The sequence below is a fragment of the Gossypium hirsutum genome, chromosome A11 (genome assembly GCF_007990345.1).
Source record: "Gossypium hirsutum isolate 1008001.06 chromosome A11, Gossypium_hirsutum_v2.1, whole genome shotgun sequence".
In the NCBI taxonomy this organism is placed as follows: domain Eukaryota; kingdom Viridiplantae; phylum Streptophyta; class Magnoliopsida; order Malvales; family Malvaceae; genus Gossypium; species Gossypium hirsutum.
The window spans coordinates 98494794-98561361 of NC_053434.1; the positions used below are offsets into that span (position 1 = coordinate 98494794).

The following is a 66568-nucleotide window of genomic DNA, read 5'->3' on the forward strand; positions in this document are numbered from 1 at the left end:
AATTTAAAGAATAAAGAATTAATTTGTAAAGTTAGAAATAAAATAAAAACCAAATTGCAAACAATAATTTCACAAAAATGATTAAGCCAACATTCCCTGAAAACGGTGCCAAAAACTACTAATACATGGTTTGTGCAAGTGTAAACAGCCGTTATCAAATAATAAGTAAGTATAAGAGTTGTCATCTCCATAAGGACATTATAATCAATATTTTGTAAAATTAGTATTCAACAATTTGGTGAAAGAAACACAATAGTTCTGTGTGTTGATTGATGATTAAATTAACTTAAATGAACTAAATGCAAGAAGATCCCTAAATGCAATGTATGAAATAAAATGAATGAGATGGATTTAGCAGTAGAATTTACAAGATTTCAACAATGATAACATGAATAGACTAGAATAATTACATCATTCAACTTGGTTCATTTTTATCATGCCCATAATATTTTGGAAAATCTTCCATGGCAACTCGATATTTCATAAACTTTTCGAAACCAATATTAAGTCCTTTCAGAATCTTTTTCTTAGAAAAACGTGCATACTAACATGATCATATTTAACTAAGGGTTTCTTATAGTTTATTTGAAGTAACAGGGATGGATCAGGTTTGAAACAATTTAATCACACAACCTTAAAAGTTATGCAAGGTAATAGAGCTCTCCCGAGTTATTACAAGCTTTTAATTTCATCGAATCAGGATCTAAATTAAGCACACACCTTCCATTTATTGCATCCATTAATTGTTTTCTGGTCAGGATCGATCAACTAATTCTAATGCATTCAATCACATTTTAATGAATGAAATACATGCATGATTGATTGAGACACAGAATATTATGAACATAACTCAAATGAACTTTATTAAATAAATGCAATCATTCTAACTAAATAAAATTAATCTATCATCATTAATGAAAAAAACAACAAAGCAACTTGCAAATATAATGAATAATTAAGGAAGAGCAAAAAGGAAGAAAAACTCTTTTGATAAGTGTGGTCACTAATCATGACAGCTTCCTCCAATTCTCACGATTGCTCCTCCACAAATTGCTCCTCAATGTGGCTGGCCAAGAGAAAGTTTTCTCTCTAGGAATTACTTAGATAAAGGAAAAGAATGAAAGTTAGAGAGAAGTGAAAGGATGGATGAATGTGTGTTAAAAGATAAAACGAGGAATGATTAAAGGATGGTTGAATAGTGGAAAGAAAGGGTCTATTTATACTTGAGGGATGGCTAGTAGATTTGTTAAAAATAGCATTTTGAATCTCATGATATGCTCTCAAGCTTGGCCGGCCATATATTGTGGAAGGGAGTGGTTGTTGGTTGCTTGATTCATGCTTGAAATCATGTTTCAATCAAGCAAGGTGGTGGACGGTTTTAAGGGTAATTGTTGATGGTTGATTTCTGAATGTTTTGCAAGTGTGGGGACCTCCGCATAAATATCCCAAAAGTGAATTTTGAGTTGCCCAAATGCCCTTGCCTAATTAGGCTTCCTTTTCCCTTATTTGGACGGGTTGATGACCAAAATGCTTGCCAAACTTGTTCATCAATTACACCAGGATGCATTGGATCAAGTTAATTGCATCCTGGCCCAAATTTGCTTGATGTTTTCATCCATGTAGAGTGAAAATAGACTCATGTCCATGTGGATTTAACAAATAAACCATTCGTAATTCCTTTGTCCAACTGTAAAAGATTAAATCAAATTTAATATGTTACATAAAATAATAAAATAATTAAATTATGCACATATTTAATACAAAATAGCATAGAATTACACTCTTTATTAAATCATGCCCTTTTATTTAAATACAAACATAATTCACCCTTTTAACTATCCAATACTTGGGATTAGACTTGATCATGGGTCAAGCCACTCAGCCCGGCCCAAAGGCCTGCCCGAAATGTGGGAGGGTTTGGACAAAAATATAAGCCCGAAAAATGAGCTTGGACAAAAAAATAAGGCCTGTTTAAAAACGAGTCTAGCTTCGGGTAAGGCATTTTTGGTCCGGGCTCAGTCCGGCCCAAATTCATTAAAGGACAAAAAAACTGCTCTTTTTTTTAATGTTATTTTCTTGATGTTTTCTCCCTATTTTGCTACCATTTTACTATTATGTTGCTACTATTTTGTTGTTATTGTTTGGATATTTTATAAAACTTATTTTATTGTCAATTTTGTTATTATTGTAAAGGCATTTTTTAATTTTGTTATTATTTTAGATGCATTTTCTTGTTAAGTTACATCTATCTTAGTGTTATTTAAGTCTACATATTTTTAAAATTTTATTTTCAACTTGTTGGGAAATATTTATTTTGATGTTTTTAGTATTTTTGATGTATTATATATATTTAAAAATTATATAAAATAATATAAAAATTAATACAGGGAGGTCGGGTCGGGCCCTGGCCTAATAAATAGGCCTAAATTTTTAGTTAAGCTATGCTCGAACCCGGCCCGGCCCTGCCCATGAACACCTCTACTCAAGATTAATATTATTTTTAAATAAAAAGGTGTTATAAACTACTAAAAAAAACCTATATGAATTAGAGTTTACAATGTATCAAATAATTACTCTTAATTAATAATAAACATATTAATAAAATAGTAAAACCGACAAGTTTTTAATTAGATTTATATTTATTTGAAATTAATTAAAATGATAAAAGTATAGGGTCAAATTGTTTAAAATTTAATATTTTTGTTTGAATATAAGATTAACTACAAAAGAGGTAGTATTAAAATTATCGCCTATACTCATAATCTTGTAAATGTTGTAAATGTGAGATTACGGCTCCTATGAATGTTTGAAATCTAAACATGACAATCGTATTCTCGAAATCTTGAATTACTATAGAAAATGTAAGATACTGCAAATCCAACATTTTTGTTTTTAATCTTATTTGAAATAAATTACTTTTAGGCTTTAGGTAGTGTTTGGAAAGCTACTAGTAATTGAATTTGGATGTAATTTTTTATAATTACACAGTGGTGGGATGTTTAGGTAGCCATCCAATTATATTTTCCAATTTTTAGGGAGAGTGTGAGGAATTTTACTCAATGAATTTAATAATTATCGTTTGGAGAGGACTGAAATTTCAAAATTTGAAAAGTATAGGGACTAAAAATTACCAAATAAAAGTACAATGGTTAAACCCACAACTTTTGCTAAGTTTAGTGACTAATAGCATAATTAAACCTATTTTTAGAAAATAATTTTATAATGTTATGGAAAAAATTATATTATTTATAAGAAATGTTATGAAAATTATTGGACACTTTGTAAATTTTTTTAATAAAATTATATATTATAAACTTTATATATTTGGTGCAAGTACAGAACTGGGAATCTTCAATCTTGACAAAAATATGCTTCCGAGTCAATTTCAATGCTGTTTTTTGAGTTGTTTTCTTGAATATTCTATGACAACTCACTCCTATCTTCTTATTTTTGTCATATATGCGTCTTAGAATTCCCGTAAAACCTAAAAAATGTGATTCCCCATTGTTTAGGTTCAAATTCGCGAAATTGACGTAGCCTATCACATGCCATGTGGTAGGCCGTGTGGAATGGGCCAGCCTGTGTGGCTCCTATAGCTTGCTCTGATTTTCGCTTGTTTTTCACTTCTTTTGCTCCCAAAAGCTCTCTTAAATATAAAAACATTATTTTAAAGGATTAGGAGCATAAAATTCACCATTAACATCGAATAATCACCCAAAATCATGTTACTTTTAGCGCTTATCAAAAATCCCTACACTTTAGCGTTTGCTTGCCCTCAAGTAAAATTCTCAACCCACATTTAAGTTAACTTCTCTCAATTTATTGTTTTCACCCATAATGTCTTAGGATAATTTGCAAATAATCATGCAGTGGATATTCACAATAAAATGACATTAAATATTACAAGCAATCCAAGCAGAGAATTTTAAGCTTTAAAAACATTAGGCATCTCCTCTATCTCAATAATTACTTGAAATTCAAACTCAACAAGAAATAACACCCTCACTAAAGATTCACTCAAAACACTCAAAGTGTTTAAGGTTTAAGTAATATGCACTCAACGGTCGAACAAGAAATGTTTTTACCATATGCTTGCTTGAAAATCAAATCTCCACTATTATATAAATGGGATGACACACCTACAAGAGGTCTTTATAATGTTGTAAAGGGCCTTAGGTCTTTATAAGGTTGTAAAGGGGCTTAGGTTAAGGGTTAACATAGATATAGGTTACAAGTTATCATTAACGGGTGATAAAAAAAATGTGTTAGGATCAACGAGGTTTTCTAAGAGTTAATTCAACGAGGAAGCTATTTAAAGGTTAAATAGGTTAAATTCTAAGTGTCTCTATCATCTCATTATATCAAATCAATAATGTGGTCTCGACATATATAAATGGAGCAAGTTCTAAAATGACAAATCAAGTGACATACTCACAATCAAAAGTAGAATGAGCACGAAAAAATATATGCTCTATAGGCTCAAAAGCTCACAAAAAATTATAGTTTTAATGTCAAACCTGTAAATTTAAAATTCAAGATAATTCTTCAGTTTAAGGAGACAACCTAAAATAATAATTTCTGAAAAACAGCTTATCATGTTTGGCTCTCTCATGTCTCAAAGTATAAATCAAGTAATGCACAAAAATCCACAAATTATTCCAAAAACTAAATCAATATAAACTCTAAATTAAAAAATTTTAATTTCAATGATAGCTGTGACAAAATTACTTAAACACAAACAATATTTTAGGTATTTAATCATATAAACATATAAACAACCTCCCCACACTTAAGATGTACATTGCCCTCAATGAATAAACAAGTATAACCACAAAATAAGCATAATATCATAAGGGAGGGAGAGAACTGAAACTACCCTGAATTTGGACGATTAACCCTGAATTTGGACGATTACTCTAGAATAGTGAAAAATTGGAATCGTAGGCGATTTAAAATGAAGTACATGTTTCCGAGCAAACTAATAAGAAAATAGACAAAATAAATAAGATAAGGGGATAACAAACTAGAAAAAAAACCGACAAAATAAAATAAAAAATAATAGTGCATAATAAACTAAAAATAAAACAGATAAGTCTCACAAGTAAAATAAAAACAACTAATAGAAAATAAAAGTACAACTGAAAATAAAAATAAACATAAACAAATAAAAAACTAAATTAAATCAGTTAACGGAGTCTGGTGAGATGTCAAGATCGCGAGGCGCATGACTAGGTGGAGAAATATGGAAATGCTGGCATATCCATTGCAGATACACCTCAATGACATCAACCTGTGCTAATTGCTGCCTGATATGCTCCAAATGTAACTACTTAAGTCGATCTATCCATTGTGACTGCTGCTACTGAAGGCAATAAATATCGTCGAGTATGACCAAATGCGCAAGCTTAGCAGTAGAATGATTTACAGGAGGACTAGGAACGGGTCTCGATGGTAGTGGAAGGTCATTTTCTAGATGCTCATAGTCCTCATGCTACTAGTTCAGATACAACAACACATACTGATTACCAAAAGGCCTGGGCCGACGAGTGACCATCCTAATATGTTTCATTATATTCAAGCCTTGTGGTGCCATGCCCCCTACCAAAGAAAGAGTACCAATTTTCTTGGGGTCTCGAGGAGGCCAAAGTAACAAACCAAGCGTGTTACATATGGGCTCATACAGATAGGTCATCTCCGTGATCGCTCACTTTGATGGCGACAACACTGGGCTACAAAGTGGGATAGATCAACCGGGTGTTGCTCATGCATACTCTATAAGAAATATGCATCTAAAGCTCCCATGATGCTCATACTCTCCTTCCAACAAGTCAAAGTATGAGTTAAAATGACGTGAATGTATCGCAGGGCTAAAGGGAGGCACTGAGCCTTAGATTAGCTCAGGTTGTATGGAGTGGCAACCTCATATATGTCAAACCAGCAAAAAGAGACCGATTTATGGATGTGCTATGGGAGGGTGGAGAACTAAGGCATGGCCAAAAAATTATTAGATTATAGGTCGAGAGTGACACCAAATCCTGCAATACTAAAATGCCAAGTATTACCCCCAAGACGGAATGATATAGCTCGTGGTTCTTCCCTCGATGATAGCACTATCTGTAGAAAAAAGTAGAGCAAAACTCTAAGGTAAGCTCAACATAAGTCGACTTCATGATCACGAAAAATTGATCCATAGAGTCGCAGCCAAAAGTGAATGAACCAGTGGAATAAACCCACAGTCTGAAGGGCTCCCCAGTCGATACAATGACCTAAACCCAATGCTCTGTCCTTCAGATGTCGGTACCTCTCTTCATGGGGTGGGTGGTCGAAGGTGAGGTATTGGTGGCAAGTGGTTGCGGTTATTAACATGAGGTCCCAATAGCCTTTCGTTTCTTTGAATGAGTGTTCAACATTTTATGTACCTTAAAACAGATGAAAACTACATATATGAAGACCAAGACAAATTATTGCAGTAGATGAATAACCCGAAATATGAAACATAATAGACCAAGTTTAGACCATCCGAAAATGAAATCGACTCACAACTAAAATCTAAATAAATCAAAAGGAAATAATTAAAAAAATTACTCTAATACTAATATAACAACCAACTAAACAGAATAACAATTAGACAAAACAATAAAAACAACAATAATTATAATAATAGTATTAAAAATAATAGTACTGTAATAATAATAAAAATGCTAATAATAGTTGTAGGTACCCAAATTTACCCGAGCCCAAAATCGTTAATCAACCCAAACACAAAAAAGAATAAAAAAACAAAAATCCAATCTACAAATGGCCCAAATAAAAATTTTAAACCCCTAACCCAAAACCCGGATAGCCCGATAGGCCCAAAACCGAAGCCAATTTCGAAACCCTAGTTTCCCCTAGTGTCGTACCCCTCCCACGTGCGTCGTCGGCGCGTCCAACGCCCGAGGTTCGGCTCCCCTTTGTCCCGTTGCCCCAAAACGGCCATTTACGGCCCGTTGACCTTTGTGCGTCTGCAAAAGAAAGCAAAAAAAAAAAGAAACAAAACAAGACCACAAAGCAAAAAGGAAGCAAAGAAACAACAAAGGCATAGGCAATAGTAATAACGTTAAATCAAGTGTATTTTTTTCTGCAATATAAGCCCAGAAACAAAATGTTGTAAAGGGTACACACAGCATATTGAGCAATCAAAAAGCAAAAAAAAAAAAGGTTGACTGTTTCTATTTTTCATTTTCGTTTCATTTCGTTTTTTTATTTTTTTATTTTTTATTTTTTTTATTTTCTATTACAAATTTATTTTAAACAAAATAAGAGAAGAAACCTCACTGGATAATCCCACGTCACATCAACGGATCTATTCCCCGTCGTCAAAATCGGACTTAAAAGGGAGGGGGAGAGGCCTTTTCTTTCGCATTTTCCGAGTTTGGAGGGCTTTGCTTTCGGACTCTCTTAAAAAGGGTTGAAAATCTGGCCTTCGTGTGGCTCCGACCACCGTCCACGATGGAGCCACGGCGATTATGGCGACGACGATGATGGGTTGAGAAACCCTAGCACAGAAAATTTATAGAAAGAGGGGCTGCTCTCTCTGTTTTTTTGTAGAAGAAAAGGGAAGAAATAAAAAAAAAGTGAAAATTTTAGTTTAAATAGCAGTGCCGTTTTGCACCATAGGCACTAGCACTAAAACGGCGCCGTTTAAGGCGCCCCGTGCGCGACCCGACCCTCTCCATGGGGTGTCCGCGCATTTCCATGAAAAGGGTTATTTACACCCCTAGTCCCTCTATATTTTTACCTTCATTTAATTCAATCCTATCCATTTCTTTTATTTTCTTGATTTTGCCCCATATATTTTACCCTTGACTCATTTGGATCTGTATCAAAGCATTGCGTTTTGAGGGCTTGGGTTTATTTCCCAATCTGTCCCTCTCCTTTGCGCGTGCATTCTATTTGGATCTTTATGCGGTTTTAACATTTAGATTTTATACTTTTAATTCTGTTTTGATTTCAACTTAGTCCTTTTCCTTGTTATTTCCTTTATTTATTTATTAAATGGATTAACTTGATATTAATATCACTATTTCTGTTATTTCTCGCATTTAACTAATTGTTTTATTATTATGCTATTAAATCAATGGTTATCGCGATATTATTGCCATTATTTTTATATAGATGCATATTTATCTAATATATATATATATATATATGTATTTTCTTTTATCATTTATTTATGTATATCTCTAGATACAATTTTGAAACTATTTTATTTTTTTTTCCAACCCTTTGTATTTTATTTTATTTTCATATTTATTGATTTACCTATACTTACGCCTTAGACTTCCCGTTTTTGTCTTAATCAAATCTTTTTAGTTTTCACTTCAATTTCTTAATTTTTTTTTTAATATTGTTTCATATTATGCTTTTGCTTTTATTTTACTTTACACTATATTTGTTTTATTTATTTTTTTTCAATCTTTTTTAATAATTTGAGTTCCTCTGCTTATATTATTTTGTGTATTCCTATATTTTACCTCTATTATTATTATTATTCATTTACGTGTTTGATTTTAAATTTCATCCATGATTTCATTTCTATTTTCATTTGTTTATTTATTTTCAATCTTACAAATTATTTTCCTTATTTATTTATTTATGTGTGTATCTTAAACTCTTTATACATTACTCATTTTTTTTGTATATTATTTATATTAAAATATTTTTATTTTATGTATATTATTTACTTTAACATTTTTATATTATTTATTTTAGACCTTTTATATGTTATTTTAAATTGTTATTTTAAGTCACTTTATTTTACTTAAAATTGTTTTGTATGTTGATGATTTTAAATTGTTTTATACTATTCACTTAAAATTGCTTTTTATAACATCTTTTTTTGAACTTGTTTTTATGTATTATTTATTTAAAATTGTCTCATTACTTATTTTAAAGGGTTTCATGTTGTTTATTTCATTCTTTTGATTATTAATGTTGGTATTTAAGTGACATATGTTATGTGATTATTGTCATTATGTATATTATAATTCGTTCGTTCGTATTTTCATATTATTGTCACCCATTTGCATAGTATCTTATCCACATATATTGTTCCATGTTTATTCGCCTTTCATTCGCAATTGTCACATTGTAATATTCAACTTATTGATCCGGAATTCATAATTCCATTTTATTTCAAGTCAAATTAATGCATTTCAAGCTGGTTTTATAATTATTCATTTGAAAATTCCTTAAAACGAAGGCAATGTTTGATGTTTGGAAATTCGAGAAATCGTGCCCTACCGTGCTGGGTTTCGATTTCCCGTTTGTTCAAAATAATCGAATATTCATTTAGAATTTCACTCGTGTTTTCCAAATTCTAAAACAAGGCAATGTTCAAGGTTTGGAAATTCGGGGAATCGTGCCCTATCGTGCTGGGTTTCGATTTCCGGTTTATTCCAAATAATTGAATGTTCCTTTAGTATTTCACTCGTATTTTATAAATTCTAAAACAAGGCAATGTCAATGTTTGCAAATTTGAGGAATTATGCCCTATTGTGTTGGGTTTCGTTTTTCATTGGACTAAATAATTGGGCATCCTTTCGTAATTTCCAACATATAAACTTTTGGAAGTCAAAAATTTATCGCGTTTTCGAGGGTATAAAGGATCGTGTCCTATCGTGTTGGATGTGATGCTGTATTCCTTTGAAACGAGAGAATTTTGACGATCAACTTGAGCCATTTAAATGTTTTAAAAGGAACCATATTTCAAAAATTGCTTTAAATCTTAGACATAAGGACGATACTTAATCAATTTGGTACCAATTTTGGGCGTAGTGAGGGTGCTAATCCTTTTTCATACGTAACTGGCTCCGAACTCGTTTTCTCAAATTTCGTAGGCCAAAATAGATTTAAATTGGAATAAAATATTTTTAGGTGATCCAATCACACCAAAACAAAAGATTGGTGGCGACTCCACATTTTGTTTTCAAAACGTCGATCCCTTTTTTTTATCCAAAAATGGTTTCGACAATAATAACATAAATAGATAAACAAAAAGACAAGATTTGAGACCAATGGTGGAAGAGGTGGACAGACAATAGTGGCACAAAGAAGAAGGAAAGTTCGGTGAAAAACGACAGCAGAGGGGCTTGGCTGATGTTTGTGAGAGGGGAAAGGAGGGGCGACTGTGTTGAGGTTTTTTAGGGAAAAAAGGGTTTTAGGGGTGAAAAGGGAAGGTCAGCCAACCGACAAGGTAAAGGATAGGCGACTGTAAGTAAAGGGTAAACAGCGACAGCATTGAGGGTAGAGCGATTGAGGTCAGGAAAGGGAAAGTGAGGAAAAATTAATGGCTTGCACGAATAGCAGTGAAGGGGACGAGGAAGAGAGAAAGAGAGAAAGAGATTGGGGACGACCGGGGTTAGCAGCATGAACGGTAAGTCAAGATCGATGACTATTTGGAGAGACGAGGTTTGCACGAGGAAAGAGACAAGCAACTAGATAAGAAAGGAAAACATTAGGGATTGAGAGAAAATTAGGGGCACGGGCGTATGTTGGACTCGTGTTGGGCCATACGGCCGTGTGAGTCACCTGTGTAACTTACTATGCCTGTGTGGCATTAAATTTTTTTCTAAATGTTCACATGGTCTATCACACACACATGTGTTCAGGCTATGTGTCATCACCCAGACCGTGTATTGTTCTCATTCGCTTCTCTCATGCCCCTATACATGGCAGTATGGGTCACACGTCTGTGGCTCCAGGCTATGTGCCTCCACTCAAATCGTGTAGGTCAAAAATAATTTTAAAAAATTAGCTCCAATATTCATAGGGCCGTATAGATCACCCTAAATCGTATGGGTTTTTTTTGTTTTTTTAAATTAAGTAATATTTTTTAAAAAAATTAAGAAAAAAAGAGTAAAATAAATAATTTTAAAATTTTAAAAAAAATCTCAGGTTGTCTCTTGAGAAACGCTTATTTAAAGTCTAAGCTCGACTTCCTTTATTAAGTTCAGGATTAAGGCAGATCTTGGAGCCGAAGCTCCTCTATCCCGTTATCAATATTACCACCAAAATAAAGTTTGAGTCGACGACCATTTACCTTAAATTTTTCGTATTCAAGATGTGTTACCTCAATAGTTCCATATAAGAATACTTTCTGTACCACAAATAGGTTCGACCCTTTTGACTTACGCTTTTCAAGGAACTCTCGTGGATCTGACTTGTCTAGTACCACTTTGTCACCAACTTTGAATTTATTTTTGTTCTTTAAATACACACTATGGCATTGCTTAGTTATTTCTTTGACTATTCTTAGGTTCTCATCAGTCTTTGTTCGTCATTCATTTAATTCATCAAGCTGCACCATTCGCTCTTCACTTATCCCTCAAATTTTATCACTTTGAGTAGGATATGGTTCTAACACATTTTCATGGGTGATTTTTTGCAAAGAACATTGTGCTCCACGATTACTAACATTAACAGAATAACTTGTATCATCTCGCTCACTAGGAACTCTTACAAAATTACGTGCTTGAAGAGTAATCTTTTCATCACCTACCCTCAACACAAGTTCACCATTACCTAGATCAATAATAGCTCTAGCAATGACTAAAAAAGGTCATCCTAAGATAATTAAGACTTTAGTATCCTCATCCATGTCTAATATAATGAAATCAATAGGTAATACAAGTTTATCGACTTTAACAAGTACATTCTCAATAATACCCTTAAGATACTTAATTGATCTGTCAGCTAATTGAATAGTCATCCTAATGGGTTTTGGTTCCTTGAGACCAAGTTGTTTGAACAATTTATAAGGCATTATATTTATAGTAGCAACCAAATCATCCAAAGAATTTTCTACATTTAAGTTACCAATAAAATAAGGAATAGTAAAACACTCTGGATCTTTAAGCTTGGTGGGTAGTTTTTTTTAGAGAATGGTCGAACACTCCTCATTAAGCTCCACAGTGGACAGATCGTCTAACTTCATTTTATTTCTTAACAGCTCTTTTAAAAATTTTGTATACTTTAACATCTATGAAAGGGCTTCAACAAAAGGTAAGTTAATATGCAATTCCTTTTAAAGCTCAAGAAATTTACCATATTGTTCATTCATGCGATCTTTCTTCACTTTTGCCAGATATGGAATTGGTGGTTTGTATTATCTGACCACTGACTTATACCCTTTCTTACTTTCCTTAACTCTATCATTTTTATCAACAGCGTATAATTTCAGTTTCTTTTTCAAGCTCGACTAACACATTCTCACTTCATACAGTGATTGCATGAACTTTCTCTTTTGGGTTGGTTTCAGTGTTACTTCGTAAGCTATCTTGTTGTCTCTCTAAAACCAACTTAGTAAGCTGACTAGCCTTATTCTTGAGGCCCTGAATAGATGCCTGTTAATTCCTCAAAGTTGTCTCAGTGTTCTGAAATCTAGATTCTGACACTAAAATAAATTTAGTCAACATCTCTTCCAAATTCAGTTTCTTTTCTTACTGACATGGTTGCTAAAAACCCAGGGGGTTGTGATATTTGATTTCCTTGACCGACCCATAAAAAATTCGGATGATTCCTCCATCCTGAATTATAACTATTGCTATAGGGGTTATTTTGAGGTTTAGAAATATTACCCATAAAGTCGACTTGCTCATGTTCCATGTTAGACTTGAAGGGTGAATATTCTGGATTAATTATCCCCGCTCCAGTCACATCACATTGCATTACCGGAATTACCTGCTTAGAAAAATTCAAACCATCAATTTTCTTACCAAAAGCTCCAACCTGACTCGCCAACATAGAAATTGCATCAATATCAAAAACTCTATGTAATATCTCGAATTAGGGCCTAATCGGAATAGTGGTTTTGTGACCATAAATCCGAGATAGAAATAATTATTTTATAATTATTTTGAGGTTTATGATATGATTGCATGATTGTGTGAAAATTTCGTGATGAAATTCTATGCCTAAAGTGCTTAAATTGAAAGGAGGGACTAAATCGAATAAGTTGCAAAACTTGCATTCTAGAAGTTTTTAGTATGAAATTGTTTTGGAATATTAATGAGGAGGTCTTAAATAGCAATTTGACCAATTTTAAGTTCATGGACAAAATTAGGACATGGAAGGAATTTTTGGAAAGTTTAGTAGTAAGGGTATTTTGGTCATTTAGTTATTAAAATGAATTAAAAACAAAATTAAAAGCCAATTTTTGTCCATCTTCTTCATTAGGCCAAAATTTCAAGGGTTATCCATAGCTAGGGTTTGTTTCAAGCTTCCAAGCTCTATAGTAAGTGATTCCAAGCCCCGTTTTTAACGTTCTTTACATTTTTAGAATCCCGGAAGCTCGATTAAGCTTATGCTAGCAATAATTCAGCCTAGGGTTTATATTTGGAAAAATACCCATAGGTGAAATTTGTGTATTTTGATGTTTTATGATAGAATATGAGGTTTTAAATTATGTTAGACAACTTGTGCTACTCGGTTTTGAGTGAAAACGAGTAAAATGGCTTAATCGACAAAAATACCTAATAGTCACAAGTATATGTTAGAGAGAGAATTTGATGTTGCCATAGAAGGGAAAAATGATCAGCATATTATAAAACATAAGAATAAGGAATAAAGTTTAATTCCCGAGCCTAGGGGCAAAAGTGTAATTATGCAAAAGTTTAGGGGCAAAAGTGTAATTTTTCCAAAGTTCGTATTAAATGCTGTTTTGATGAATGTATGTATTAAATAAGATTAATTTGGTATTATAGATCAAGAAAAACGAGATTCAAGTCGCGATCGAGGAAAAGAAAAGATTGTGGACTAAATTGCAAAATCTTTATATTTTGGTACCAATGTAAGTTCATGTGTAAATGTAGTAACATAATTGTCATTTTAAGCAATTTAATGTTGTTTATATGATATGATGCTGATTATTATCATGAAATATTATGCTTTGTGGTTATTGTTGAATAATATGTAATTTTGTGAATTACTTGATGAGTATGAACTATCACCGAAGTACCGATTTCGATATTCCGTGGAAGACGGCAAAGATGTGTGATCGAGGAAAACGCCCGTTTGAACCTTAGGAATAGATTAGGATACAAGTGACATGTCACTAGGATGGTTGAGCATCCGAACTCATTGAGTTGAGTCCGAGTTCACTTATGGATGCGAATGTCCGAATTCGTTGAGTTGAGTCCGAGTTCGTGAAATGTAACTAGGCATCCGAACTCGTTGAGTTGAGTCCGAGTTCACTTATGGATGCGAACGCCCGAGCTCGTTGAGTTGAGTCCAAGTTCACTTATGGGCGGGTTACATGGTAGCTTGATTACATATGAGGCACTTATGTGCAAATTATCCATGTATCCGAGTTGTATTCCGATGTGTTCAACGGGTGAAATTTCTAGTGAAATGGAAGAAAACTTAAGATGCAAGCGACATTTTGGTAAGTGTTGTGAAATGGACACTTTGGACAGGTATGTTCTTAACCCTCGGGTTGAAAATAGATACAACAATGATAAGGTGGTAAGATGAGGAATGATGTTTAGAAATGTGATATATGTTTTGGTGATACCATGCTAAAGTTGTTTGGTATATTTGTATTGTTATGTTACTTGTTATTTACATATGAACTTACTAAGCATTTATGCTTACTCCCTCGTCTTTATTTACTGTAGTTTTGAACAAGCCAGCTCGGGAATCGGGACGGGTCGAAGGTTCGATCACACTATCCAAAGGACTTTCATCTGGGTAAATGGCTTGTAAAACTTAAGTATGGCATGTATAGCAATATACTTATTTTGTGTAAATAATTTTATGATATGGCCATGTTTGGTTGAGAAAATGTTTGATATTGATAAGTCATGGTGATGGCTAATTTAGATCATGTTTGATATTATGGAAGTTTAATAGGTTATCTAGTTCATAAAAATTCATGGAAAGATGAAACTTGCCTTAAAACAGAATATTGCTGCAGCAATGACATGAATTTGAAAAATCACTAAAAAAATTATAAATGGAACTAAATGATGAGTAAGTTATTAAATTGAAGCTTAATGAGTCTAGTTTCATGTGGATTGAACAAAATAGGAATATAAATTATATTTTATGAGATATTTAAACTTTTGTGAAACAGGGCCAGAGTGATTTCTGGATCCCCTGTTCTGACTTTAAAAATTCATAATAAATTTTACTAAAATAATTAGACGTTTTTATTTATACGTACAGATTCCTTATTGAGTCTAGTTTTAATAGAAACAAACCTCATAGTCATTGAAATTTTTTATAGAGATATATCTGATTCGTAATACACAGAGGTCAGAGCAGTTGAACCCTGAAACAGGGGATACTTTAATTAATAAACTGTACTAATTGGCCCAATAAAAAATTCTAGAAAAAAATTAGTAAATAGATATATGAGTCTAGATTTAGGGAAAATTTACGGATCTTGATTTCGAGTTTTTTAACTCGAGATATGATTTTTCTTGTAACTGTGACGCGAGTAGCTAGAAAGCTGTGAATGTAGAAACAAATGATTTGAAGTTCTTAAATTGATAAATTATGTTCGGTAACCCCTCAAGCTCGACTCCGGTGATGGTCTCGGGCGTGGGGGCGTTACACTCTAGCTGCCTTTGCAAGTTTTGCTCTTGTAACTTGCCACTGATAATTATTCAGTGACATCTCCTCAATAAACTCTTGAGCTGCCTCAGGTGTTTTGTTATTCAATATTTCGCCAACTGCTGCATCAATCATCTATCTAGTTGAGGGGTTCACACTATTGTAAATAATTTGAACTTGGCGCCACAAAGGTAGTTTATGATGAAGACAACTTCTCAACAAATCTTTAAATCTCTCCCATGCATCATAAGTGTCTCAATGTCAAATTGAACCAAAGAAGAGATGTCATTCCTTAACTTAGTTATTTTAGCCGGTGGAAAATATTTCAACAAAAAATTCTGAGTCATCTGAGCCCAAGTAGTGATGGAACCCCATAGAAGTGAATTCAACCAGTGCTTTGTCTTGCTCCTCAAAGAGAATGGGAACAATTGTAAGCGTAAGGCATCATCAGTAACACCATTAATCTTAAATGTGTCGCAGATCTCCAGAAAATTAGTGAAATGAGCATTCAGATCTTCATCTTGAAACCCATCAAACTGAACATACTATTGCACCATCTAAATTGTGTTAGACTTAATCTCAAAATTGTTTGCAGCAATAGCCAATCCGACAATACTCGATTCAGCCCCAATCAGAGTGGGTTTAGCATAGTCATACATAGTCCGAGAAGTAGGACGTGCAGGAGGTTGTTGGTTATTTTTATTATCATCCATCTCCACAATAATATCATTTTGCTCTTAATTGTCTATTAAAATCTGTTGACTTTGTCTTGCTTTTCTAACTTCTCTACGATTTTTGCAAGCTGTCTTTTTTATTTCACTGTCGAAAATTATTAGTTCTACTAGGTTGCCTCTAGTCATAAACTAAAGGAACCTGTAATAATCAAATAAAATAAAAATAAAAATGACTAAATTAATAGAAATAAAGTTTTCCTAATACTCTTATCCCCAACAACGGTGCCAAAAACTTGATGCGTCGCTAAACTACTAAAATTTTGACTAAGGCAGGTGTACCTATCAATTAATAATATAACTATGGTGAGCAAAGATATGGTTTCCACGAAGACTAAAAATACTAATAATTATTGTCTTTCTATTACTTAACCGAATAAATTGAGTGATTGATTAAAAATTAAAAATAACTAAATTAATTAACTAACGAACACGGTAAAGAACTAAACACGAAAATAATCGAGTAAAAACCAAGAAGCAAAACAATACCCAGAAAAGAATTCATCTAGATTTCATTTGTCATTATTAATTTAAATTACGCAGTTTCTTTACTTAATATCTTAATTCGTAAAAATTCCTAAACTATGCTAATATCTATTTTAAGAAGCACTTTTGAAATAAAAGCATTCCTAAACAAGCTACTTTTTTTAGAGAAAAAGTGTTTCTCCCAAGTCAAAAATTGGCCCAAAAGCACTTTTTTGAGAAGATAAAAATTTTAGTTTCTCCCCAAAGTATTTTTTCTCCCAAAACACTTTTGAGAAGTATTACTAAACTAAGCCTAAGAGCAACTAACTCTAGGTTGATTAATTGAAATTTCTTTTTAGTTAAAGATTCCTATTTTCGAATTAACTTAATTTATGGATTTCCCTATTAGATTTGACTCTAATCCAATAGATTTATGTCATTCTATTTTTAGAATTGCATGCAATTCCACTCAATTACACAAAATCTACTCTTAAACAAGGCCTATTCCTCCTCTAGTTTAATCACATAAACATCTATCAATAATCTAGAAAAATCAAACCAAGAATTAAACACACATAATTGAGAACAAGATCTAAGTATTTATTCCATAAAATAAAAATCAAATAACAAAATCCATCATAGGGTTCATCTCCCTAGGTGTTTAGAAAATTAGTTCATGCTTGAAAATAAAAACATCCAAAACACAGTATAAACGAAAGAAATAAAGAAACTCATTGTAATCTCCTAAGAAATCAACTGCAAATCCTCAATCTTGACGGAAATCTGCTTCAAAGTTGGCTTTAATGGTTTTTTTCGAGTTGTTTTCTTAAATATTATATGATGGCTCACTCCTATCTTCTTATTTTTGTCATATATACATCTTAGAATGCATGAAAGACCTAAAAAATATGATTTCCCACAATTTAGAGTGCAAATTCACGAAATTGACACGACCTACCACATGATCGTGTGACCCACACAGTCATGTAGCCAGAACATATGGAATGGGTCAACCCATGTGGCTGCTGTAGCTTACTCCGATTTTCACTCCTTTCTCTCCCAAATGTTCTTCTAAGTATAAAAACGTGAATTTAAAGTATTAGAAGCATAAAATTCACCATTAACATTGAATAATCACCCAAAATTGCATTAAGAATGAGATTAAAACATGTTACTTTTAACACTTATCAAGTATGGTGCATATGCCATAACTTTATTCGTAGGTAGAATTGGGTAAACCATAATGTGAAGAGCAAATGGAAGAAGGAAATGATGAGAATATGTTAAAATGTTAAAGAGGAATAACCCAACAAATATGGAATGTTTAAGAAATTAGAAAAATTACATATGATATTTATTTTTATTTTTATTTTTATTATTAACCTTATTATTGACTATTTTCTTGGATAATATATTACTTATGATCATTTGATTTTAATTTGTGTTAGTCGTTTAGAAATTTCTTTTATTGTATTGATACTTTTTATAATAATTATTTTTTAATTATGTAATTATATAATTACAATTTATACTACTAAAATAAATAATAAATTAAAATATAATTACACTATATGTCAAATACGTTTAGGGAAATACAAATTATTTTTGATATTACAATAAAATTACACTTCTATCCAAGTACTTTACACCTTACCAAATTTTCTTGAGAAATTTTATCCAAACTTTTGAAATAATATATCAATGTTAGTAAATTTGTGAAACAATTAATTTCAATTTTCGAAATGTGCTCTTACCATGTAATAGAATTATATTCTGTAGTTAATCTAAAGTTACATAAAAATATACATTTCGAAATACAAATTAAATATTTATAATTTAGTAATAAAAAATGTTAAATTTTCATAATCAATTTTCAATTTCTCTGGCAAAAAAAAAATCAATTTCAAGATCCCAATCATATACTCTTTATCATAAAATAGAATAATTAATAGTTATATGAATTCGTTAATTATTTATATAACTTTTTGAAAGGAAAAATGTAAACAAACCCACATCAAACATTTGTAATATAACTGTCAAGCAAGGTTCCATGATCTCCCATACAAATCAAACATTGACCAAAGCCCAACAGCAAGCTCACAGTGCAAAATATTCATTGAGTTTTGCTCATTTCAATCCTAGTCAGAGTTCCCATCATCGTTAATGGCGGCCACATCTGTTTGCTGATTATCACTTAATAGGTTTGAGGTTGCGGAGAAAGTAGCAGAGTCCCGTAACCCATGCGATACAGCTTGATCTGCAAAGAAGGTTTCGAGTAGCTGCAGAGGTGACAGTTTAGTAGTGGAACCAGTAGTAGAAGTGATGGTCGGGGAGGGTAGCTTAGTTCCAGACTCATGTTGTGGTTTCGTATTTGCAGATGGGGCTTTCGGTGTTTTCTTCCGGCCTGTTTTCTGCTTCTCCTTTCGTGCAGCAACATTTGCATCCGCGTTCTGCTTTTCCAAGTGCCTAATGTAGTTTTCCAGTTTTTTCCGCGGGAATAGTTTTTCGAGCTTGTGATCAGCAATGCATCCGATCACTTTTCCCACCGCACCTTTTTTTTTATCTCTAATTTGACGCTGTGAGACCATTCAAATAAAAACAGGGACACAGGATGATAGTTCATTAGCCAGCAAATCTTTGAGCACGCATGAATATAAAGAAATAAGGAAAACTTACCGGTTTCCAATGTGATTTTTGGGCCTCTTGATGCACACTCTGCATCAAATATTCCAAGTGAGCTTTCAGAATCTGTGCAGGTGGGAACTTGTCAACAAGATCTAATGCACATATGTATCCAATAGCCTCGAGCCGTAGGTTTTTCTTTACAAGTGTTTCGATCAAAACTGTCAAATTTAAAGTAGATTTTGCAGGTGGCATTAGACTACCGTCAGGTTTTATGCTCATAAAAAATCACCACCGAACTTCATAGGTTAGTTTTCTGATTCATAGATATCATAATATTTCCAAGCAAATGACCGAATGATATGACAAAGAGACAACAAGATTGGTAGTTATCAAAAACTCACTACATATAAAGAAACATACCCTTTACGAACCAATCAAAAATTTTAAGGTAAATGCTCCTTACTAGAAATTTCTTATACGGCATATTTTCTTGACGCCTTCTAAGGAGTTCTGTCAAATTTGAATGCTCTTTACCAGAACATAATATATTTTCTCAATTTGTTCTTACCTTCAGCTCAATTATTTGACCTTCATATGTTTCAATCTGACATTGAATGCATGAAAGAAAGCAAAATCTAGATGATTCTGAAAAATAACAAGCTAATAATTTACCAATAAGGACCCCCTTTGATTCCTTTCATGTGCCAATTAAGTACAGGATGCAACCAAAGAACTCCAGTAGCATCTTAGATTCAATAGAAATAACCCATTCTAGAGGACAGTCCTGTACTCTGCCTCATCATCAGAAGCTGTCGTTATACGCTAGCAATATGTGAGAGCTAAGCAGAGAAGACAAGGATAACTTCATCTAACAGCTAAAAGAATCAACTAAAACAAGGGAAAGGATAAACTAGAAAAAGTAGACTAACCATGGATCTTATCTGTCAAACCAAGAGCCAGGCACAAAGCAGGACACTGATGATACTCGCTTGCAATTACCAAAAGACCAAAAAGCTCATCCGCTTCATAACCAGAGATCAAAGAGTAGGTGACTATCAGCTGCAAGAAACAATAGGCAACCACACCTTTCAGTGCTCTTTCTTTCCAATTGAAAGCCAGCTTCAAAACTTCTTCGTTTACATGGGGATCAATCTGGAATGGAAATGTCCTTAACTGCTCCAACAAAAGAATGCAACTTTTTCTCACATGGCATAAGTTTCCAGAATTAAACCCATTCCACTTCTTTTCATGAGTATTCAATGACTCTGGTTTATTAAAGATTGATATTGCATCCAAAACAAGTCTTGCAGGATCCGGGGCCAATTGAAGAGCGTCAGAAATTTCACAGCGCATAAAATTGTGATCTTCCACATGCTTGCATAGAAACAATATTAAACCCATTGCATCCATACTGGTGCTATAAGATTGTAGGTCAACCCCATAACTAGTAGATGAACAAGTGGTATAATGCTTAAAGTTTGCTTCAGAAGGAACAAAGCCATCTGAATGAAAATTGTCTGATTGACATTGGTCAATCTTTACTTGAGCGTGATGGATACTGCTTTCTGTATGGTTCGAGAATCAACTAATTAGCATATATCGAACTCGTAAGTGAAAATTTAGAGTAAAAGAATAGAAAACCAAAAAAGATACTTGCTAAACTCTAAGCGTGTGCAGGACCTTTCATGCTATCAAAATTATTTAATTATAAAAGAATAAAAGGATCTAAACCAAGAATTATGATATTGTTTGGTAAAAAAGAATTAAAAGCAAAAATAGCAAAAAAAAAGAAAAGAAAAAGAGATTTTACCAGGGGCAGCCTTGTCGACTGCTCTAGTTGAAGTGAAATGCTCCAAGCTCCAGGGATCACCGATTTCACACCCATGTTGCCAATTAAATGAGCTTGTGTCTCCACAAAAAGCAGCCGAGCCCCACAAACTACAAGGCACAGATTGATCAGCAATCGGGCTAAGTGGTTGCTCAAGCGGTGACGGTTTTAAGTGGAGATTGCCACCAGCACTAGCAAAAAGGCTTGGTGCAGCCTCAGCTGACATATTGATGCAGGGCCGATTAAGTTCACCGTCCTGCTGCATTTTAGCTTTGGTTAAAGGGATTGGCAAATCCTTTTTCTTCTCTGCTTTCTGCTTTTCTCTTTGTGCTGTATCATTCCCCAGTTCTTTCTGCCTTTCCAGATGCAGGATATAGTTTTCAAGATCCTGAGGAGGGTATAGAGATTCAAGCTTGTGATCTGCAATGCATCTAATGACTCTTCTCATAATCGCAATTTCTTGGTCTATGGTCTCATTCTGCCAGCATGTTCAGTTAAAAGTCATAAAGATATAATGTAGGACACCAGCTGGACAATAGCTTAACCATTGAGAATACAAAGACACAAAAAGTGCAAAGGTTACCAGTTTCATATTTGATTTTTTGCCCTTCCGGTATTTTCTCATCTTCGAATACTTCAAGTGGGCATTCAGAAGGTGTGCAGGAGGGAACTTGTCAGCAAGATCAAAAGCACAAACATATGCAATAGCCTCAAGCCGTAGGTTCTTATTTATGAGGGTCTCGATAAGGACTGTCAAATGTAACCGAATAGTGCAGTTCTAATCAGAATGCCATTAAGGAGACTAGAAAACTATTACTGAAAGAAAAAGTACAGTGTCCACTCGCTAATAGCTTTATAGTTTATAAATAGGAAAAACTTCCAATGCAAAAGAATGAGAAAGATGGCAACTAGACAACAGCATGTAATACTTATCAAAAATTGACTTTTGTGGAGCTTGGTTCTAATCCCGGTGATGCTTTAGCTTCCCATAATAGCTTCTTCAGTTTCGAATTTTAAAATGAACAGCGAAAATAAAACACAGGTTTGAAGAACTATGAACAACTAAATATATAAACATACTGATCTGCCAATCCCATTTATTGACCATTCAGAATCATACTGCAACCAGTCAACCACTGTAGCATGAAAGCAGTAAAGATATTATGTTTCCAAGAATTGAAATTAGTCAAAAGATGTAAAATAGCTGTACACATCTTACGTCCATGTTCTAGTCAATGCACAATGCATCAACTCAAGGCATCAATATAAGCTCTGCAGATAAGAAAACAACAAACTAAAGAAAACAGCTAAAAGAAGTAACAATATCAAGAAGCTACTTAGTATATATAGCATCTAGAACAATATCCTAAGAAAGATCAGGATAGAGAGTAAACTCACTCGATGTCTTATCAGCCAAACCAAGAGCCAGACACAGATCAGGAGACTGTCTATATTCACTTCCAGTTACCAAAAGACAAAGGAGTTCATCAACGTTATAAGAAGACTTCAACTGGTATGTGATTATAAACTGCAAGAAACCATATGCCATCACACCTTGTGGGTACTTCTCATCCATTCTTTCTTTCCACTCAACCCCTAGCTTAAAAGCTTCTTCATTCACTTGGGGTTCAATCTGGACTGAACATGTCACTAACTGCTCCAACAAAAGAATACAACTCTTTCTTGCATTGGATAAGGCTATTCCCTTAAACCCATCCCCTGACTTTGAACGATAAAAAAATGATGATGCTTCCAATACTAATTTTGCAGGATCCGAGGCCAATAGAAGTGCGTTGGAAATTTCGCCTCGCATTAGATTATGATCTTCCACACGCTCAGACAGAAATAGTGTTAAACCTCTTGCATTCATATTGATAATAAGAAACTTTAGCTCAGGCCAAGACCTAGTAGATGAAGAATCAATATGCTGCTCAAACTTTGGTTCAGAAGGAATGGAGCTATCCAATTGAAAATTGTCTGCTTCAGATTGCTCAATCTTCACTTGAGAATGATAGATATCTCTCACTGAATTGTTAGAATATCAACTTGTGAGCATAATGACACACTTGTAACAGAATGTAGAATCACAAGAATTAAAAACAACAATCCATAAATTTCACAAACTATAAGTACATGTGTACCTTTCCATTTATTTAAAAACATGTACAAATTACAATCACTGATTGATTAAATCAAGAACTAGGATGAAGAACTATTAAACCTAAAATGAAAATCCTGATTGTTTAACAAAATCTAAGTAGTAAAAGAAACAAATTTGCTAATGAACAGGCAAAAAGATCATAAAATTCAAAGTGTGTAAAATGAAAATGTTTTCTGTAGGGATTTCACCAACAAAACCAATGATACAACTCTGCATGGTAGCAATGAAAAGACACTTACCAAAGGTTTGGTCAACGGAACCAAGGATAGGACTCAATATAGGAGCCTGTTTATGCTGAGAAACACTCTTAAACAGACTCTCTATTTCTTTGATATTAAATTCACTAGTCAATCCATAAGCACCCACAAGCATCAGAAAGACCAAAATCTCTTTATCATAAATGCCATTATTTTTTATATTTCCTTTCCATTGTTGCGCTACTCCCAGAGCTTTTTTCCTCAATTTCTGACTAATCACTGGCCTCAATCTCATCAACTGCTCCAACAGAATTACACAACTGTTCTTGACCACCCCTCTTTGAACTCCTATATTTGCCCTCTCTGAGATTCCAGCTTTAACTACATTCAAAACCAATTTTGCTGGCTTCCCTGACGTTTTCAGAGCATTGTAAACGTCATCACCAATCCTGTCATCATTCTCATGCTCAGTTAAAAACATCAACAACCTATCAGCATCTGTACTTGCAATAAATCTTAAATCAGCAGAAGATGGAGAAGAAGAATTGATCTTTGTATCATCTATTGCCTCAGACATCACATTTGAAACCTCACCCAATTGCTCCATCTTTACTTGGGAATGGAGGATGCAGCTATCTGAACAGACAAAATCACAAAAAATTGGGAGCACAGAAAAAGAAGGTAAGTGGAAGTTTTACCACCAAAAGGAACAATATGATTAACGTATCTCAATTGACTCAGGAAACCCCATGATCATTAAATGTTTTTCTTTTTCTTTTGGAGACATAAGAATATCAACTAGGCAAGTTGCTGATCAAACATAATTTTACATGACATGACAAAGTAAAGAGAGATTACCAGGGGCAGCCTTCTCAAAAAGTCCAAGACTATGACCCAACAAGGAAGCTTGCTTATGCTGTGCAACCCTCTTAAAAAGACCCCTAATTTCATTGGATTTAAATTGACCAAGCAATCCAAAAGCACCCACAAGCATCAAAAACAATAAAATCTCCATATCATCCTCGCCCTGCATCCCCTTCTTTATCTTCCATGCTTTTGCCGCAAAAATTGCTTGTTTTTTAACTCCTTTTTTAATCCCGGGCCTAGCTCTCATCAATGCCTCCAACAAAACCAGACAACTTCTTCTTTCCACATTTGTATCAACCCCAACATTTCTTTGCTCCATGAAAACCCTTTTAACAGCCTGCCAAACCAGTTTTCCAGGATTATTAGACATTTTAAGTACATTATAAACCTCATCGGCAAGCTTTTCGTGTTCATTCTCATGCGCATTCAAGAACATCAACAGCCTTTCCCCATCATCACTGACAATAAACTTCAAACCCAGTAAAGGAGAACCTTCTCCGATCAACACCTCGTCAAGTTTAAACTTTGAACGCTTACCCAATTCATTTTCTCTCAATTCAAGATCTTTGAGTCTATTCTCTATCTCAATTTCTTTGTACCGAAGCACATCGAAACGGGTTCGGATTCCAGTTTGGATTGAGCTGGAAAGTTCCTGGATCTTTCGGCATTGAAGAGCAAGTAAAGAAACTGAAGAAGAACCTCCCTCACACTGGAGCTTTTCGAGGGTGTTTACTAGGCCTTTCCATTGGGATTCTAACAGAAACAAATCAGCTGAGATATCATCAATATTATTCATTTGTTTTTTCCCTTGAAAACAGAGATGATTCCCAGAAAAGGAAAAAGGGTAAAGAAAATAAGGAAGCTGAAAGGTCGTCCAAACAGTGAAAGCTAAACTTAAAAACTGATGGCAGCGAAAGCAAGTTTACTTTTTCATTTGGGTCTTTGTTTATAGTTTTCTATTATGTGGAGACCAGTTTCCACTCGGCCTCATCATCATTACCATGCAAGATTAGACACTGGTCAATTTGATCCCATTTTAGTTTTTCTCGTACGGAGCTGTAAACAATTGTGCAAATGTTTTCCATTCCATGGGTTATAAAAATATCATTTTATGGTTGGAAGGCCGCGCGTAACTGTTCATCAATGAAATTTTGACCACATTATTTCACAGTTGAAACAATTCTTTCACGTAGTTTGGTTGTTTGAGATTTAAAAATACTCCTTTTTAATGTTCCATTTTTATTTGTTTCAATACAATGAGCACATCGAAGCTCTAAATTTTCACAGAATAATCAGAACACCTTCTCTTCTGTACTCTCATTTTTGGTAGAGAAAGGAACAAACAAACTAATTATGAATCTTGCACAACAAAATCCTAAACTCCCCTAAGAACGTGATCAAAGATTTCAAGGCCAAAGTCATGTCCATCCAATAAACAAAATTTTTATGGAAAAATGGGTAAATTCTTAAATGATCGTCCAACTTTTCAATCGTTTTCATTTCATTTTAATCATGACCGTTAAGATAATTTTTCACTTTAATCGCCCATTCATCAAATCATTAACGTAGCAGGCCACCTCATTTCCACATATATTTCTTTTCCACGTTAATAGCCCAAGTAATTTTAAAAGAAATATTGCAAACCCCTTTTATTTTACTTTCTTTACCTTAAGGTGAAACCCTAGAATTGAGAGTTACTTTCTCATCTTTTTTATGGTTTGTCTCAGCCTGGGGAGAAAACGGGTAGAGAATTGAAGTTCAACAGTAGTAATGGATTAACCTACTGAAATCCCGCTGTGCTATTGTGGATTGTATGTTTGTGTTGGTGTTATGCTTTTGGGTAATGAAATGAAGGGGAAAATATGGGAAATTATGTGGGAATGTTGAGGTTATGAACTTTGTTAGCTGATTTTTGTGGGGAAAATCTGAGAATTTTTCTGGGAATGGTAAATATTGGTACTTTTGGGTAATGAAATGAAAGGGAATAAACTGAGAACTTCCCAAGTTGTAAAATTTGAAATTATAACGGCAATAGAATTCTAGTGTTCAGCATGTTGCTTCTTCTTATCTAATTTGCAAAGTTTCCAGTTGTTATGTGAGTTGGTTTGTTGAGGTGGAAAGTTAAATATAAATTGAAGAACTGGAACCGGAAAAAGAAGCGAGTAAGTGTTTATGATCATTTAACCCAATGTGTTGAAGAAGAAGAATACGAGAAAGAAATGAGATAAATGACATGAATAAAGGGTTGCAAATTACCTAGACTGTTGACGTGGAAAAAAATAAATGTGGCAATGAGGTGCCATGGTACGTCAGACGTCGTTAATGACTTAACAGTTAAGTGACTAAAGTGGAAGATTATTTTAATAGCGGTGGCTAAAATGAAAACGCTTAAAAAGTTAGGTGATCATGTGAGTAATTTACCCTTAAAAAATGTACCTTACGCCAAAATATATGTACCAAGGGATACATTTTTTTATGGACAATCGTTCGGTGTCTATACAAAAACTCAAATTACGCTATTTTCATTATTTTTCTTTTGTTATTTTATGACTTGTTGTATCCTAAAGGTAAAATAAAGCTTTAAGGAAAGTAACTCATACCTCAAGTATCATTTCTTATTTCACTTTATTTTGTTTCTTGCACCACAAGTTTTCTATCACTACCATCCAATGTTGTTTCCCCAATTTGCATATTTGTCACACCAAAGCTGATACACAAGATTTGAACTACAGCTCAATATAACCGAGGTCTCTTTTAAGTTATCACATTCAACTAATACATTTTCGACCTCCCCCTCCCCCCCCCAAATCTCCCACATCAAGGACATTACACTTAGGGGTGTTATTCGGTTAACCGACCGGTTAACCGACCCGAAATTACTATAACCGAATTAACCGACCTTCCAAAAATTTTAACCGTTAACCGAACCGATTTTTTTTAAAAAAAATTTAACCGAACCGAAATTTTTTCGGTTAATAAGGTCGGTTAACCGAATTAACCGAAAATTACGTATTTTTTATTTTTGGTTAAAAATTACCCGAATTACCCGAATTACCCGAATTAACCGAATTAACCGAATTACCGAAAAATACCCGAATTTTTTTTATTTTTTATTTTTAAAATTTAAAAAATTTATAAATTATTAAAGTAAATTGGGTTTTAGACTTTAGTAAATTGGGTTGTCTTTTAGTTTTAGTTTTATTGGATTGGGTAATTGGGTAAACTTTAGTTTTAGTTTTATTGGGTTGGGTAATTGAGTTTGGGTTGGGTTGGATAATTTTATTTATTAATTTTTTCGGTTAACCAAAAATTTTCGGTTAACCGACCGGTTTCGAACCGAATTAACCGTTAACCGAAAAATCATAAAAAAATTAACCGACCCCCGACCGAAAAAATTCGGTTAACTGACCGATTAACCGAATTCGGTCGGTTAACCAAATTTTTTCGGTTTTACCCGAATTATGCACACCCCTAATTACACTACCCAAGGCTTCTGCAATATCTTAACATCCATTCGCCTCTACAATTACATACAATAGCTCCCGTTGAAGCAAGACCAATCCATGTCTTTAAAGCACCATGCCACCATCTGTATTGAGCTTGATCCAATCCTCGGGAGGTGGAGCCCAGTGCCTATCTCTCAGAATATTTTTAGATAGCGGGATTCTCTTGTCAGGCACTTTAACATTCTCGGTCTAGCACGAGCTATGTTCCATTCCACACCATGGAATATCATCAAATTCCTCTACTTCCATAATCACCATATGATGATGCCAAATAAAGTCACCCAACTAACATCCATGAAGTCCAGAGAAAAAGAGTTCTATGGATTAGTAGTAATCCAAGGAATTAAATCGAACAAGAAAAAAGAATGAAGTATACGGGTGGGAAGAAACGAAACCAAACCTCCTTAATAAGACAGCAAACACGAAGCACATGGAATGTATTCTCTAAACCATAGCCACAAGCTGACCACAAACTGTCGTGGGCAAGCCCTTTCCTCATTCGTTTACTATTAGTAAGCAAATGTTATTTGAGTGTGGGCCATAGTTACATAGGGTTGAGCATAAATTGGTTTTAATAGGAAAAACTGACACAATCAATTTTTTTTATTTTGATTTAGTCGTTTTTGTGACCTTTTCAGTTTGAAATTCGATTTTGTCGATTTGATAGGTCGATTTTCAATTTTTTTTTATGAATCAAACCGATTGAAAAAATCAATTTATATTATATTATTTTTAAATCTTTTAAAATATATTTATTTGTTTATGATATATAACAAATATAATACCCATTGAACCCAGCCTAATTAAACTCAAACCATTACTCACTAAATTTCAAACCCATTAATCTAAGGGTAAATTACACCAATAGTTACTCAATTTTTGGGTAGCTACCAAAATAGTCACCTAGGTTTTATTTTAGTCACTTAAATTTGGAAAAGTGACAAAACTGTCCTTTTTGTTGTTTTCTGTCACAGCAAAGTGACATGGCAAATAACACCATGCTTGGTGTCAAAAAACCCTCCAACTGGCCAATTGCCAACAATTTAACAGCCCTACCAGCACCAATTTAAGGTTAAAGAAAAAGAAAAAGAAAGAATAAGAAGAAGGAGAAGAGGAAAAATGAAAATGGCTGAAGTGATTTCGATGTGCTATTGTAGAAACCTAGCCAAATTAAACATGTCTTGGTCCAATGACAACCCAGGTAGATGGTTTTTTGGGTGTAAGAAATTTGACAATGGGTTTTGAAAACCATGTAGCTTTTTCACCTAGTTTGATCCACCATTAACGCCCCGTTCACAAATTGTGTTGTTAGGTCTTTTGAAAAAAGTGAGGACATTGGAGGATGCAAGGAGGAGGGAGAGAAAAACATGGTTTTTGGTGCTTGTATTTGTAACTGTGTTGCTACTTTTTAAACCCTAAATCAACTTATGTTGTTGTTGTTAGCAATGAAAACTAGCTTATGTTTTGTAATATTGTTACTGGTATATTGTTGCTTATGTTGTTACACATGGTTGATGGTATACATTGCTAACCAGCTTATGTTGTTGCTTACAAACTTCAAAGTTGATAGACTTGAAATAGGAGAATATGTGGTTGTTGCTTACAAATTGTTTTGTCATATTGTTGTTGCTTACAAATTGTAACGAGAGAATATATGATTAGAAAGTTATTTTGTAATATTTGATTTCATTTCAAAGTTGAAAGACTTGAAAGAATGTTTAATCTTCATTTCATTTATATTTCTCAATGCTCATATGTTAGAAGAGATAACACAGATGAAAAGAAAAAAGGAGAAACATTTGTATTTCTCAATTCTTACACATTTGTTTTCTCAATACTCATGTTAGAAAAGATAATAAAAATTGCATGGATCAATGCTCATATATTAAGGCCAAACGTCAAACTGTTTACAAAAGGAAGGAAGGGAAAATTATTGCCAAATTTTCCTACAATTCAACACAATTGAACAGGTGTGAATTGTAGCGAAATTAACAAAAAAAAATCAATAACTATGTCTAAGTTTATCAATATTAGCAATCATAGGCAAATTTAAAAAAAAATTAATTTGTCTAAGTTAATAAATCAGTAACAGATAAATTTATACAATTTCAAAAAGTTAACAAAATAAGGTTTGTTCATAATGTCATCATTGGTCTGTCATAGATGACTTTTGAGTAGGAGGTATCCATCTAATAGTGGTTGGTTTCCTCTTGAATGAGAGCTTTTCTCTTGGGGCAACATCTTTTTGGTGAGTGGGGACAGGTTGTTGATAAGTGGGGCAATTTGTAACTGAGTTGGGGCAGCCTGTTAAGTTGGGGCACTCTCTTGTTGATTTAGGGTAGCCTGTTGCTGAGTAGAGGCAACCACTTGGTTGTGAACACCATCTTTGTGTCTTTTGACCTACAGCAACAAGTAAAATCCGTCAAACAAATTCATAAATAGAAGTAATATAACTTAAGGTAGATGACTTACTGGAATGTTTTTACCAACTTCACCTTTGCAACTCCTCTTATTGTGGCCTATTTTTTTTTTTGCATTTACTGCACCTCATGTCCACCCCTCTCTTGCTCAACCTTTTTGTTGTTTGTGGTTCATCAGGTTATTTTCTTCTCATCTTAGTAGGTCTACCAGATCGCCTTCTTAGAGTAGGAAGCAGTATTGGTAGCATGTTTGACAAAGACACCCATTGTTTAGGACCCTTTACTAGCCTTATAAAGTTGGAGTAAATGTCAAGCTGGGTTTGCTTGGTGTACCAGGTTTGTACATAGGTCTCAGAGAACTTATCTTTTAGATGAGTGACAGCCAATGCGTGTATGCAAGAGATACCAGTGAGATCCCAATTCCTGCAGGAGTAGGAATTCTCAACTAGGCCCACCACATGCTGGCTGCTTAGACTACATTCAACCTGATACTTGTCCTTACCAACATGTGATGGAACACACCTAAAAAACAGTCACCATGCTTGGTTAAAAAACAATCACTAAAACAACATTATAAGCAGCCCCACCAACAATCATACACACATACATACCTAAAAAACAATCACTACTTGCATATTATTAAAAAATAGTCACTGCATGCATATTAAAAAATAGTCAACAGCATGTGACCATCCCCACCAACAATCATACACACACACACCTAAAAAATAGTCATTGCATGCATATTAAAAAATAGTCAACAGTATATGATCATCCCTACCAACAATCATACATAGACAAATTAAAAAACACTGCATGCATATTAAAAAATAGTCAACAGCATGTAACTAACCCCACCAACAATCATACACACACACACCTAAAAAATAGTCATTGCATGCATATTAAAAAATAGTCAACAGTATATGATCATCCCTACCAACAATCATACATAGACAAATTAAAAAACACTGCATGCATATTAAAAAATAGTCAACAGCATGTAACTAACCCCACCAACAATTATACATAGACAGATTAAAAAAACTGCATGCATATTAAAAAACACGCACTAGAACAAAATATGACTAGCAACGAAAGTTAGAATAAAGGCATCATAAAGATTAAAGAGGGTAACTTTACCTCAATGAATCTTTGATATTGACATTTAGCTTTTTCCTGATCTTTGGACACAACATTCCTTTCCATTTTTCAGCTTCTTCTTTCTTCTTGACAATCAACAACATAATATTGGTCCTTACTGTTTCTATCATGGTTAGAATAGGTTTCTGTCTTGCTTCTAGTATCATCTACCAGTATACAACATAAAGGATTAGTGAACTGCTAATGATTAGTAAGAAACATAAACCATAGGGGTTTACCTTGTTAAAGGATTCAGAAAGATTATTCACCAACATGTCAAAATGGCTCCTAATTAAGAAGTGTGACATTGACCAGTGAGTAGGGTTATTTTCCTTCAACCAATCATAAGCATGTTGATTGATTTTCTTCAGTTCATCTATGGCATCATCAAAATCCCTTGTAGTGCTTGCTCCAGCAGCTTACCAAAGCAAATCTTTCAATTCTGTTGTTCGAAAACCAGCCTTCTTGAAATTGACATGTAGGTGTCTAACACAGTGTCTTGTTTCTGCATTTGGAAACAACATACATATTGCTTCTAAAAGTCCCTACAATTAGAAAAAAAATACAATTTAATTCATTAACAAACCTTAAACCCTTAAATAGAAACAACACAAAATAAATAAATGGAATTTTAGCTTTTGTTTGTCGACATGAAAGATATCTGGTATGAGCTCACAATTTCCAAGTCTATTGCGAGCAACTCTAATAACGAAAGTCATGATGTTTGGTTTTCACTTTCGACAGCAACATATGTAATAGAATAGATGCCATTATTTGCATCTATCCCAACAATTGCAAGTAAATAGCCACTATTGTAGCCCTTCAAGAAACAGTCACTTAAACCTATTATCTTTCTACAACCAGTCTTATAGCCATCTTTATATGCCTGCAGAAAGACATACATCCTTTGAAACAGCCTGTTATCTAGATAACAGATTGTTATTTTGGGTCTTAACCTCCAACAAATACTTATAAATCTTCTCATATTGAGCCTTATGAGCTCCTTCAATTAATTTCAATGCCCTAAATTTAGCCCTCCTACATTTGGTTAGTGAGACTATGCAACATAAATCTCTTTTGACATCTTATTGTAATGATTTTAGAGAATAATCAAGATCAACAATAAATTTTTATTTATAATGTTAACCTATACAAGCTGAGGTTACATTCTTATTTTTATAGACTTTAGAACAACTATGGTTAGGTTGAACTTCTAATTTGCCAAGTCTGGTCAATAGGGTCATTAGGGTTTAGTCTAGAGGCTCATATGAACCAAGAACATTTTTCACTACAGATTGCCTTTAATCTTTTTAGATCATTTTTGGAAAACTTAATAAAATAACTATTTAACTTACCATACTGCTTGGCAGCTTCTTTTAGACTATCTTTAGACTTAAATAATATTCTAATCTTAATTCTAGGATTACTCATGTCATTCTCTGGGTTGAACTCAGGCCAATTTTGGCCATCTGAGTCAGATTCATGTGCATTATCTAACCTCCCAGAATTATCACTATCACACAGTTCACCTACTTCTTATCATCCATGTTTAAAACATCTAAATTAACTCTTATCCTATTAGACACATCACTTTCAGATGCATCACTACCAGACATTTCTTTTTCATTCTCATTAAAATTGTCATCAATTAAACCTGCCAAACAAATTACTCATCAATAAAGGTAGACAACATAGGCAAACACTTTAACTAGGGGTGAGTATTCGATTGAGTCGAGTTGAATCGAGTCAAAAAATTTCGAGCTAGTTGAGTTGACGAATTCTATTTTAATAACTGAACTTAATTTGAATTTTTTTCTAATCGAATCGAATCGAGTCAAAAAATTTCGAGTCAAGTCGAGTTGAGTTAACAAATCCTATTGTTTATACTTAATGTTGCGTTCACATGGACCGATTATTTAACTAGTAAATGAAGTACAAGATTATTTAACTACATAAACAATATAATGATTTTATCTTTTAACTTAATGGGTAAACATTTATCAAAACGATATAGTTTTACCTTTTAACTTAATGATTTTGACTTTTGACTTTTAACTTTTAAAGAAAGTAAACATTTATCAAAACAACGTAGTTTTGCCTTTTCTTATTCGGATTTTTGGATAACTTGAATTGTGTAATTCATATTCGAGTTAAACCGAAAAACTTAATTTTTTATTCGATTTGATCCGAATAACTTGATTAACTCAAATAACTCGAACTATTTAATTCAAAATTTGAATTTTTATCAAATTTTTCGAATCGAATCGGATTTTGCTCACCTCTAACTTTAACCAGTTCTATTAGACAATAACCAATACAAAAATAATTTAATACAAACACAACCATTTTTGTCATACACATGGCAGACAATAACCAAACGCTTTAACCCTACAGTTAGGTAATGACAAACAATAACCAATACAATATAGAAGGTAAATAATAAATTTGATATTTCCACATACAATATAGCAACTAGGATACAAATAATGGCATATTCAAACAATAAACATCAGTTTGATAATGTCCTTCATACAATGGCAGATACAAACAATAAACATCAATTTGATACAAACAATAAATATCATGCACATGACATACCATACATATTATCTGTTATTCACTTTAATAACCAAACTCTAATCTGACATGCACATTAATAACAAATAAAACCAAAATCGAAATAACCTTAAATCGAAATGAAAATTAAAATCAAAATAACCCAAAATAATCTTAAATTGAAATAACCCTAAATCTAAAAAATTAAAAACTAAATGCAAATACTTACCCGTTACAATGGATGTAACAACATTGGCAACTTCTCTTCTATTGACCATTGTCACTAAGAATCAAAAACACTGATAGGTTTCTGATTTTATCTTCTTTTCTCCCCAAACTGAAAAGACCAAATGTTTTCTAACCATATACCCTATTAATCAATTATCAAATCAATTTCTAACCCTAAGCCAACCTTCTTAATCAATTCCCGAATCAGTTTCAAACCCAAACCAAGCCAAATCACAATCAACTTTTTCCCAAATCGATTTTATTCCCCAATCCTCTTAATCAGAATCAATTACTGATTTTTTACCCTAAACCAACATAAAGCTTCAATTTTCTCCCTAAACCCGCCCCAAACTAAGACCCATCAGCTGCTTCACCAACGTGGAAAGTTAACTGGCCACATCATCTAGTTAACTTGCCACATCAGTGATCCCATTAACTCACTAACGGAAACTGTTAATCAGTGACTATTTTGTCACTTTTTCATAACGTTAGTGACTGTTTTGTTACTTTTCCAAAGTTAAGTGTGACACTCCTAACCCGTATCCTTTGCCGAAATTTAGGGTGAGCATTCAATCGAGTCGAGTCAAATCGAGTCAAAAAATTTTGAGTTAGTCGAGTTGACGAATCCTATTTTAGCAACCGAATTCAATTTGAAATTTTTTCAAATCGAGTCGAATCGAGTCAAAAAATTTCGAGTCGAGTCAAGTTGAGTTAACGAATCCTATTATTTATACTCAATATTGCGTTTACATGGACCGATTATTTAACTAGTTAATGAAGTACAATATTATTTAACTACATAAACAATATAATTTACTGAATAATTACATGTAAAAAACTATTTTAGGCATGCAAAATAACTATATATAACGTTCCAAGATGATCATTATGGACATAATTTGAGTCAACTACATAAGCTATTACACCACACGCATAATCATATTTACATTAATTATGCGTCAAGAACTATCTTATATAGAAGTAACAAAATGATATACCAAAAGCATGATATAGGGATACATGTCACTACTATACAAAATATGATATAACAAAATGATACACCAAAAGTATAATATAGATAGTCATGGTGTGACGCTCTAAGACTCGAATTCAACAAAATAAATTCAAGCTTCGTACACAACAAAATCCAAGTTTAACCAATTGTTTTGACCAAATCAAAGCAAATGCAAGGTTGAAGTTTTCAGAAGGATTAACAAAATATTTATTCCAAAAAGTTAAAATCAAACTATCTTCAAGCTTCATCTTCTTCGAACACTGTAGATAGTACCGTCAATTCTGAAACAAAAATAAATATGTATTCTTAAACTATGAAAATCTTTACTAGAAAAATTAAAAATAAACATTCAATTTTGTGAGTTATAGTTAAGTATGTTACCATCTTCATGTTTCGATAACTTTGACAATTTTAATAAATATCAAAAGAGAAAAATGTTAGTTAAATTGTGAGAATATTTATAAAAATAAATAAAATAAGAAATTAACCTTTTGGATTAAAGTTAGTCCCTTACCATCATCTATATTTTGAAGTCCCTCCACATACTCCTCAAAGTTGATAGGATCTTTTGACCTTCGAAGCCAATCTTGTGTGCAAACCAAAGCCTCAACGATAGAATGAGTCAAAGAACTTCTAGAATTATCTAGAACACGTCCACTCGTGCTAAAAGCACTTTCGGATGCAATGGTTGAGATAGGAACGGATAACATATCTCGAGCCATTTGCGCAACAATTGGGAATCTTGGACTATTAACTTTCCACCATAATAACAAATCAAATGAATCTCAGTTATTTTCACAATATTCTCCCAAATATCTATCTAACTCAAATTTACTTTCCAAGCCAACACGTTTTTTTTTTCTTCATATATTGTTGCATGACTAAGCCTATCTTCGGTTTTGCTTGATCCATTTCATTTTCACTTAAACTTGGAGCTCTAGTAGGAAAATTACTTTCAACTTCAACGTTCATGGTGATGATTTCCCTTAATAATTGCAGAATATTCATCAAACAAATAATGCAAATCTCTATTGACCATCCTTATAATGTCATTTGCAATAGTAGGAAAAAGCAAGTTGATTCCAAATGCAAGGAAATCAATTTTGCGTCGTCGGTCAAAGATAATTGCTAGATAAATAAGCAAGGTCATCACTTTTGAATCACCTCAGTACTTCTTGTACTTGTCATTCATTTTTGAAGCCATAGAATTATGTCTAAATCCCCACAATGTTTCCACCTATCAAAAAGACAATGCATATCTGTGAATACTTCAAAAAAAGTATTAGAGGTGACATGTAATGATCTAGACACCTTCAATGTAAGTTCATGAAAAGGCGAAAGCACTTTTGTTAACTCTTCGAACATTTTCCCAATCATCACATGTGGGGACTTCATATCCAGCACTAAGGTTTAGAAAAAAGTTATGATCATCATGAACATAAGCTTCAAACACGCATTCATATTTTCCAGACACATTTAACATCATATAAGTTGAATTCCATCTAGTAGGCACATCTAGACATAAATAAGCCTTAATACCTACCATTTCTTTTTCTGCCCGATGGTTGAATTTAGATAACCTTGATGGTGATGCTCTAATATATCTCACAGCTCCTCTAACTCGGTCCACAGATATAGAAGCATCCTTAACCCCTTCTTGAACAATGAGATTAATAATGTGTGCCGCACATCTCATATGTATATATTTACCATTCGCAACACAAGCTTTTCGAAGAACCAACTTCTTTCTCAAATAATCAACAGCAATATTGTTAGAAGATGTGTTTTCAACAGTAATTGCAAAGACCTTCTCAATCCCTCAATCCCGAAGACATTTCTCAAAGGCTTGACTAATGCTCTCACTTTTATGAGCAGAAATTGGGCAAAAGTTTATTCTCTTTTGTAACTTCCACTCATCGTCTATCCAATGAGCTGTTAGAACCATGTAGGATATCATTTGCAATGACGTCCAAGTGTCTATCGTCAAACAAATTCTACTTGTCTTTTTTTGAAAAGATTACTTTAATATATTCTTCATGGAATTAAACAAATCAAGAAAACCTTTTTTAATTGTCCAACGAGATGGAAGATGAAACCTTGGGCATGCTATAGAAATAAAGAACTTAAAACCCTCCCCTTCCACAAATTTAAAAGGCAATTCATCCATAATGATCATATTAATCAATGCATTTCTAATATCATCTTGATTAAACACCCAAGTTGACAAATCTACATTTTCTTGGCTAGATTTTGTAAATGCAAGTTCTACTTGCTTAAGATCAGAGATATTACCTCGGGGTTTTCTTGAGCAAGTTTTCAAATGGTTATTTAGATTGGTGGTAGAAGCCTCAGTTTCCATTATGTAAGTGACATCGCAATAATTACACTTTGCCCTATTCTCCCCATCTTCTGTTGAGTATTTGCTGAAATGTTGCCAACAAGGTGCCTTTGGTTTGGTCTTTCTTCGAGTATTTCCTTTCTTTGGTATGCGAACAACTTTAGTAGGAGAAGTAGGTGTAGCTTCTTGTAATGCTTTTTTGCTTTGGGACTTTTGGGATGATATTGAGTCATTTATCTACAAAAATAAATATAATCAATTAAAATTACAAAATAGCCAAGGGTCATAATTCCATCAAAGCTTTATACCAATAGATATGTTCCACACAAATATCCATCAACAATTCAAATTAAAGCGTTCAAAATTAACTCAAAACAAAAACAATGGAGTAACTTACTTATAAAATATACTAATTTAACTTATCGAATATATTAACGAAACATATAATTGAGCAAACGTAACAAAAGTTTTTAAAAAATGAGAATAAAAAGCCAAAGTTTTAAAACTCTTATTTGAAGAGTTGTGGTTCAAATAAATAATAATAAAAAGAAATAAAGTTTACAATAAATAATACAAAATAAATCAATAGTCAAAGATGAAAGAAGCTATAAGTCCATAACACTTCTTTTGGGAGATTGGAGTGAGATTTCTAATCATTTCAACTAATATTTATAATGGATGGAGATTAACAAATTATTTTAGCTTGCCAATCATTCTCATCCACATGTTTAGGAATAGAAATTGAATGAAATAAAATTCCATCATGTTTGTCACATACTGTTTAAATAAATATAATAAACATAACATTATTAGGCGTCAACAAGTTAAAGGTCTGTTTCTTTTTGCTTTTGCAAAATTAATTTATTTAAAGAGTTGATTAATTTAATTTGAATTGGTTTTTATAATATATATAGTATATATGCATGACTTAAATGAAGCTAAATGGAATATATATGCATTAATATATATATATATATGCACATGACTTAAATAAAGCAAAAATTTATATATATGCATTAATATTAAATGAAGCTAAACAGTATACATATGCATTAATATATATATATGCTTGACTTAAATGAAGCTAAACCTGCTAATAATGTTATATACATGCATGACTTAAATGAAGCTAAATGGAATATATATGCATTAATATATATATACATATATATACATATGTGCATGACTTAAATGAAGCAAAACATTATATATATGCATTAATATTAAATGAAGCTAAACAGTATACATATGCATTAATATATATAAATATATATATATGCTTGATTTAAATGAAGTTAAACCTGCTAATAATGGTATATATATGCATGACTTAAATGAATCTAAACCTGCTAATAATGGTTAATTTAATTAACCCGGAATAATGAGAAAGAAAACAGAAACATGGAAACTTTGATTAGTAAAAACTAAAACCAGGCCCTTAAATCATACAAGGCAGGCAGGCGAGGTTATTACTTTGATTAGTAAAAACTAAAACCAGACCCTTAAACCAGACCCACTACATCAGGACCCTTTCGACGTTGCACAAAAGCCATTACTTTACGTTCAGCTAGCAATGGAACAGCTATGTATGTTTTCGATTTTCTATTTACTATTTCTTGCCGTAAGGAGCAAGAAGAAGATTAAAAACAAAACAATAATTGTTTTTAGAATGTAAAGGTGAAAACTAGAAACACTCACTCACAGACTCACTCACACGCACAAAGCTTAAAAAAATATACAATCTCACCTTAAACAACTGATGGTGGTTGTGGCTTGCGGAACCATGGTCATGGCCTCGTGGGACAAAGCACGAAATTTGATTCTCAAAAAAGAGTAAACAAATGGAATGGGGGACGTCAGATGTGGGGAAGGAATTAAAATATTTGAGTAAAGAAGAAAGGAAAAATTGGGGGAGGGGTGGGAATTTGGAACGACAGAAAGAAACTAAGCTTAAGTTAAGGCTGATGAAAAAAAATTAAATTTAAAAATTAAAATTCATCAAAACAACGTAGTTTTGTTATTTCTTATTCGGATTTTCAAATAACTCAAATTGTGTAATTCATATCCGAGTTAAACCGAAAAAATTTAATTTTTTTCGAGTCGATCCGAATAACTCGAACTATTTAATTCAAAATTTGAATTTTTTATCGAATTTTTTAAATCGAGTCGGATTTTGCTCACCCCTAGCCGGAATGGGGTTACGGAGTATTACCAAAGTTTACAGATCAAACAGATAGAATTTCAAACATTTCATATCAAATAATATTCAGGTCAGAAACCAATCAACTCATACATATTGTGTAACAGCCTGTTTTTAGGTCAAATTGAAACAGTGGTTTTGGGACCACAAATCTAAAGTAAAAATATTTATTTTATTATTTTAATAAGGTTTACAGCATGATATATTGATTATGTGAATTTTTCGTTAAGAAATTTTACAATTTAAATGCTTAATTCGGTAAAAAGGATTAAATCGCGTAACGCGTAAAAGTTGAGTTCTATTGTTTAATTGTATCAAATAACTATAGAACATTAAAGTAAAGATCCTTAAGTGATAAATAGGCCAATTATAGTTAGGGGAGGATGATAGCATGGCAATTGGTGTATTTTTGAATTAATTTAAAGGTTAAAATTGTAAAATGGTAATTAAGGTTATATTTAATAAAACCAAGTGAAAATTATCATTATCTTTATCAACCTTAACCGAAATTGAGAAAGAAAAAGAAGCCATTGAAGCTCCTTAGGGTTCGGCACTTGGCAGCTCAAATTGGTACGTGATTTTTGCTCGGTTTTTAATGATTTCTACATTTTTGTAATTGTTGCTTCGTATTCTAGCTAGCCCGTACCTCAATTTTTGAATTTGTTCATAATTTTGAGAAGTGTCATTGTTGAATACTTGAATTCTTGATGTCTAATGATAGATTATGGAAGCTTGATGATAGTTGAACTAGTTTTGTAAAGTGATTTTTGACAAAAATACAAAATTGGGCTTAAATTGTGAAACTGTAAAATTTTGTGGTTAAAAGTGTGAAATAATGAAAGATATGGGCTGCTAGTAGTATATAGGAAATTCGGTTACCATGGACTATGGTCAATTTGTGCAATTTTGCATTTTTATGTGTTAAGGACTAAATTGCAAAGTAGTCAAAAGTTTAAGGGTAAATTTGTAATTTAGCCAAAATAAATGTTTTAGGCTAAATTGAATTGAATGAAAGTTTTAATGAGTTAATTTGATACCATATATATCAAGATAAGCAAATATCGCAATTAGATCGGAGGAAACGAAAGGTAGACGAGTAAACGACGGTTATACGAGCAAATACAAGGTAAGTTCGTATAATTAGAATTGAACTTTTCTATACTTGTATGTGTTGAAATGAATGTATATAATTGAAATACTTGAAATATGAATGCTTTGATGATATATTGTATTCGTTATCGAGTCCCGTTTGAACTATATGAATTCATTGAATACGAGTGATGTGTTACTGAGATTACCGTATTGGTTGAGCTCCTACATTTGTTGCGGACTCACCACAACTCGTAAGAGTTTATTGTTTCAGCTCATTGAAGCTTACCGATTTAGCTCGAAATAGCTTACTGTTTAGCTCAATAGAGCTTATCGTTTTCAGCTCAATAGAGCTTACCGTTTTCAGCTCAGTAGAGCTTACTGTTTATCAGCTCAGAGGAGCTTGCCAACCATGACTCTAAAGAGCATGTATGATGATGAATTGATGGATTACTGACATTGTTCACTCGACTATCCTTTGAAACTCTAATTGGTTCAAAGGGCCTAAATAATGTTATATTGACGAGTTATGGTTTATAATGTTATTAATGTTATACATGATATTTGAATCTAGAATGATGAGAAACATTGTATTATGGATGATTTCATAAATGTTTACAATGACTAACATTGGATGAATATTTGTGATTAGGTGATGGTTAAATTGAATATTGCTTTGATTATATATAAATGGTAAGTTTAATTCTGAATTATACGGGCTTACTAAGCTATAAGCTTACTCTATTTCATTTTCTATGTCTTATAGAGGTTCGTTAGCTCGCTCGTTTCAGACAAGTCGGAGTTGCACGTCACACTATCCAATTTCTGATTGGTATTTTGAACTTGTGAATTTTTGTAAATATGGCATGTATAGGCTAGTTTAAATGATGTTAGTTATGATACTTGACAACTTGATTTTTGGTATGTTTTTGTGTATAAGCTAAGCATGTGATTTGGCTTATTTGGTACCATGTTTTGGTTGTATATATGTGTGTTTGAATATGGTAAGTTTTGGTATGGAAATGTTTGAATGAAAATATGCAAGTAAGTTATTGATATACATTTGTTAGATGAATGGATATTGCATGGTATTAAATAGGTAATTGCATAACAAATTGAATTGGTACATATTTTATATGAAATGGTTATGAAATGTTTGCCAATTGAGTTATGAAATATGGTCAATTATGCTTGTGAATACTTGTATTTATAGGGAAAATGGCTTTGTAAATAGTCTATTTTTGTCCACATGGGTAGAGACACGAGCGTGTGTCTCAGTCGTGTACGACACACAGTTATATTACACGGCTGTGCGTCCCCTGGGGTACCCTACGAATTAAGTCAGTATACCCTACAGGTTTGACACGGCTTAGACACACGGGCGTGTGATTGACCGTGTGACATAAGTTAGTATACCCCCCTAAATGGCACATGGCGTAGCACACGGGCGTATGAGGCCAATTCGAAGGGCACACGGGTTAGACACACAGGCGTGTGGTTGGTCGTGTGACCCAAGTCAGTATCCTCTCCAGTTTTCACACTGTCTGGCACACGGGCGTGTCCTCGGTTGTGTGACACAAGCAGTATGTATGCCCTGTTTTCACATGGTCTAAGACACGGGCGTGTCTGCTAGCCGTGTGAGACACACGGCCTATTCACACGGGCATGTGACACTTGAAAGGTTGAAAATTTTCTAAGTTTCTGAAATTTGTAATATGTTACGATTTAGTCTCGAATGTATGATTAAAGCTTGATATGTTTGTTTTAAGTACATAATGGATGTGAATGAATGTTATTGATTGAATTATGATGTTTCTGGATAAATAATTGTCCTGAATTGAGTTACAAGTTTGGTAATGCCTCTTAACCTATTCCGCCGATAGTTACGAGTTAGGGGTGTTACATTATTCCTTATTCAAGGCCTTGAGGCCCAAAATACGCGTTAGAAACAAATCGGGACTAATTTGAAAACTCAGGGAATTTTTTTCAAAATACATTAAAAATTTTCAAAAATGCAGGGTTCACACGGCCATGTGGTTAGACAGTGTGACTCACACAGCCAAGAGATATGCTCGTGCCTTAGGTCGTGTAGGCATTTGAAATAGGGACACACGACCGTGTCCCAGCTCGTGTCCGTGTCCATGTAACTCTCTGACTTGAGTCACATGGCCAAGCCACACGCTCGTGTGCCAGGCAGTGTGCCAAGCAGTGTGCCCTTTCGAAATAGCCTCGCACACCCGTGTGCTAGTCGTGTGTCTTACACGGCCGAGTCACACGCCCGTGTGCCTGGCCGTGTGGACCTAAAATGTGTCTTTAACAACAATTTTTCCATTTTCTACATGCTTGGACATTAAACAACTCTAAAATCATTCATTTAACCATTTCAAAACATGTCAAAACAACCATCCTAGGTGCCTAACCAATGTACCCTCATTGGTACCACATTTATATCATCAATTCATATCATCAAAGCATCATTCAAATCCAAATTATAAACATACCGAGTTCAATCCATTTTTCCTAGTTCATAAGCACTTAAACATCAACTTAAATTCACATGCACATATCTAAATTTGGTTCAATTTACCATGCCAAAATATGGCTTCAAACACAAACACATGTTTATATATATATATCAAACCAACCTTACACTTATAACCTCATTTACAATCCATCCACAAAATAACTATCATTTAGACATCCTAGGTATATGCCAACACAAAAGATAAACATCACCACATTTGAGTTCGGGATCATTGTTGGATGCTGAATCGGCAATCAAAAATTAAGTACCTAACCTACGCATGGAAAACAAAACAGTACGCTGAGTAAATCTCAGTGGTATTTCTATAATCCAAATCTATAAAGACAATATAATATAATATGCACAATTGAATTTTAAGCACATATTAATGTCTAATATCATGACTATCATATGCTATCATATTTCATTTATTAAACAATGTCCCAATTCACACTATTGCTATATCAATAATTATTCAGATATCAAACCAAATTTATTTGTGCAATAACATTAGCCATTCAATACTTAATTCATGAATACATTATTTCATGCCATACTCAATTTTCACCACTTGCTATACAATATCTTTTCACAATTTGATCCACATATCATTTAAACAATAGCATTAGCCATTTCAAATCCACTTCATGATTACATAACTCAAGTATCTCATTTTGTTGTTTCAAATCACTATCCCAATTTCAATTCACATACAATATCAATCATAATATCGTTTTATTTAATTACCCCTATTAACACAACTCGGACAGATACACGGATCCAACCAACACACCAATTTGGCATTCAGTGCCTCAACGAATAAATCCGCAATAATATGCACCCAGCGCTATATACATTGAGACCCAGTGTCTCATAAAATAAACCGAAGTAAATTGGCACCCAGTGCCTTATCGACTCGAAGTCAAAGAAATTTCTGAACTCTTCCTACCCTATGGTATGCCATTTATATCCGACTTAGCCCAATATAATTAATAAGGTTACATTTTACTTTTCAAATATAACCAATATCCTATATCAAATTTTCATATAATCACATTATCATATATATACATATGAATTCAATTCAATTCATATGAATTCAATTCAATTCATATAAATTCAATAAATTCATCAAATACCGAATCAATCCATTTCAGTTGTAAAACACAATAGTTCTCGCCTCCAATATTTACCATATACAAGAAATTAAAATGCAATAATTTTACAACTTAGTTCGAATTATAGAAATACAAACCAAGAAATTTAAGCTATTCGACGTCGACTTTATCTTTCTCATTTTCAGTCAAAGATTACGATACGAAGTTAGCTACAAAATTAAAACAATTAAAATTTCATCAATACAGCACAATTCAACTTCATATTGAATATTTCAATTTTTTTACTCAATATTTGTCTAATTTCCAATTTAGTCCCTAAACCGAGACTAATTTTTATTCTTTACATTTAATTCTATATTTTCATACAAATTCCACTTTAAGCTAAATTTAACTCCCTATTTTCACTTAAATCCCTAAATTTCAAAATTTTCACAATTTAATCCCTATTACTCAAAATTTACAATTTATTCTACAATTTAATCATTTATTATTTCTCGCTTAATAATCTATCAATTTAATCCCTAATACTAAAATTATTCAACATTAACGAATTTTAAAAACTCAATCAATGCTAAAATTTCGGCATGGGTCGGGTAATACTTAACGCCGAAATTCCAAAACATAAAAATTACAAAAAAATAGACTAAATTAACTAACTAATTAAACTTTGAACTATAAAAATCTCTAAGCCGTGGGTTGAACCTTCTTTCTCTCTTTCTTCTTTTTCTTTTTTTTTTTCTTTCTTTTCTTTCTGTTTCGCATGGCTCTCTTTCTTTTAATACTTTTTTGTTTTATTATAATTATATAATATATATATACTTAATAATTAAGTAAACATATTATAATATATATTTTAACTTTAATATTATAATATATATAATAAATTTACACATGTAAGTTATTAATACCGTCCACTTAATGGAATAAGGTATAATTGTTTTTTTATTCTCTTTAATTATTCTTTAATTTATAATTCAACTTTCATCCTATATGCGATTTAATCTTTATACATAATTATTTTTAATTTAAGGAAATTCATTTAATCGAAATCTAATTTACTACACAAATAATTTTTTAAATATTTATTAAAAATAGTTACAAGTCCAATTTATGGGGACAGAGTCCCAGGAATGTACTTTTTTTTCAGTTTGGTCTTTTTTAATTAATTAACTATCAAAACGTTAAAATTTTTTAACGAAACTTTAATACCACCTTAATGAAACCCGTAAATATTTATAAAAATATTTACAGCTCAGTTTATAAGAACAAGGTCCCGATACCTCTTTTTCTAAAACCACTTGAACTTAATAAATCACTTATGGAACATAAATTATCAAATCAAAAACCTTTTTAAAAATCACATTTAACTCATAAATTTAAATAATAATATTTACGAATTTACTCATCGGATTTGGTGGCCGCGAAACCATTATTTCTGACACCACTGAAAAAAAACTGTTACAAAATGACTAAAATAAAACCTAAGTGACTGTTTTGTCAGCTACATCAAAATTAAGTGATTATTGGTGTAATTTACCTTTAATCTAATAACAAAACCCAACTAAATAACCCAAAACTCAAAATTACACTCAACTAAACTGAGCTCACTGCTCGTATCCACATTTCATCCTAACACCCAAAATCCCATTGCAAAGAAACCTCAACAAATTCAACAACAGCCAATAGGAGGCGACGTTCACCGCCGTTCAGCAACCAGTAGGAGGAGTCGTTCGACAGCAGGAGCTTCACCGTTCGTCAGCATTCAACAAGAAGCACTCCACCATCGTTCTGCAGCAAGTTATCCATTACAAAACATTAAAAAAATTAAAAAATAATAATAAGGAAATCGATTAACTGAAAAAACTGACCTAACCAACTAAACTAACTCAATGTGCCTCATATATGATTGGTCGGTTCAGTTTTTGTAAGGTATAAGTCGATTAAATCGGTTTCAAAAAGGACTCGACGAAAAAAATTGATTGCTCACCCCTACGAAAAGACAGGATCCTTAGGGTGAGTTTGGATGGGTGGTGCGTTTAGCTGCGGTTAGTGTAAAAACAGCGGTGGCGGTGAGATTAAATACTGTAGCGTGAGACAAAAAGTAAGTTAAACGCACCGCACCGTAGTCAATCGCCCATCCAAACAAAGCCTTAGAGTGACTTCAAAATGCTAAGCCAAAGATCAAAGCAGATCTCTAATATGATAACTTTTTTTTTCTTTTTTATTATAAATTTTTTCATCTTATTTGTATATTTTTTTTATTTCATTTTTTCTAATAATATTTAAAATTTTATTTACATTAATTAAGCATATAAATAATATATTTATAAATATTATTAGTTGCATAAATTAATTTGAATAATTAATTATATAATAAAATTATGTTTTAATATAAATTTAATTTAATATCCCTAATAATCATTTTGCTTTCTCATTATACTTTACGTCATTGTCACCGTTACATTTGAATCCAAACATATATTTCACCATTGATTTATCTAATCTCATTACTACAATAATTAATTTCACTGACATCATTTGTTTTCAATCTCACCACTTATCCAAATGGACCCTGAATGGAATATACAAGTAATAGTATTCTATTGACTTAAAAAAAAGTAATAGTATTCTATTGTTTGGTTCACTAGAATAATATTGAAAAAAAAATTAAATCTTAACTCGATTGGTATTAGTGTTGTTGTTAGTACATGGGATGTGGATTTAAGCACGCTCAAGCATGTTTTATCCTTCTATTCAAAGGTTAAGAGGGATTATGAGTAGTTTAGGTATTGTATTAAAAAAATTCATTTATATACATTAATATCTTATAATTTTTTAAGTAAATTCTATTATTAATAAAATAAATTTTATTATAATAAAGTATTTATAATTTTCCAATATAGTTTATTAATTTCTTTTTTAAAAAATTAAATTTTGTCAGCATATTGCAATATAACCACTAAAGCAATAATTAGAAATAATTGATAATAAATATTATTTAATACTTAAAAAACTAGTGTATAAAAATTGATTTTCTTCTCTCGAATTTATTTCAATATTTTTTCCTCTCTTATTAATCCTATTATTTTCTTTTTCGAGTGTCTTTTATTTCTCATATTCATATGCTCCCTCCACATTTATTTCGTCTCCTCTCCATTTCTACAACTCTTTTCTTTTTCCTTCAATTTTCAAAAAAGCAAACCCAATTTCCGGTGAAAGAGGTGTCGTGCATGACCTCCACCACTATTGGCCAAAAGCTTTTTGGCTCCAAAAATTCACCTCAAACAGATTTTCACCTTCTCTTTTTTATCTTCTTTTTAGTTTTTCCTAAATCTTCTTCTAAACGAGTAAATCCAATCATAAACCCCATTGAAAAACTTCAAAAATCTAATAAAATTCCACTATCGAGATGTACACTTCTTTTTGTGCTTGCACTCTGCATAATATTATGATTTTTTTCTGAAATTTAAAAGAAAAAAATCTCTAGTGGGTTGATCGCCGAAAAAAGTGCCTCTAAACCCACCAGACAGTGGTGGCAGTAGTCTCCTCTCTCCTTCTCCTTCATTCTTTGCTGCTTGGCAGGGCTAAAATGACCAACAAAATATTTTGGCTATTCTATGCACACTTGTAATAGCCGTTCCTGGTTACAGGCAAAGGGATAATAAGGTGGAAATAAACTATTTTATTAATTGACCATTCCTTCTAACCAAATGACTATTATTGAGAATGGAATCAGTCCCCAAAATAGAAAATTTTTCATTTAAACTTTTTATAATTTATAAAATTTTAAATTAATAATGATAAAATTACACGACTCTCAAAAATAATAAAAGTTTAATTTAATCCTCTAAAAATTATAAAGATACTATTAAAATAGTGAAATTATATTTTTACTATCGTAAAAATATATAATTTAATTTCGACACCAATAAAAAATTTCCTAACTTTGCCCCTGCACGGAATAGAGCCCGAATGAAATCACTATTTACGTGAACCAGGCACGCTGTATGTTTTGAATTTATACATGGTAATAAAAACTAAACATGAAAAACTAGCTTCATAAAATAAATTCGGCAAAAAAAAACTGCTTTCAAGGAGGTAGTAGATAGAAAACGAGTAGTTAAGCAAGTCCATGGTCAGTGATGTATTATCATCTTTAGCTAAAGGAATGACCACTAGAAGTCATCCTTGAAGAGATCGACTTCTTGACTTTCAAGTTCTGAATTCATGTACATAACATCCCTATAAACCAGATTAGAAATGAAAACGCTGTTAAAATAGGATCAATGTTCCCGGAATTAACAGAAATGGATTTCAACGAGGAAGAAGAAATCTAGAAAACCATATTCAGCCTAAAACAGTAAAACAAAACACCAATTGCAATCACCTTTAAGTACGAGGGGCTACCCGATTTTCACTACCTATACAGCAGATTGGGATTGGGACACAGGAATGAAGAAATGTTGGTATAAAGGAGCAACCATGGAGTGTGGTTGAGGGCCTTACAAAATTCAAAAACGGAGAACCAGAGGAATGAATGGAGAATTCAGACTCGAAACAAAGAAAACATATATGCGCCGCCAATTGCAACGCTGGGAGAGGAACAGTGGTTAGTCAAAACAACCAAATCTTTGGCATGAATTGTTTTGCAGAACTCAAATCAGAGTCTAGCAAATAGAGGTATAAGTCACAGATCCTTTTCAATGAAATGTGAGTTCAACAAAAGAAGGGCGTTGCTTAAAGTCACGGTTATATGCACAGAAAAAAAAAATTCAATAAAGCAATCTCACCAACAACAAAGGTTTACCAACATCCATATACAAATATTCCAAATGTCTATTTGCCACATAATTTCTTCAAAAGTAACACCATAACATCAACAAACCAAAAACAAAAAAACAGTAGCCATAGCATCTATATTCTAAATGGGACTCTAGTAGTTCTCACCATCTTCTTTCATCATGAGTATGTTTGAAAACCCAATAATTGGTGCCCCATTTCATTTAATATGTTCATCAAGCCTTTATTCGGATGACAAATGAACCTGAAGCAAGATTTGAAGTCTCAAAAAGTTTACATGTTACATGAATTAAAATTAAACAAATAAAATGGAACAGTTAAATCTGTTCAAATATCTAACATTATGTTTAAATTTCTTCTGGAAACAGGTTATCATCATTGATTTAGTATCAACAAACAAGGGTGGAAACTCAAAAGTTGCATTAAAAAACAAAGATCCATCAAATGAAGTAAATAGTATTATATATATCATCGTTAAATCAACCTTTTTCAAGTTTCTACAATACAAAAGTCACTTAACATCTAAGTTACTCAAATTTAGATATGTCTCAAATATAGGTATGTGCCTGAGACAGGTACGTTGAGTTTTACCAAGTTTCTTACTAATTTGAAAGATTTTTGGAGGGTCAATTTCCTGTGCCCATGTCAGGTACGAGCATCGAACACAAGCATTTCAAGAAAAACAATAAGTCAGAGCAACATAGCTTAACATTACTTATGTTATAATTAAGGAAACCAAAATTGAATAGGCTTCATGTATTAAATAACATTGGTTAAGTTCCTAAAGTGGCATGTGATGTTATCATTATCTGACTCAAAATCACTTATAATTTCATTATCTAAAAACATGTAAATGTTTACAACATAAAAAGTGTTATACAGCAAATAGCAATCATCAAGCGAGTTACTCACATGCAGGAAGGTTGGATATGTCAGCGGAAACTGCACAAGGTATTCCCAAGTTTGAAAGAGCTCCCCTGATGATTCCACATGGAAAATATAGATGCATGCTTTCCACAGCCTTCTCATCAGCCATGATAGAAGGCTCTTCAGATGCTCCATTTTCAGGTGATTGATCAATTGACATGCGTGTAAGCCAACGAAAACGATTATCTTGCAATACAAAGGTACCCTACAAGACAAGTTTAAACCATTTCATAAAACTTCATCATAGCATGCAGGTTTTGGTCAGCTTCAGCTCCTAAACATACTCTATGATTTGTCTTCAAGTTGTCTATCTGCTTCTTAAAGAGTTCAGACCAAAAGTCCTTGCAGATGAACTTGATTGCCTCTAAATGATCACTAAAACGTGGCCTCTCCATCGTGTACCTGGCAATAACTAAGCTTTGTCACTACAACAATTAGCATCTTAACTTTGCTAATGAATGGATATCAGGAACAATCCATTTTCGAACCATAACTTGCATTAATTAATCTACCCAAGAAATCAAAATGCATTTCACCAAATATATTAAGAACTGCTACTACCATCGCAATTCTTAAAGGCCCCATTTTATATCAAATTTTGATGTCAAGTGCAATGTATAGCAACAAACTTAAAGGGCTCATCACATAAAAAGTTGAAAAATAAATCTTGTCCAGAAAAATACCCTGATTCTAACTACCTTCAAATGCATACATGTTAACTATGTTCTCAACAAATTGCAAATAAAATATTTTCAGTTCCTTTTCGCCATAGTATTTACCTTGCATTACGGCATACTAAAGGTGAAACTAATTACTAAGATAGTCATAGCAACAATCACAAGCAATGCCGAAATTATAAAAGCCAAACCATTGCATCAGTTAGCATCAACAATCAAAACTTCAAATCCTCGCGCACTTAGAACACTACTCGATCATAAAAGTTTTATCATACAAAAGAAAACTAAGACCCTTCCTTTTACCGCATCATAATATCTATAGTAGAATAAAGATCAAAAAATTAGAATTAGGTTTTAGAAATTCCACTCAAATTAACTCAATATATGTGGGGGGAGGGGGTTTCACTCCCTCAGATCCAAAAAGAAGACATTAAAACACAATAACTTAAACTAAAATTCACTTTATAAAATACAAATTTGACAAAAATATAATTGAAATGGAGCGATCAGCTTCATAAATATACGAATTAACTAAAAAATGGGGAAATTGGATTATTGATAAGATGAAGAAGGGTTCACCGTTCAGAGAGCTGGTGGCCAACCTGATACCCAATGGCTTCGATCCGACGAGCAGCGAGCTCAGGCTTATTGGCGTAAAAACGGTTGCAATATGTGGAAACCATTTCGATTAGTAGGCTATCAATGCAGCTTTCTGATACTTCTCTCCCCATTTTTGGTTTTTACTAATCTCTCCAACAGGAAGAAAGGAGAAAGCAGTTTCTCTCTAAAATCTATTTCGCTTTTCCAATCTTTATTTGATTTAAATTTAATATTTTGAGGCTAAATTTAAAGGTAATGGATCCTACTATTTGGGCCGGGTTTTGAAAGCAGTATTTCTAAGAAGAGTTTCAACTGATAGTCCAAAAATAAATCTAATTTAGAGCGGGTTTAGATGGATGGCACGTTTATCTACAGTTAGTATAAAAATAGTGATAACAGTGATATTAGATATGATAGCGATGTTAAAGTGTGAGGCGAAAAACAAGCTAAACATGTCACACCGCACCCAATTGCTCATCTAAACCTACCATTAATATATTTAGGCATTGTGGAGCAGTATTTTAGTATAACATACTGATAAAATTTTAGTATAAATCCCTCACTCTTATTAAAGTTTAGGATTTAATCTATATTAATTATTTTAATAAATATATATCATAAATTTAATAAATAATTATAATATAATTATAATTAAAAAAATGAAGGCCATTGAAAGTGTGCAAAACATTTCATATATTATAATATTAAAAATAAATTACTATAATTTTTATTATTTTATATAATCTAAATTGAAAATTTTCAAATAGAAAAATTAATACTAAGAGACCATGGCTGTATCCTTTAGCTTATACTCCTAATTTTAATATTAAGTATCAATAATAATAATAAGAATAAGAATTAGAATAATAATAATAAATACGTAATTTAAAAAATACAGTTAATTATTCGATACTTTGAATATGAGTCAATTATTATATTAATTATAAATTTTTTATTAATTTGTAAGAGTTATTTTTAATGTGAATTTTGTATTTAAAATATTGTTTTTATATATATCTAAATTAAAAAATGTATTTAAATTAATTGCTTAAAAATATTTAAAATTTTAATTTTATATATAATAATGTTAATTAACTTGAATATCACTTAAATTACTTACTTTTTACTTTCAAACATTATGTCCAATATTTAGTGTGATAATTCTAGAGTGCGGTAGCTATTGCTGCCAACCTGGTTGTCCACTCAAAGTTCAAACATGTTGAACTTGACTTCTTCTTTGTTTGTGAGAAAGTTGCAGGAGGGTGAAGTTCGTGTATGATCAAGTGGCCAATGTTCTTACCAAACTTTTGACATCGTTCCATTTTTGTCGGTTTAAGGGACAGACTCCGGATCACAAAAACTATAGATGATGGATGAGCATTAGAGTTAATTGAACAGAATCAATTATATTGTTGAGGATTTTGTTATGTTATTAGCAGCAGTATAATCAATTTATTCTTCTGTATCAGAAGTAATCAAGCTATTTTTTCATTTTATTACGAGAAATTAGAGTATAATGTTCAAGATTATTGTGTTTGTTTGTGAAATTCTTTCATCTGAAAACAATATTTTAATTTTTCAAATAATTTTTACAATAATATTAAACACTTAAAATTATAAATTACACTTTTTTTAATGTCATTATTACTATTTTGAGATTAACAAATATTCAACTTAAAATATAATAAAAATATGGATTAATATAACGTTTCGTCCCTAAATTTAGGGTTTAGGTAAGCTTTAATATCTATACATTTTTTGTCCACTTAACATCTAAACTTATTTGATTTCTCTCAATTTTGATATTAAATGAATTGATCCGAATTTTAAAAATTGAAACAATTTAATCCTCTCACTTTCAAAAATAATCAAAATATCGTCTTCTCTTAATGTGACTTTGTTTATTGACCGATTGAGCACCTCCATTGTCAGATTTTCTCCCTGCCCATTTCCGTCTTCTGAAGCTAAAGCCAACTCCATACATTAGCTATTCTGTTTTTGGACTTTCACCCATTTAATTTGTTTGTTCACTTTCGAATATTATAAAGAGTAAATTACTTCTTCTTTTTTTAAAGTAGGATCAATTTGCTGATTTTGGAATAGTGAAAGGACTTTCGGGAGATTTATACCAAAGCAAAAACAACTTAGAGCAAAACTAGTGAAGCAAATTAAATTTTACTAATGGAAACTATGAGTACACACCCAAAAAACAAAAGCTCTAACAATCCAACAGCTAAAAAAATATTCTTATTTTCCTTCTCTGTTTTTTTTTCGAGGCTGCCTAAAGAAAAACGACTTTATTAGGTAATCCCTACAAGGTAAAACATATATCACTAAACTATTACTTCAAATAAAACACAATAATATGCTAAGGGAATAAGCTATAAGCTTCTGCCTAGCTGCTACAATTAATAATCATGTTTTAAGAGATGTATAGCTAGAAGGCCGTCCGCTCAATACTACGGCGGCGGACAGTCGCAAACGCAGGATCCGGAAACGCAAAGGAACGGACACCGGCCTCGATAACTACAGGCATCTACACAGTCCTTATGTTTACTGCATGGATGTCCCTTGGTACCGTCGGCCAATGCTTCGGCTTCTGTCATGGCTGCAACTAGCAAAGGAATCCATTACAACGTATACGCAATGAAAAATGAAAATTCATAGAACCTTTTAGTTAGTAGAAAATGTAATAAATAGTAGAGTAAAGAGAGAAAGAGATCATATATATATATACACATACACATACCGAAAACAATAATGAGAAGAGCTATGAAGCAGGCCAACCGGAGTTTAGGTTTCTCCATTTCTTTGTTGTGGGCGGCTACAACTAGTTACAAGGACCTATCTATTTATAACAAGGAAAAGTAAAGCATGGATTTTCATGCATGTAAGGAAGAGAAATTCGATTGGAAAAGGAAAATAACTATTATATGTATACTCCTCGATATTCTGTTTGATACACGTGAATTATAGCAGGACTTTGACCTTTGTCTTTTATGTTGGCTCTTCCATGGCTTGTTTACTTGGGGGTATAGCCAAAGGCAACACATAAATTATGGAGCTTCAAGTTCCGAAGTTTTCGGAAAACTCAGCCGTTTTTTTGAACTTTTATTAGATTTTGTTAACTGCTGAGTTTAAAATCTACAATTTACATGAAAAAATTATATCCCTAGTGGGTTAATGCTCGACACGTGTATATGTTTTTTAGGTTTCATTTGTCTTGTTTTTAAACCATTACAAATGGACTGATATTGTTAAGGCTCATAAATCGAGCCGTGTGAAACATACAAAATGTAAGAATCCGTGTGATGATAGGATGATTAAAGACGTTTAATTTTTTAAATGTTATTTAGATTTAAGTTGTGTTAATAGTGTTGTTTGTTCGGATTTTATTTTTTTATTATAATTTACAAAAAAAAATAAGAGAATTTTTTATATAATTTTTTCTCTTAATATTTTAATTATTTTGTAATACATTAGCAACAATTTAGGCCTACTAACCATCAATAAATATTTGGTATTAAACAATAGAAAGAAAAAGTACAAAGATTATCAAACTCCTAGGTATTGTTTCTCGCTCTAATATATATTATATATTTGTTTTTGTTTTATTCTTAATTTGCTATATTATATTTAATCATCTCATTAATTAAAACTATTAAGCTTATATTTCTATATGTGGAATAATGTATTTGGCTCTTCTAATTTCTTTTGTCTGATGTTATTTTTATATTATTCATGAATTTTTAATTTACATATGTTATCATATATGCCGACAATGATAGTAGAACGATTTCAAAGCAAAAAGAAATAAAAAATAAGAACATACACAGATTTTACGTGTAAACCCTTTTAAGAAAAAACCACAGGTAAAGAAGAAGAAATTCACTAATGTTGATAAACAAATGATATAAGAAGAATTTCAACTATATCTATTTAATGATTGAAAAACCCTATTCTAATCAAAGTCAAATAGTAGAAGTATAGTTCTATTAGTAGTAACCTTTGGCCTCTCACACTCACAGATCCCATTATTTTGCCACTGTATTTATTTTTCCCACAAGTGCGAGATTTAGATCATACAATCTCTAACAGCATATATAATTATTATGATTGTTATTGTGAATTATAAATTTACTAACTAAAAATCTATTTACTTAAATGCATGTTATTAATTTTATTAATTGATTCATTTTATTAAGGTTCTACCTATTATGTGATTTCTTATATCTTAATTATCATTGTTTTATACTAAATTGCATAATGTCAAAATTTGCAAAATGAAATGATTTAAAAAAAAATGGTGGTTGTGTTGCATAGTTTATTTTAGTGGTCCAATCTAAAAAATACGTTCATTTGTATCCGTGACATATCTTTTTATTTATTTAAATATTATAAATTTATATAATAATTTACACATTAATAATTCATTTTATATAAATATGTACACACTCATTTATTCATATTCTATTTTAATTTTTTATGGCATATTATTTATATATTTTTTCCTCATGTTGTTTTTAGATTATGTTCCAATTCATCTTTTATTTTGTATACTTTATCATATGATTCAATTTTGACTCCAGACTCATTTTCTTAATTTTTTTTAAAAATGTTTTATTAAGAATTTAAATTTTCCACTTATATTATAAGTTACTCCAATCTAACTAATACAAATATTATGTTAAAAGCCATTAACTATTACAATATTGTAATTCTATTCAATTATCTATATACAATCCATAATTTTTTTCCATAAAAAAAGGAATAACATAATTTAAAATTTTTATTTTTTTTAAAAATATATAATAAGCTTTTTAATTTTTTTATTAGGTATGTATTATGTTTTCTATAGTTTATTATCATGATTTAATTTTGAGAAAAAATTATGTGTTTGAACTTATTATATGTTTGACATAATTTTTCATAAATTTAAAAAAAATATACCTATATGATATTTTTATTATTAAAATATTTTAAATTTATATAAACTTTTATACATGAATAATTAGTATAATGTTATTTTCATTTTATCTTCTATTCTGTCTCAACCTCATTTCATCTCATATTTGCATAGCGATGAAAATCAATGAAATTTTACTTAATATAGCGATGAATCCAGGATTTATAATTAATTCCAGAATATTGCCTTAGTTTAAAAAACACAAAAACTCAAGAAGCAATTTTCTAATTTTCCTTAGACATATACCTCGATTTATGACACAATCTAAAAAACCAGACATAACTTTATATAATTACAAATATGTACAACCAAACAATATACAATCACACAGCAAACATCACCACCACATAGGCATACATGCAAACCCAAAACACATGGCCATAATATACTTATATCAATACTCGTGTTAAGCTTATAACATTAATGGGTTTCTATTCAAATTAGCTCAAAACTAACCATGTGTCTGCCTACAAAACAAGCCACCATGCATGCTACCATAAATACCAACTTACGAACCAAAGGATTATATATATGCATGAAAAGTCCATGTATGACCATGAATTCTTATGAAACAAAAGCAAGGTTCCAACCTATCTTAAATCAACATTACACGTTTCCTTGTGTCATGCTAAAAGGAAGGAAATCAAAAGGTTTTATATGGAAGACATGCATGTATTTATGCTTTCATATCACAAAAGGCTAAGTCCATAGGATTGAAAAAAAAAAAGGGTTAAGGAAATCTTAGTCAACAAGGATCGTTTCAAACAACCATAAATGATCATACATAAATTAAGCATAAAGAGCAGTCATAAAAAGGAAGAGTTATTCATCATGGAAAATGATCAAATATATGACTTTGAAAGTGCAAATTTCAACTCATTGATTCATATCATGGTACACCAAACAAGATTTTGCTACACATACAAAAGGTAAATGAATGCAAGTTACAACAAGGTATATACCAGAAAAAGCTTTCCTCTCCTCTTTTCGTTCTTATGGTTCCGGGCTATGGCTTCTTCCTTAGCTTTCTTTTTTTTTTTTTTGGGGGGGGGGCAGTAGCTTTGCTTCAGCTCATCCTTGTTTTCGCCCTCTCATTTATTCTCATAATCTCACCTCTTCTCATTTTAAAAGCCAGTTTTTTCTTCTCGTCCTTGACTTGCCGTGTAGCTCTTCATGGGCACTTGAGCTTTTTTTCTCTTTACTTTGCCGTGCAAGCTTCCTAAATCTCACCCCAAAATTTGGGTTTTCAACATCCCACTAAATGGGGATGGGATGCCATGCAAAATGAAAAGGTAATGGTGATGGTATCATGGTGGGGGCCACGCACCATCCATCGCATTCTTTGTTTTTTTTTTTTCTTCTAAATTTTATATATTATGTGTTTGAGATGGATAATAAGAAACTGCGATTTCATATTATTTTTATCATTTTTTTATTAAAAAAGTAATAAATTAAATTTTATTCTTAAAAATTTAAATTTAATTAAAAAATTAAAAATTAAGAAAAATATTTTGATTTATTATTCTTTTATTGAAAAAAATAAAAATAATGTGAAATCATAATTTCGTAAAATTTTTTCTCTATGTATACAATACAAATCTCAATTTAAAGTAAATATATATACACACAAGATATCTAATTTATAAAGGCTCCTTAATAAATTTGTACGTAAGATGAGAACCCAAATTAACTTAGATGTGAAATTGACTTGAAACTTCAGATAAAAGTAGATTTTACACTCTTTTTTTTAATACGGCACATGTATTATTTTTTATCTAATATTTTATTTATTTTTAATAAAAATTATACGTTTTGATATTTCAAGATATAAATGTTAACATTTCAATATTTAATTCAGATTTTAAAATTGATTTGATTAAAATTTATAATTAGTTAATGATATAGTAATTAACTTTCATCAAATCAACTTTAAAATCTAAATTAAATAACATCATCATGCTGCATTTGATAAAATTAAACGCAAAATTAAACAAATTCATAATTAACACTAAACTTATTCTATTAACAAAATCATGAAAAATTCAAAACTAACCTTATTAGCAATAAACTTTAATCAAATCAACTCTAAAATCCGAATTGAACATTAAAAAGTTAACACTATAACCTTTGGGGTACCAAAATATATAACTTTTGTCAAATACAAGTACTAAATTAAACAAAACAATAACACATGTACCACATTTGAAAAAAAATAGTGTTAAATTCAAGTACCAAATGACATATGAAGTCAATATTAAATATTAATATTATTGTAATTTAAGATTAAAAATATTATTTTATAATTTTTTAAAATTAAATTTTATTATTGATCAAATAATAATTTATTTAAATTGAAACTCTAGCAAAAGCGAGGATAGTTAGAGTTAGTGCCAAAATAATACTACTTTTCCAGAAGTTGTACATAAACTATTCTTTTTGGGGAGAGGGAGGTCACAAGTGGTATATAAATTATTATTTTGTTACCCATTTTACTTACACTAAATGTTATATCTATTAAAAAATTTCCTATCAAAAATAAACTGCCATGTCATTTAACTTTTAAAATTATTTTTTAATTGTTGGGGATAAACCTATAATAAACAACGAACAAGAAAAGTAAAGAAGATTGAACACACAAATTTTACGTAAAAAACAGCCATGTCATTTAACCTTTAAAAGCATTTTTAATTGTCGGGGATCAACTCGTATAAATAACGAACAAGAAAAGTAAAGAAGATCGAACACACAAATTTTACATGAAAAACTCCTTCGAAAAGAAGACTTCACTTAATGAAAAATAAACGAAGAGTACAAGATAGAGAAAATAACCTAAATGAGCAAAAGCCAAAACCCAAATATAAAGCTCTCTCAATAACTCTCCCTAAAACTATTTATCAAATCTCACGTAAGAGATATTCTGTTAACTCTCTAAACAAGGTTACAAAGATCCTTTAAATAGGCTAATATTAAAGTCCTAATATGACTAAAATATTCCTAGATCAATCATAATTTAAGTGGGAAAAGATAGCAGAGTTTAACTGGGGAAAGAAACCCGGTATTTGTGGGAACACTTCGCCATGTCAAGAATCACATATTCGTGACGTCATCTTTGCTTTGTTCTTTCAACGTTGTCGCGTCGTCCCGACAGTCCTCGTCGTGACGTCAGGCATGTTTTGGGCCTTCTTGAGTTGTTCATTATTCGTCTTTCTAAGTGCCTGCAAAGAGTTCGATAAATGCGAGACACACCCCCACATTAATTATTTTCTTTTCTTTTAGATAATTTCTCTCTTTATTTTTTTTACTTTTTACTTTTTCTTTTCCTTTATAATGTATGACAATACTAGCAATCCTCAAAATTCACCTTCCTAATGTAGAGACATTGGTGATTAATTTTGTTTTCGAACTTCATTGTCTACTTGCTCAACTTGACAAGACCAAAAAAGTTCTTTCATTGATCAAAACCAGCGTTTTCAAAATCGGATTGGTCAATTGGACTGTTGGCTCGGGAATCAACTAGGGTAATAGTCTAGATATAAGATTGAATCGATTAACCCTCAAACCAATACAAGTTGGTTGAACCGGTTGAACTTGTTTTCTCTATTTTTTTATATTTTTATATTTTTATGAGTTTTAACAATTTATTTGATTGAATCGGATAAATTGATCAAACCGGGAACTAGTGGTTTGGCGATTTGGTTTTGAAAACCTTGATCCAAACCATGAAGTCCTAAAGGCTCACACCTGCAAAACAAGCCCAAGATTAACGGATGAAGAAAGAAAAAATATAAAGTAAAAACATATAATACTTTTTTTAATCTTTTTTATCACATGACAATTTTTAATTAGTTATCTTTTTTAAAAAAAATAGACTTAATGGTTTGACTAGCGTTTGAATTAATAGAGGTCCTAGCTTGAAACCAAAAAAAAATAGTTTAGCACTTATGACTAAAAAAATTGTTTAGGTACCAAAATGGGAAAAATGACAACTTAGATACAATTTTTTTTTATCATTGCTCGAGTTTTCTTAGGTAAAGGGTATTACAGGTTCAGTGTTTTCTATCATGCTCCAGTAAGGTGGATATGAGTAAAGTCAAAGATTGTTTAGGTTTGATTAACTGAGCAATTCGGGGTGGGTGCTTGGGTTGTCATTTACACTCGCGTTCAAAGGTAATTGACCCAAATTTAAAAAAAGAGAGAGAACTTAATTGTTTATTGTGCGAATTATGTTTCAATCTCATGCTTGTTAATTAACAATGAATTGAGAATTTTGGTTCGGTACCACATACTCGATAGAAATTGTGAAGTTTAAGGACCTAATGACTTTTAAAGCGTGTTGAATTTGGATGTATTCTCTTAACTCTTTTAATGTATTTTATACATTGCATAATAGAGGAAAAGTTAATTCATATGTGTAACACCCCAAGCCTGGCCTAGACGTTATGGCTGAATCCGAAGGTGTCACAAGGTAGGGTTTTGAAAACATAGTCGTCTTGTCAAATCATTCAAGTTTCGTAATTCATATTCATTTATTTTCCAAAACATAATTTACAGAGGAAGTCTTAAAACCGTTATAATTTAGAAATCCAGTTCATGTTTTCAGAAAAACATTTTTTTTGTAAAATTGTGTTTTTCATCATGTACCGCAATGAAAGTAAAAAATGCATCCAAAACCAAAATAAAAATCAACGGTCCGGAGAGTCCCAAAAATTACAAACTCTCAAATAGAACCAGAATTATAAATAAAAACCATAATTTACTAAGTAAAATAGTTCTCGATCAAGTGGTCACAGTTGAGCCTGCCTCCACCACATCGACCCGTCTAAGTCTGTAGATTACCTAAACAAAACAAACAAAAGGATATGAGTTCTCGTAAACTCAGTGTGTAACCCAATAGAAATAGACATGCATTACATACAGTAAACTCATATACAGTCAAATACATATTCGGACTTATATCCATTTCAGATACAGATAACAAAATCAGATAAGTAGTACAGATATGCAAATTGCTACCCCTATCATCTACATGCCATCTCCGATCATCCCATCACACCATGTGGGGTTAAAAACACCCACCCATCCCTACACAACATATAGTGTCAATGCAACATGTTACAGATAATATGCAGCCAAGATAACAGAATATAGGCAAAGTGTCACCGTACAAATTACTTCCTCCACATATACAAAGCCCACCCTAGTCACAGATACAGAATTAACAGATACAGTAATATCATGCATAACATGCTCATATACAGATGTTCTCTCTCTCTCTATATATATACTTAACAAAATAATCAGTCATGCATATCAGTGTCATACTCAGAGCAGAATATCAGACTATCAGATCATATAGTTTTAAGGTTTGGTTAGCCCTTACCAACCCTACGGTAGGCCCATAGTAGATCGGAATGACCCATGTGACCCTAGGGAAAATTTTATAAATATGAGCCCACATGCCCTGTGGTCCACATGCCCAAATTGGCCTTCCTCGTGTGGCCCACACAACCTGGCCCAAAAACCCACACGCCCGTATGGCCTACATGCCTAACTTGGCCTAGCTCGTGTGGCCCACAGGGCCACACCCACAGCGTCACACAGCCGTGTCTTGCACACAGTCATACACACAGCAATGTCTCGCACATGGCCAACCACATGGCCAGACACACGCCTGTGTGGCGTCAACAGCAGGGTTTTTTAGCTTTCGTCAAAGCTTAATTTTTTGTGTTTCTGGTACACACTTGGTACAATTTTGGTGCGAAAACACTCCCGAGACACACAACACCTAAAATCGACAAACCAAACTCATAAAATCAATCTTAATCCACAATTAAATCGAACCAAAAAAATCGACAATGATAAATAATCAAGCGTTCGGCACATATTCAACTTCACGAGCTATTTCTACTACGATTTCGAGAGAGGAGAACCCCGTTCTACTCGACTTACTACTGCCAAAATAGAAAATAAGGTTCCAACCGACAATTTGGAAAACGAAAACTTAAAAAAAAACACTAGAATCCCACTTACCAAACAACCATGGGAAAACGGAAAAGCAAAATACCGAGATCTAATGACAGATCGAAACAGAATAGAAGGAAGAATCAAAAGGAAAGAAAAACGACAGAGTAAAGGAAGGCAAAAAGAAATTAATGTCAGATTTTTTTTCTAGAAAGAGAGAATTTTTTGAAAAAAATGAATAAATATAAAAGATATCCCAAATCCCCTATTTTTCTCCCACTGACTTACAATCTCCTCAGACTTTAAGCTCAATCGAAACTCTATCAGTCAAAAATTAACACCCTCGCCAACGCAGGGATTCGAACACAAAACCTACAACACACTAACTCCCTTACTACTCGAACCAGTAGGCTCATTCTGATATGAATTAATAGACAGTTTTATATAAACTCATTCAACAAGGGTAAGGCTTGGTTCTAAAATAACAAAATTTGTAAATATAAGACTTGAACCCAAGACCTCATACACACACCCAGAACACTTAACCACTGAAGCAGATACAAAACTGTGTTAATTATTTACAGAAATAGAAATAAATTATTCAGGGCATTACAATATGAGCACGAAGGTCCATTAGTCTCGATTATTATAGGCTTTTGAGACCTACAAAAATAAAACCTACTTAAATAAACGAAACTTTGCAGTTAATAGCAAGTCGGGTCAAATCCACAAAGATCGATAGTAATATTATTCCTTTAACTAAAACAAATAAAATATAAAGGGGTTTTGTTTTTGAAGAAAACTTAATTAAAAACTAACAAAGAAAATAATAATTAAAATCAGAGAAAATTAATAAGATGAAACTCTAATCAAAGCAAATTCTCTGTTTGATTCAAGGGTTTGATCATTGATGCAAAAATGGATTTCAATGTTCTTTAATAAATTGGTTTTAGTTGTTGGCAATCGCCTAGTAACCTAATCTCTTCTTACCTTCTTGATAATTAAAACAATCACTATTAATTACTTCCCTTATTAACAAACAACCCTATAATGATTGCTTAGGATTTAACCTATTAATTGCATTAAGAACGAAAAGGACTCACTTCTAACCAACAAACACATAATTAGGGTTTATTAGATTACATGATTATACTACACAAATAATCATGCAGTCATTACAAATATTAGAAATCAGTTGATTGACTAATTATCTAATTGACAATGCAATTGTTCTAAGCTATCAAATACCGATTGAATATTTAACAAACCTGAACAATTGTAGTTCAAGTAAAAGACATGCAAATATTAAAGAGCAAGGAAAGATTAAAGCAATTTGATCTCCCAAACTATATAGAATCAAAGTTTGAATATTAGTTCACTAGAAAGGGGACTTTAGCTATCCATAAAATCAAAAGAACACAAATAAATTGAAAGTAGCTATTGAATTTCAAAAAGTCAAAAGTTGTAATTCCCTCTAAAAATAGAGTATTTATAATAGCTTTTAAATCTAAATTAGGTTACAAAAACCTGATTTATGTGCATAAAACCCATAAAAGACCGAAAGCCCTTAATTCAAACTCTTTGTCTGACTAGTGCAACTTCCATCAGTTTATCTGACTAGTGCTGGGCACACATTTGTCAGTTTTTCGACTAGCACTAGGTGCAAACTCTTTCGCGGTTTATCCACTAGGCATCGGGTGCCATGTATCGATTGGACCATACAACAAGATTAAATGAACCATTGGAGAAGGTTGATTATAGGTATTACTACGGAAGAATTATATTTACTTATGTATACTTAAGATAGGTATTACTACGGAAGATTAAATTCAAATGCTTTAGATATACTTGTGGTTACTTAAATAAGTGAAATCTACTTAATGTAGATTGGTTCCCATGTTTGCAAGTTAGATAAATAGTAGACTCGGACTCAGCATCCTACAAGAATCCTGTACTGAACATCAGTGATGTTTTCTTTTGTGTTTTTGGCATGTACCTAGGGAGTATTAATTGATTAAAATCTTTTAACTATGGATAGTTTTTTATGAATGTTACATGTATGGTAAATAAGTTATAATTTTGGTAAATGATGTATATATTTTAATATAATTATATATATGTAAATGTTTGAAAATTGTGTTTTCCTTAATAAGCCATATGTCTTATTGAATTTGTTGACCTAACTTGGTTGACATGGAAATATTGAATTAGGTATTTGCCTTAGAACTTGATTACCATCCTTGAGTTGGAATGATGAAACAATATATATTTGTACTTTTGTTGATGCTTGGGTGCAAATGGTAGATGTTAGATAGTGCATTGATTCAAATGACCTATTTGATTGTTTAGAACTTGGTTGAGGTGCCTTTGAATGACATATTGGTTAGACTTAGAATGATGTTTTTTTGGGGTCTTAGACTTTTAATGTATAGTTATGAATGGGTTTAAATATGTCCTAGAAGTTGAACCTTTTGAACATGTAATTATAGGTTTGTGTATATATAGATATGTGTTTATGGAACATGTTTTGTGATGGTTGAAATTGCTTATGTGTATGTTTCATGCTACAAGTTCAACGAAATTGGTTATTTTGAGAAGTGTATGGCATGATTTATTGAGTTGGTATTTGTTCATAAAATGTATGGATTAGATGTATAAAAGAGTAAGATTTGAACTAATTGAATGAATATTAAATTGTGGTGTCAATAATGGCAGATTGGTTAGGCACTTGAATTATAGGTAATTGGTGTATTTGGACTTGTATGAGAATGTTTTTGGTCATGATTTTAGTATGGTTTTAGGCATGGTTTGGTAGCCAAGTTAGGTATAAAATTACCTTGTTTTTGAAGCAATTTGGGGTATACATGGCTTGGGAAACAGGTTGCCACACGACTGTGTGACCCACATGGTCTATTCACACAGCGTATGTCTTATTGTCTTTAGATGTAGGTTCTACACGCCTGGCACACGACCATGTGTCTTAAAACAGTTAGTAACATGGTCTGAGACACGGCCAGCGACACAGTCGTGTGACCCAACATTGAAACTTACACAGGTGAACACACGGGCAAAGACATGGTCGTATATCTGGACTCGAATGTCCACATGGCTTGGGTTGTGACAAAAAGTCGTGTGTCCCCAGTTTCCAAAAATTTTCAATCTATTTTTAGGGTCTCATCGACTCATTTTAAGGTTCGTATATGTATATTAGTTTATGAATGGTATGTGATTGCTTAATGGTAATTATGATTGCATAATTAATTGTATGAAATGTTAAATGTTTCAAATGTTATCATAATACTTAGTGACCCTAATCTGGTGATGGAGACTGGTTAGGGGTGTTACAAAAGTAGTTTTTAAGTTAAGTCTTGATACTTAGCTTGTATGTATTGATACCCCTAAATAGTATCTAAAAACACTTTCTCAAAGGGTATGATATCCATCCTTATTAGGCAAGTATCAATGCATGGTAACCAAGTGTCAATACCCAACCTTGTAGGTATTGAATGTAACACTCCCAAAATTTTTTGTATTAGAAATTTCGTAATCAATTAATTCATGTATTCAAATTTTAGATTTAGTATTTTATATATAGAAGAATTTTTCTTAAATTTAATTTTCATAATTATATAAATATCAATGAGTTATTATTTGATACATTGTTAAAAAAGGGGTTAAATATAAAATTGGTACCCGAACTTGTCCACTAATCCCAAATTGATACTTATGGTTTTTTTATTTCAAATTAGTACATGAACTTTTTTTCTGTCAACTAAATCGATGCCTGAGTCTAATGCTGTTAAGTTCAGGACAGGTGGCAGAATAAGATTGTGGCACGTTGCATAAATGACGTCATGATCATGTCATAATCTAAAATAATTAATAAGAATAATTTTTAAAAATATTTCCATTTTTTTCATTTTTTTCCTTTTTTTTCCCAGTTTCCCTGTTTCTTTTATTCTTTGTATTTTTTTCCTTCTTCCTTGCCATCCAACTTAATCCCATTCTGATTTTGTATTTTAATTTCTT

General features: G+C 32.2%; 2 protein-coding genes, 2 long non-coding RNA genes and 1 other non-coding gene across 5 annotated transcripts; 1 reads left to right on the top strand and 4 right to left on the bottom strand.

Annotated features, from left to right (window-relative positions):
- Nucleotides 1-6637: 6637 nt before the first annotated feature.
- LOC107891879 (uncharacterized) lies at nt 6638-7621 on the bottom strand. The gene is made up of 2 exons (XR_001682332.2): nt 7318-7621; nt 6638-7004 (listed from the first exon to the last, which is right to left on the bottom strand). It is a non-coding gene; the product is annotated as an uncharacterized lncRNA (long non-coding RNA).
- An 8169-nt stretch (nt 7622-15790) lies between these two features.
- Nucleotides 15791-15896, top strand: LOC121210503 (small nucleolar RNA R71). The gene has a single exon (XR_005905621.1). It is a non-coding gene; the product is annotated as a small nucleolar RNA R71 (small nucleolar RNA).
- A 2798-nt stretch (nt 15897-18694) lies between these two features.
- On the bottom strand, nt 18695-25506 carry LOC107891871 (uncharacterized). The gene is made up of 8 exons (XM_016816801.2): nt 24463-25506; nt 23647-24240; nt 22645-23271; nt 21830-21996; nt 21229-21724; nt 20348-20983; nt 19470-19636; nt 18695-19369 (listed from the first exon to the last, which is right to left on the bottom strand). The coding sequence occupies exons 1-8, from the start codon at nt 25265-25267 to the stop codon at nt 18932-18934; spliced, it is 3930 nt and encodes a 1309-aa protein (XP_016672290.2). The 5' UTR covers nt 25268-25506; the 3' UTR covers nt 18695-18931.
- A 23888-nt stretch (nt 25507-49394) lies between these two features.
- On the bottom strand, nt 49395-51947 carry LOC107961859 (trafficking protein particle complex subunit 6B). Its single transcript, XM_016898021.2, has 4 exons — nt 51592-51947; nt 50620-50737; nt 50321-50540; nt 49395-49652 (listed from the first exon to the last, which is right to left on the bottom strand). The coding sequence occupies exons 1-4, from the start codon at nt 51741-51743 to the stop codon at nt 49624-49626; spliced, it is 519 nt and encodes a 172-aa protein (XP_016753510.1). The 5' UTR covers nt 51744-51947; the 3' UTR covers nt 49395-49623.
- A 1824-nt stretch (nt 51948-53771) lies between these two features.
- On the bottom strand, nt 53772-57794 carry LOC121209929 (uncharacterized). Its single transcript, XR_005905136.1, has 2 exons — nt 57541-57794; nt 53772-54220 (listed from the first exon to the last, which is right to left on the bottom strand). It is a non-coding gene; the product is annotated as an uncharacterized lncRNA (long non-coding RNA).
- Between the last annotated feature and the right edge of the window lie 8774 nt (nt 57795-66568).

Bases quoted from the DNA above. Each gene is read 5' to 3' on its own strand.
- LOC107891871 (XM_016816801.2), bottom strand. From the start codon at position 25,267: ATGAATAATATTGATGATATCTCAGCTGATTTGTTTCTGTTAGAATCC. The intron at 24,241-24,462 runs GTAATCTCTCTT...TTGTCTGTTCAG, and splicing joins TTTTGAGAAGGCTGCCCCTG to ATAGCTGCATCCTCCATTCC. The intron at 23,272-23,646 runs GTAAGTGTCTTT...CTAACAATTCAG, and splicing joins TTCCGTTGACCAAACCTTTG to TGAGAGATATCTATCATTCT.
- LOC107961859 (XM_016898021.2), bottom strand. From the start codon at position 51,743: ATGGGGAGAGAAGTATCAGAAAGCTGCATTGATAGCCTACTAATCGAA. The intron at 50,738-51,591 runs GTGAACCCTTCT...AGTTATTGCCAG, and splicing joins GGCCACCAGCTCTCTGAACG to GTACACGATGGAGAGGCCAC. The intron at 50,541-50,619 runs GTATGTTTAGGA...CTTGTCTTGTAG, and splicing joins ACTTGAAGACAAATCATAGA to GGTACCTTTGTATTGCAAGA.